Here is a 72,089-nt window from a genome sequence, read left to right as displayed (position 1 = left end):
AAATGGCAACCCACTCCAGTGTTCTTGCCTGGAGAATCACAGCGACCGGGGAGCCTGGTGGGCTGCCATCTCTGAGGTCACACAGAGTCGGACATGACTGAAGTGACTTAGCAGCAGCACCAGCAGCAAAGCCTTTGACTGTGTGGATCACAATAAACTGTGGAAAATTCTAAAAGAGATGGGCATACCAGACCACCTGACCTGCCTCTTGAGAAACCTATATGCAGGTCAGGAAGCAACTGTTAGAACTGGACATGGAACAACAGACTGGTTCCAAATAGGAAAAGGAGTACGTCAAGACTGTATATTGTCACCCTGCTTATTTAACTTCTATGCAGAGTACATTATGAGAAATGCTGGGCTGGAAGAAGCACAAGCTGGAATCAAGATTGCCGGGAGAAATATCAATAACCTCAGATATGCAGATGACACCACCCTTATGACAGAAAGTGAAGAAGAACTAAAGAGCCTCATGATGAAAGTGAAAGTGGAGAGTGAAAAAGTTGGCTTCAAGCTCAACATTCAGAAAACTAAGATCTTGGCATCTGGTCCCATCACTTCATGGCAAATAGATGGGGAAACAGTGGAAACAGTGACAGACTTTATTTTTGGGGAGTCCAAAATCACTTCAGATGATGACTGTAGCCAAGAAATTAAAAGATGCTTACTCCTTGGGAGAGAAGTTATGACCAATATAGATAGCATATTAAAAATCAGAGATATTACTTTGACAGCAAAGGTCTAATCTAGTCAGGGCTGAGGTTTTTCCACCAGTCATGTATGTGAGAGTTTGTTGAAGAATTGATGCTTTTGAACTGTGGTGTTGGAGAAGACTCTTGAGAGTCCCTTGGACTGCATGGAGATCCAGTCTATCCTAAAGGAAATCAGTCCTGAATATTCATTGGAAGGACTGATGCTGAAGCTGAAACTTCAATACTTTGGCCACCTGATGTGAAGAACTGACTCATCTGAAAAGACCCTGTTGCTGGGAAAGATTGAAGATAGGAGGATAAGGGGATGACAGAGGATGAGATGGTTGGATGGCATCACCGACTCAATGGACATGAGTTTGAGTAAATCTGGCAGTTGGTGATGGACAGGGATTCCTGGCATGATGCAGTCTCTGGGGTCACAAAGAGTCTGACATGACTGAGCGACTGAACTGAACTGACTTAATATGTGCAAGGTTCTAAGACAAGCCTTGGCATAAACAAGGGAAATCAGGCTGGATTTTACAGTAGAGGAACTCATGAGATAGAGTTGACACTGTCGATTTTCAGAGCCATGTCTTCTCTTTTAGCTTTCCTCAAGGTTGAGATAGGACACAAAAATAATTGTGGGGTGTGTTTTCAAACTTAGGAACAAAAGGAAAGTTGAAGTTATGTCAGCAATATCATCCTCTAAGAATGACAGAGAACATGAGAGTATTTGTACCTTTTTCACTAATTTAAGAAGGAAGGGTGGAAATTTCAGAGTATCACAGGTAGTGTATAACCTCACATCCTAGTCTGTCAGAAAATCCTGTGGATACTATCTTCAGAATATATCCAGAATCCAGCCACTTCTCACTATTGCCACTGCCACCATTCTGGCTCAAGCCACCACTATCTTTTGTCTGGATTATAGCTGTAGCTGAACCCTGTATTTCTTTCTTTCTTTCTTTCTTTTTTTTTATGGCCCTGGCAGTCTGAGGTTTTTTGTTTTTATTTTCTTTTTTAAATAATGAAACTATGATAACACATTTACAGGAGACTTGAGCACTGTATTTCCATTCTTGCCCTCTTTATTCTCAAAACTCAGTGGCCAGATTGATTCTATTAAAGAGTCAGATAATGTCAGTTTTCTGTGAAAAGTACTTCAATGTCTTCCTTTCTTGCCTACGAGGTCCTTTATGACCTAGCCTCCTGTCATCTCTTTGGTCTCATCTCCCACTGTTCTCCTCTCCTTGGTTTCCTCCAGACACTCTGGCCTCTTAAATATTCCTCAACTATGCCAAGCACTGTTTCACCACATGACCTTTGCGATTTGGGGCTTTCCCTGCCTGGAATGCTCCGCCACCCCTAGCACCCACCCTGGCCTTGTTTCCACAGGACTAGCTCCTTCACTTCCCAGGACTTAATGTCACTTCTCAGAGACCTTTCCTGGTCACTCAATTTAAAATTCTATTCCTTTCTTAGATTTCCTAGCTCCTTTCTCTGCTTGATTTTTTTCTCCTTAGCACTTAATATCATATAATTTATTATGTCTTTTACTGACTTATCTTGATTATTGTCTGTCTCCATCTCTAGAACAAAATTTCCATAAGTGCAGTAACTTTTGATTGCTTGCTGCTATATTTCTAGCAACTAGAATAGTGTCTGGCACACAGTATATACTCAATAAATTATTTGTAAGTTAATGAATCAGTAGATAATAGAAAGCTTGCATTTTCAATGATAATTCAAAGAAAAACAAAATGATATAAAATGGGCATGTGGATAAAGAACACATCTTCAGGTTAAACATTTGATAATAGTAATGAGCAATGAATGCTTTGCATTCAGAAGAGCCGTTGTTCTTGCAACATATGTCCTAAGGGAAAACTGTGTAAATGAAACTTGTATACTTATCTTCCTTACATACCTTTCTTAACTTCTTTATATACCTAAAACTGAAACCTGCTTTCCAAGTTTGCTATAAATGCATGTTACCTCTGCAAATTTCTAATTTTTCAAGTCACTGCAGTTTAAGAGCTGTAATTCTCAAAAGAAAAAAAAAAAAAACTAAAAGATGTTTCCAATTCATACGTTCAGCATCTAAAGAATTTACTGATTGTTTTTACTAAAACATACATAATCAGATTGTCTACTTCCATTATATTTTGGAGAAACTAAGATTTATTATTAATTCCACAGCTATTTATTTATATATAAGAGACAGGGCTTAGTGCTTTTAGAGTACATAAAAGACAATATATTTATCCACAATGTATTTGTCCTTACTGACTAGCATGTGTGTGTATACACACACACAATAAAAGTTAGAAAATGATGTGCACTAAAGGTATACCTCCCTCTTCAACATTTCATTAAACTTAAGAAATGTGCAACTCTTTGCAACCCCACGGACTATACAGGCCATGGAATTCTCCAGGCCAGAATACTGGAGTGGGTAGCTATTCCCTTTTCCAGGGGATCTTCCCAACCTAGGGGCCGAACCCTGGTCTCCCACATTGCAGGTGGATGCTTTACCAGCTGAGCCACCAGGGAAGCCCAAGAATGCTGGAGTGGGTAGCCTGTCCCTTCTCCAGAAGCTACCAGGGAAGCCGAGCTATCAGGGAAGCCCTTGATGCCCCTGTAGTTAGTTCATTTAGAGTATTATTTCTTCTTTACTTTAAAAATCATTTCCATGTTCACCCTACCAATTTTTCTTGTGGATCATTTTGATTTATAAACATTTTCAGTGATAGAAACTATTAATATATAGAGGTACATATCAATTAATTCAAAGCATTTAAAAAAGATATTCTTTGTGTACTATTAGGCACTGAAGTACTCTTACTAACAAATTCATGAAAACAAAGAGTTTATCTAATTACTTACAAAGCTAGTACTGTTGTCAGCTTCTTTTACCATTCCCGCCCATGCCATCATTCATCCTCATCAAGCTTTGTGCATCTGCTTTGTTAATTATTGATTCATGCTACGCCTGCTTAGTATTTCCAATGGGTACAGCATCTGCAGCTGTCCACTTGGCTGCTTTTGAGTCAGCATTGTTTTTACATATCTGCCCAAACAATGAACAATTCCATCTTTTTAAGAAACTTTCCTTCCTACTTGTCTCTATATAAACTTCATTTTCAAAGCACTGATTGCAAAATACAGTTAAGAATTATTAAAACTGCTTTTAATAATTTGTTTACCTCTAAGAATACACCTCCCCCCTTTTTAAAGTTTTACTAAACTTGTTTTCCATTAATAGCCAAGAATGCTATTGTAGTTATCCTACTGCAGCATTATACTTCACTTTTTTAATGTTTATTTTTATGTTCAGTACCAGCATTGTATTGTGGATCATTTCAATTTCTGAGTCTCTTTAATGATCATTTCCACTAAATTCTAGATTTAAAAAATCATAGAAAAATAGATATTTTTCATAGAAATTTTGTTTATGTTACAAATAAAGAGCATATATTTTTATTTTTTCAGTAATTAACTCATCTATTAACATGTATATTTCATGTATGAATCACATGGCAAGCTGCTGCTGCTGCTGTTGCTCCAGTTGTGTCCGACTCTGTGTGACCCCATAGACAGCAGCCCACAAGGCTCCCCCGTCCCTGGGATTCTCCAGGCAAGAACACTGGAGTGGGTTGCCATTTCCTTCTCCAATGCATGAAAGTGAAAAGTGAAAGTGAAGTCACTTAGTTGTGTCCAACTTTTAGCGACCCCATGGACTGCAGCCCACCAGGCTCCTCCATCCATGGGATTTTCCAGGCAAGAGTACTGGAGTAGGGTGCCATTTCCTTCTCCACATGGCAAGCTACTCATAGTCAATGGAGTTTCAGGACAAAAGTCAGTTGAAACATCTCAGTAGTAAGAGATGATCAGATTTTTTTTTTCTTTTTTGAAGAAAAAAATCAACATCTTCCTTTTTAAAGGTTTAGAGTATATTTGATCATTAACCTGGGTCATAAAAGCCAGGAAAGAAGAAATAAGATGGTGAAGGCTAGAGAAGGTTGCTAGTATTGCTAATGCCAGTGGAGAGACAAATAACTATAATATTTCACTTTCTACAGAAAAAGTTCATTTTGTTAAGAGCAGATCAAGCATATGTTTCTCTTCAAACTGAAAAAATGTTTAATTTCTTAAGAAGTTATCTTAGTAACTAAAAAAACAGGACATTAAAAAATATTTGTTTACTTTTAAATTTCAGATGAGAGTTTAAAAGAATGAGAAGAAGCTTCTAGAAAATACTTTTTACTTTCCTCCTTGTTCTCTTGGAAGCAATTTATAACATTCTGTGTCTTTGGAAATATATGAATTGAGGAAATTAATCTGCAGTTTGCTGTTATAAAAGAATAGAGGAACTCTAGTTGCAATATTCCAGATTCTAACAAGCATTAACAGAAGCCTCAGGACAGCTGTAAACAAATACATAAAAGTTATAAAAAATTCAGGCAAAGTTGGTTTCTCTAGGTTTAAAACTTTTTTTTTTCAGTGCTATTTGAATGCTTTTGGGATGTCTGTATTGAGAGAATGGAACGTGTTCAGTAAGTCTTTTTCAGGAGAATGAAAAGCATAAAGTGGAATAAGTAAAGAATGCTTTGCGAAATGGCCTTTGCCTTTTCACGTCAATGAAAATAATCAGAACAGCACAAAAATTCTGGGAAACACTATGATATTTTTTGATAGGATGTTTTATTATAAATAAGGGAAGAAGAATATTTTTTAATCACACAACAGAAATATTGTTCATCTTAATTACATTTCGAAGAAATCAAGATGTGCATTAATATCCCTGGTGGCTCAGAGGTTAAAGCGTCTGGCTCCGATGTGGGAGACCCGGGTTCGATCCCTGGGTTGGGAAGATCCCCTGGAGAAGGAAATGGTAACCCACTCCAGTATTCTTGCCTAGAGAATCCCATGGACAGAGAAGCCTGGTAGGCTACAGTCCACGGGTCGCAAAGAGTCGGACACGACTGAGCAACTTTACTCACTCACTTATACTCCTTCCACAGATATTTATTAATTATTTATACTGCATACATACAAGAAAGATTTTGCATACTGGAAGATATGCATACTGGTACTTCATACATACATACGTAAACATGATATACATGTATCAGGCAGTCCTTGGGCACATACCTCAGGGATGCTGTGGTGAATCAATCAAATAGAGTCCTAGTTCTCTTGGAACTTACGTGGGAGAAACAACAATCATGTAAACAAATGATGTGGGCTTCCTTGGGGGCTCACTGTAAAGAATTCCACTGCCCATGCAGAAGACATGAGTATTCTTGCCTATGAAATCCCATGGACGAAGGAGCCTGGTGGGCCACAGTCCATGGGGTCGCAAAAGAGCAGGACCTGATTATCAACTGAACAACAAACAAAGATGTAGCATGAAATACAAATAGGGGCTATGAGGTGTAGTACTGCACACCGCCAGTATACTAGAGACGGTGACCTGGAGCATGGAGGGGCCAGAAAAAGCCTCAGAGGAAGGGACTATTGAGCAGAGACTTGAAGGATACAGAGAGTCGGACACGATTGAGCAACTGAACTGACTGATTTGAAGGATAAGAAAAAGTCAGCCACCAGACATTTCGCTTAGAGGGAGGATTCAAGCATTCATAGTAGAGGGAACTGCAAAAGCAAAAGCCCAGAGATGGGCATGATCTTATCCTGATCCTGGGGCTACGTGAAGGTCAGCATGGTTGGAATCCAGTGAATTGGGGAAAAGTAGTAGGAGAAAAGATCTCAGAGGTAGGCAGGGGCTAAGGAAAGGAGTTTGGACTTTTTTCTAAGTGTAATCAGAAGCCACTGGTGGATTTAAAACACAGCTGTGTTTTTGTTTTTAAAGATTGCATTAACTGTTCTGAGAACAACGGAAAAGAGGATGAGAGTGGAAGCAGGGAAACCAGGCAGGAGACTCTTGCAGTGGGTCCAGTGATGTTGACGGTGGCTTAGAGTGTAATGGAAGCTCTAGAGAGGAAGAGAAGTAAAAGACCCAGGGTATACTTGGAGGCAGAGTTGATAGGTAGGTTGGGTATGTGGATAGAGTAGGAGGAAAGGAAGAAGGAATTGATGATGACTCCTAGGATTTTGGCTTGAGCAGCTAGGTAGATAGTGGTACCATTTATGGAAATAGAGAAGACTGGAGAAAGAATAGGTTTAGTGGGGAAATTTCATTTCGGATTTGTTAAGTTTAATATACTAGTTAAAAGTCTAAGTCAAGATTTCATATAGTTAGTTGAACATTCTTGTTCAGAGCTCAAGGAAGAGATCATGCCAAAGAGATAAATTTGGGAACCATCAGAATATAGAAGGTATTTTAAATCAGTGGAACTGATGAGATCACCTAGGGCATGTGTGTAGGTATACAAGAGCAACCAGGGTAGAAGTTAAAGTTCTCAGTCACTTAGTTGTGGAGCAGAGGAAAAAGAGCCAACAGAGTTATTCACACACACATCACACACATAGATCTTCCTCAACTTATGATGGGGTTATGTCCCAATAAACACAACCTAAGTCAAAAATGCATTTGATGTACCTAACCTACCTTATTGCCTAGCCTAGCCTGGAAGTTCCTGCTCTGAACAATTATATTAGGCTACAGTTGGGCAAAATTATCTAACATGAGGCCTATTATATAATAAAATGATGAATATCTCATGTAATTTATTGAGTACTGCACTCGAAGTGAAAACCAGAACGGTTGTATGGGTATTGATTGTTTATCCTTCGGATCACACAGCTGATGGAATGGCATCTTGGTGCAACTGTACAGCATTATGAGAAAGCATTGTACTGCTTACTGGTAGTCCAGGAAAAAGATCAAAATCCCAAGTACTGTTTCTACCGAAAGCATGTTGCTTTTGCATTATTATAAAATCCAATTATCGTAAGCAGAACCATCATAAATCAGGGACTCTGCACACAGACACACACACACAGAAATTTACATATAACTATGTAACTATAGCTACATATGTATATGTGTGTGTGTGTGTGTGTGTAAGTTTTTGTTCTTTAGCTGCTAAGTTGTGTCTGACTCTTTGTGACCCCATGGACTGTAGCCTGCCAGGCTCCTGTCCATGGGACTTCTCAGACAAGAATACTGCAGTGGGTTCCCATGTGTCTTCTCCTGAAGGAGGAATTGAACCCACATCTCCTGCACTGCAGGCAGATTATTTATCATCTGAGCCACCAGAAGAAAGTTACATATTGGCAAATTAAATGCAGCCTGCTTGGCACCTTTCAAGGATAGATGAACTACCTAGTGTGTGGCTTCATAGAAAAGGGCAAGATAGGAAGTCAGGGCTAATAAATACATAGGCATGGCTACAAATGAACTACATTTTCAATTTGACCAAGAGTTGGAAGAGGAGCATGAACTGAAGCTTAGGGTTAGAGGGGGCTTGCAGGCTTAGTAGGCAAGAGGAACAGTGGAAAAGAGATAAGGATTTGATATTTCAATCAGGAGGCCAGTTTGGGGATTTGAAATCATGAAGATGGAGCACTTTCTGGTGCACAAGTAGAAGAGAGGAGGAGGTCAGCAGAGGTGGAAGGTTTGTGGAATGATGAGATCAGAGTTTAGGAGGCTGTGTTCGCAGAGAAATTATCAGCAAACATTTCTTGAGGGCTCAGTACCTGCCAGTCATGAATGGTGCTGAGAAAGATGTGAGAAGCAGGGGAGATGAGAATGAAAGTGAATGTCAGGAACCCTAACATTTGGAAGGGTTAATGGCTGAGGAGAAGAACCAAGCAACGTTTGGAAGGATTATGTGAAGAGACATTGTTGAAGTGTTTGGAAACTAAAGACGTTCATGATGGACATCAGTGGAGTGCAACGAACCTTCTTGTTTCAAATTTAAGAATATTTTATTTTTGAGGTTCCATAAAAAGAGTTTGATGTTTAAGAAACATGGACTTCTGTTATTCTTTAATATTTAAGAGCTACTTTTATATGCGTGTTCCACTCTTTGGAACTCCATAGACTGTAGCCTGCCAGGCTCCTCTGTTCATGGGATTCTCCAGGCAATAATACTGGAGTGGGTTGCCATGCCCTCCTCCAGGGGATCTTCCTGACCCAGAGATGGAACCCGCCTCTTTTATGTCTCTTGCATTGGCAGGTGGGTTCTTTACCACTAATGCCACCTGGGAGGCCCACTTTTCTTTTATATGGGATTGCTAAAAAGTTTAAAAATAGGGACTTAATGGTGGTCCAATGTTTAGGACTCCAAGCTTTCACTGAACAGGGTCCAGGCTCAGTCCCTGGCTGGGAAACTAAGATCCCACAAGGTGCAATGTGGAAAAAAAATTTTTTATTAAAAAATAGGTTCTGTGATTATAGCTTTGAGAAATCTAGGTATGGAAAAGTAAAGGTAGCAATATATAAATTATAGTGCAGTAAGTACATAAAAGCGGAGAAGGCAATGGCACCCCACTCCAGTACTCTTGCCTGGAAAATCCCATGGACAGAGGAGCCTGGTGGGCTGCAGTCCATGGGGTCGCTAAGAGTCGGACACGACTGAGTGACTTCACTTTGACTTTTCACTTTCATGCATTGGAGAAGGAAATGGCAACCCACTCCAGTGTTCTTGCCTGGAGAATCCCAGGGATGGGGGAGCCTGGTGGGCTGCCGTCTATGGGGTCACACAGAGTCGGACACGACTGAAGCAACTTAGCAGCAGCAGCAGCAAGTACATAAAAGAATTCCTCTTTATAAAAGGATTTACTATGGCCCTTTTAAAGAATGGAATGATTCCCTTAATGCCCTTATAAACCACTTGAGAAAGTAAAAAGGAGATGAAAGCTATAAATTTTGAGAAAAGTTGATTGGATAAAGGGAACATGACTATAGTTGGATTGACTTTTGGAAACAATACAGTATGTTAGAAAACACACAATCTGTTTTCCCTCAATTTGGAATATGAAACAGTTTCATTGCTTAAATTAGAAGAGAAAAACATCTGATGTTAAGAACCCTTAAAGCTGTTTAAACCCTTAAAATATGATACTAATGTCCATTAATAGCAGATACTATAAGAAATAAACTATCCCATTTAGTAAACATGTGTATGACATCACTTGATGATTCTTATTTCATTATAATAAATGTGTAAAAGAAGTGGCCCTTCAGCCAGATAACCTGAAGTAGAGATCTTGACCTTAATCCTTCTTGCCATTGCTTTATGGTTAGATCTTGGCTTTTTTGATGCCTGTAAAAATAAGAATATTTATTTCATTATATTATTTTGTGAATGAAATGAGAATGTGTATGAAAGTACTTTCAAAAATTAGCTGAATATACGTAGCATAAGGAGTGTCCTTACTGAGGTAAATGCTTTAGACTTTTTCTGTTTTTCTGCCCTCCATTAATTTTATCTGTGAAAAAATGATCACTATTTCCTTTGTTTAAAAAAAAAGGATCTTTGAAGGAGCAAATATTAATTTACTAGGGCAACATTTAATTTTTAGTCATCTTTGCTTCGGAGCATTGATTCCATATTTAAATTAATATAATAAGCTGTAGTCTTTATCTAAATAACTTGGAAGATTATGGCTTTTATTTAAATAATTAGAGAAACACTTTTGATGACTTTCAGAGTATTAATGTGATTAGGGCAAACTGTATAGTCTAACTACTAATAATCATGTGAACATAACATGTATTTTCTTTCCTAATTTAGCAATTAAAAAATTTTTTTTAAGAAAGCAATTTTAAGGTTGTGATTTATTCAGCACTATATATATAGCTCAAGAGCACATTTACATTATTATTTTGTCTTTTGTGATGAAAATAAACAAATTAATTGAAATGTCAAGATCATAAGCAGGATTTGAAGTCAGGCAGATCTGGTTCAAATTTTTAGGTGATAGTCTTAAACCAATAGCCTATTTGTATTTCAGTTTCCCCCATCTCTAAAAATGGAATACTAGTTATCTTACATGCATTCATTTAACAAATATCTATTGAACTCATGTGCTAGGTAACAGCTATAAACACAAGTCCCTGCCATTCCATTGCTTCCACTCTAGCAGAAAAAGGAGATAGTTAAACTTAACACATAATTACCCCCATATAAGTGGTAAGTGCAATGAAGAAAACACATCAGAATAATAGGATAGAAAGTGGCTTGGGGGCAAAGAGAAGTGGTGCGGCCACCTGATCAGGGAAGTCTTCTTTGAGGAAGTAGCACATTTAAGCTTAGACCCAATTAACAAGGAGAAGGCATGGGCAGATCTAGGAATGTCCAGGGGGTGGAAAGTTCTTGATGCAGGAAAAATTTTGGCATATTTTTATGACTAGAAGAAAGGCTTATGAGGCTGGAGATTAGTGGAAAAGAGGTAAAGTATTGTGATATTTTCACATGATGTACATGCCAGGCTGAATGAATCACAAGTTGGAGTCAAGATGGCAGGAGAAATATCAATAACCTCAGATATGCAGATGATACCACCCTAATGGCATAAAGCAAGGAGGAACTGAAGAGTCTCTTGACGAAGGTAAAAGAGGAAAGTGAAAAAGTTGGCTTAAAACTCAACATTGAGAAAATTAAGGCCATGGCATCTGGTCCCATCACTTCATGGCAAATAGATGGAGACACAATGGAAACAGTGACAGACTTTATTTTCTTGGGCTCCAAAATCACGGCGGACAGTGACTGCAGCCATGAAGTTAAAAGATGCTTGCTCCTTGGAAGGAAAGCTATGAAAAACCTACACAGTGTATTGAAAAGCAGAGCCATCACTTGCCCGACAGAGGTCCATATAGTCAAAGCTGTGGTTTTTCTAGTGGTCCTGTATGGATGTAAGAGATGGGCCATAAAGAAGGCTGAGTGCTAAAGAACTGATGTTTTTGAACTGTAATGCTGGAGAAGACTCTTGAGAGTCCCTTGGAGAACAAGGAGATCAATCCTGAAGGAAATCAAACCAGAATATTCATTGAAGAACTGATGCTGAAGCTAAAGCTCCAATACTCTGGCCACATGGTGTGAAGAGCTGACTCACTGGAAAAGACCCTGATGCTGGGAAAGATTGAAGGTGGGAGGAGAAGGGGGTGACAGAGGATGAGATGTTTGGATGGCATCACTGACTTAATGGACATGAGTCTGAACAACTCTGGGAGATAGTGATGGACAGGGAAGCCTGGCATGCAAGTCCATGGGTTGTAAAGAGTGGGACACAACTTAGCAACTCTATAATAATTGTGATATTTGGGCCTCCCCAGGGGATGCTAGTGGTAAAGAACCTGCCTGCCAATGCAGAAGACATAAGGGATGTGCGTTCGATCCCTGGGTCATGAAGATGCCCTGGACGAAGGCATGGCAACCCACTCCAGTGTTCTCGCCTGGAGAATCCCAGGGACGGGGGAGCCTGGTGGGCTGCCATCTATGGGGTCGCACAGAGCTGGACACGACTGAAGCAGGTTAGCAGCAGCAGCAGCAGGATACTAGAAGAGGAAAGTTAGTCCCAGATCATGTAGGGCCCTGTAGGTATGATAAAGAATTTGCATATTATCCTACTCGCAACAGAATACATAAACTGGCTCTACACAAGAAATTGATACTGTATAATTTACAATTGAAAAAGCTCCTACCCTTTGGATAAAGTACTAAAATATGATAGTTCAGTAGGTTTGTAATAATCATGTTCCTATATACTAATAATAGATGAAGTATAATTAAAAATGTATAATTTAAAAAACAATAACCACAAGGATGCATGTGAATACATTAAAGAGTATAAAGATCTTTATGGAAGTACATTATATATATTTTTGGAAGATGTTAAAGTAGGCTTAAATTAATGACGATATATCCATGTACACTAATAAAATGGTTTGATGTCACAAAGATGTGGTATGTAGGATTACATAATGAAAACAGTTTGATATTGGAAGAGGACTAGACAAATAGACCAGTAGAATAGTATAAAGAGCTTCTAAACAGACCTACACGTACAGGTATACTACAAAAGTGGCATTACAGGTCAATGGGGAAAGAATGGACAACTAAATAAATGCTGCTAAGACATTTGGTTTTCCAGATAAAAAACAAGATCAATTCAGATAATTTAAAGACAGAACCGTTAAAAAAAAACCCACACTTTTTAGAAGAAAATATGGGAGAACAGATTTACAACCTCAGGGTAGGGAAGGATTTCTTGAGACACGAAAAGTACAAACCCTATTTGAAAATATGCATGTATTTAATTACATTAGTAGTAAACATTTCTGTACATCCAAGACATCCTAAAATGAAAAGACAAACCTTAAACTAGGAAAAGATATTTTCCAGCCAAAAAACCAGGAAGAGTTATTTTCCTATAAAAATAGTAAACAAAAAAACGCTTTGAATCAATAAGAAAAAGCAACCACACAGAAAAATGAGCAAAGAATATGAATTTGAAATTCACAGAAAAGGAAAACTGAAAGGCCAATAAACACACAAAATAATGTTCATTTCCACTAGTAATAGGAAGAATGTATACAAATAAGAATGATAGAAGATAAAAAGCATCCAAGTACTAAGGAGGGACTACAGTAGCAGACATACCCATAGAAAGGTGATTAGAATATAAATTGTTACAATCATTTTGAAGGGCAATTGATGGTGACTGCAGCCATGAAATTAAAAGACGCTTACTCCTTGGAAGAAAAATTATGACCAACCTAGATAGCATATTCAAAAGCAGAGATATTACTTTGCCGACTAAGGTCCGTTTAGTCAAGGCTATGGTTTTTCCAGTGGTCATGTATTGATGTGAGAGTTGGACTGTGAAGAAGGCTGAGCACCGAAGAATTGATGCATTTGAACCGTGGTGTTGGAGAAGACTCTTGAGAGTCCCTTGGACTGCAAGGAGATCCAACCAGTCCATTCTGAAGGAGATCAGCCCCGGGATTTCTTTCAAGGGAATGATGCTAAAGCTGAAACTCCAGTACTTTGACCACGTCATGCAAAGAGTTGACTCATTGGAAAAGACTCTGATGCTGGGAGGGATTGGGGGCAGGAGGAGAAGGGGACGACAGAGGATGAGATGGCTGGATGGCATCACTGACTCGATGGACGTGAGTCTGAGAGAACTCCGGGAGTTGGTGATGGACAGGGAGGCCTGGCGTGCTGTGATTCATGGGGCCGCAAAGAGTCTGACACGACTGAGCGACTGAACTGTACTGAATACTGAAATATATTTTTTGAAATGATCCTCTAATTTTTAAGTATATTACTCTAAAGAAAGTTTTGCATGGAGACATAAGGAGACATAAAAAAATTCATGGCATCATGGGGTCTTTGGAATGAAAAACTGGAAATGAGCTAAACATCCACTAACAGGATAATGGATATATAAATTACAAGTATATTAATAAAATAGAATTATCACAGTGATAATGAATAAAATGCAGCTATATCTGTTAGTGAGGATGTATCTCATAAACAGAATATTTGGAAAAGAAACCAATTGCAGAAATTTTTACTTACAGTAAAAACAAAATTTATGTAAAACACTATATATTGATATATATATAAATGTAATAAAAGTACACACATTTCACAGCAATGATAAACATGAAAATCAGGATAGTTTAACCCCTGGGGAGTGGAAGGTAAATGACACGAAGGAGGAATACATAGGAGACTTTAATTACAAAGGTTTTTAAGCTAGGTGGTAGGTACATGGTTATCTGTTCTATTCCCTAATTTTTTGTTACACTGGAAATATTTTATAGCACAGTTTTTAAAGAAGAAAGGTAGTTCTAACTATCAGGGAATAAGAAGGGAAATAGGGAGACCTGTTAGGAGATCTGACCAGTCGATACTAAAGGAACTCAATCCTGAATATTCATTGGAAGAACTCATGCTGAAGCTGAAACTCCAATACTCTGGCCACCTGATGCGAAGAACTGACTCACTGGAAAAGACCCTGATGCTGGGAAAGATTGAAGGTGGGAGCAGAAGGGGAGGACAGAGAATGAGATGGTTGGATAGCATCACTGATTTGATGGACATGAGTTTGAGTAAGTTCCGGGAGTTGGTGATGGACAGGGAACCCTGATGTGCTGCAGTCCATGGGGTCGCAAAGAGTGGGACATGACTGAGTGACTGAAATGAACTGAGACTTCAGTCTCTAGCACAGCTTCTGGCACAGAGTAGGGGTTTAACAAACTTCAGCTTTATAGTGTGGTTGCTATTATCGTCATTATCAGGGTAAAGACAGAGAGATTGTGAATAAACATAAACTAAATATTCTGAGTAGTTATATTGTGCTACATGTTCTATTTATCTCATTTAGTCTTTATTAGAATCCAGTTATAAAGAATCTAAGGGGCTTACCTGGTGGCTCAGTGGTAAAGAATCTGCCTGCAATGCAGGAGATGCGAGTTCCAACCTTGGGTCGGCAAGAACCCCTAGAGAAGAAAATGGCAACACACTCCAGTTGCCTGGAAAATTCCATGGACAAAGGAGCCCCATGGGCTCACGAGTTTGCAGAGTTGGACACGACTGAGCATGCAGGCACACAGGCATAAAGAATCTAAGGCTCATAGAGGTCAAAGCTGGAAGGCACAGGGCTTCATAAGTTTCTAATGACTCATTTTCCAGTGCTGTGTAAATTTCCTCCTGAACCTCCAACCCTAATATACCCACCATTTTCTTGTCCAGCATTTGAAAAAAAATTCAAGCATCTTTTCTCTTTGGTTCATAGCTAGCATGGGCTTCCGTAGTGGCTCAGATGGGAAAAAAAGTCCACCTGCAATGCAGGAGACCTGCATTCGATCCCTGGGTCAGGAGGATCCCCTGGAGAAGGGAGTGGCTACCCACTTAAGTATTCTTACCTGGAGAATCCCATGGACAGAGGGGCCTGGAGGGCTACAGTCCATACAGTCGCAGAGTCAGACACAAATGAACGATTAACATTTTTGAGTTGAAAAGAAAGTTAAAGTCACTCAGTTGCGTCCAGCTCTTTGCGGCCCAATAGTCGATGGAATTCTCCAAGCAAGTGAAAGTCACTCAGTTGGGTCCAACTGTTTGCGACCCCATGGACTAGTCCATGGAATTCTCAAGCCAAAATACTGGAGTGGGTAGCCTATCCCTTCTCCAGGGGATCTTCCCGACCCAGGAATCGAACCAGGGTTTCCTGCATTGCAGGCAGATTCTTTACCAACTGAGCTATCAGGGAAGCCAAGACTTTTGAGTGAGATATTAATAATTCAAAACACTTGGGTAGGACCTTATTACAGAATACTTTTGGATTGCTCTCAGTTTTTCACCTGATCTGCCTAACAACTCTGTGAAAGGCAGGGCAGCTGATTATTTTGGTTTTACAGAGGAGAAAACCAAAATCCAAAGAGGCTAAATTGGAGGTTCTTAACCAGTGACCATGAATTTCATGGAATCATATCTTAAAATGCTTATGATTGAAAGGGCATTTTAAAGCTTTAATTGTATTTTCAAAGGAGTCTATGATTCCCAAAAACGTTTAAAGGATAATGAGTTAAATGATTTGCCTCCCCAAAAATGTTTGAAAGATAATGAGTTAAATGGTTTGCCTAAAGCCTAGGGTCACATAGTCCTGGTGGAGTCAAGGCCCCAATGAATTTATTCTCATCCCACACTCAGAATTCTTTCCATTACTACATAAAGTCACTCAGTTGTGTCTGACTCTTTGCGACCCCATAGATTGTAGCCCACCGGGCTCCTCTGTCCATGGGATTCTCCAGGCAAGAGTACTGGAGTGGGTTGCCATTTCCTTCTCCCATTACTACATACAGTACCACAATTCAAATTACAGATATTACTAGTGAAATACTTTTTGTAATGGTCACTGACTGCTGAGATAGAAACCTTATTAAATATACTGAAATTCTTACTTGGGAGTAACGGTTTTGGCCTGTTCAACTGTTGGGCAGCCATTCAGAAATCTACAAAGTGTTACAGATGAACAGGTCACAACCTGTTTGTTGTCTTTATAACAAGCCCTAATACAGACTTGTTAAATAAGGTATGAATCTGATACAGTAACTATAAAACGTATTTTTCAGTTCGCAATAAAGAATAGTCATGAGACCTAGCTATGATCCAGTGGTGGAAAGTCGACTGAGCCGAGAATGGGATTTTCATTTCTCCAGGACCAGTTACTTAAAGTGTTAGGGTCTCCCTTCTCTTACCTGTAAAAGAAAGGATTAAAGTGGGTAGCCTCTCAGCTCTAACTTTGCATGCAGTTTGATGGGGTTAAAATAAGAAGAGCCGACAGGAGTTTTGTGTATAAGCATTAACAGGTCCGTTAAAGTTAACCTTATTTCCCCAGTGATAAAGGTCAGTGCCCAAGGCGGCTCACTGGTCATTAGCCACAAGTGTCTGGGGGCTCACCAGACCTGCGCCTCAAGAAGGCCAAGACTGAGTGCACCTTGGAGTGAAGCAGGAGCTGGCGAGCATATGAACATAAAGCTATGTAAGTTCAAAGGTCCAGTGGGATTCCAAACAGAAGGGCCCTTAATCCTAGATTTAGGAATGAAGGAAAGCAGGAACGCCCAGGCACAGGAGTGTGAAGGGATCTGCTTAAACAGGGTGGGGTGTTGCGAGCGTTGGGGGTGGGGCTTTGAGCCAGGAGGCAGTTGATGCACTGGAGAGCCGCACCTACCGCTGCATCCCCGCCGCCCGGGCCAGGCTGTCACTAAGCCGGCAAAGGCACCCTTGGGAGCCTCCCAGCCCCGGCGAGGCCACGTGATCTAGCGCCAGGGCCAGGAGAGGCGTGCCCTGCCCCCCGCCCCGCCCGTGCGCATGCGCGCGGGTCCGGGCGCTGAAATTCAAATTTGAACCGCCGCTGCAGGCCGAGTCGGACTTCGGAGGCAGTGGGGAAGAGGAGAGGAGCTTGGGAGAGTTCCCCACCACCTTCTTCTTTTCTTCCAGTGACACACTGAGCCGGCACTCACTTTTCTTTTTCTGAATTTGAACCACCGTTTTGGCCGTCTCGTAATCGACACGCGAACTCCGGGACGATGGACCCGTTTACCGAGGTGAGAAAACTTACGGGCAGAGCCAGCCATGACGGCTCCCGCCCCCCACCCTCCCTTCCTACCTCTGTCAACCTCCCGGCCCAGTGGCCGGAGAGCGCGTGCGCGCGCGTGCGCAGAATGGGCGTGCGAGGGTCCAGCTTGGAACTGGGAGGGTGCGGCGGGTTCCCTCTTCTCTTGTGGCTGTAGTTCGTCCGCGGTTGCCTTGGTCTTATCCTGCAGAGGAAGCTCTGCGGGGAAAGTTTTGAGTCTGTCCTCAGTAGCAGTAGTGAAAAGACCTCCTGTCAGCCCCGGTTATTGCACATCCCTCTGCAGTGGACCCCTGGGTCTTCCCAGGGTGCGGTGGGGGCCTGACGAAACAGAGCCCTTTGGAAGTAAAAGCCGGGATATTGCAGGGTGGAGTCGGGTGGCCAAGTGACTCAGTGCTGTGTGTGCAGCCGCCGCCTGGAAATGGAATGGAATGCGGTTTGCGGGGTTCGTGTGACTCGCAGAGGAGCCGTGCATTTAATGGTCTCTCAGTTGTGTCCGACTCTTTGCGATCCCGTGGTCTGTCCATGGAATTTTCCAGGCAAGAATACCGGAGTGGGTTGCCATTCCCTTCTCCACTCCATACCTTTAAGAATGCAGTGAACGAAATGACAGCGAAATGTAAGCCGCTGCCTGAGACCATTGCATCCGTTCCTATGAAGTCAATAGTTCTCTTCAGTTTCTATTGCTTACCTAACTAGCAAAGACGATTCATACCTGAGGTTGACACTAATTGAAAGGAAAATTGCTAGCCGAATATGTTCAAGTCAAAAGTTACAGCCCACGATTAAAAAAAAAAAAAAAAGAAACCTGTTTTGGATAGTGACTTCCCTGGTGGCTCAGACGGTAAAGTGTCTGTCTACAATGCGGGAGACCCGGGTTCGATCCCTGGGTTGGGAAGATCCCCTGGAGAAGGAAATGGCAATCCACTCTAGGACTGTTGCCTGGAAAACCCCATGGACAGAGGAGCCTGGTAGGCTACAGTCCATGGGGTCGCGAAGAGTCGGACACGACTGAGCAACTTCACTTTCTTTCACTTTCATGGGGCATAACATTATAGCAGGCAGGACTTAACTCATCTTTTGTTCTTTGGAAATTAAATATGAATTAATTACATCATTACCGTGTCGATTATTTGTCTAGCTTTGACTTTTGTTGCGAATGTACGTTGACACACTCGGGAATTTCGTGTGGCCAGTTGTCCACTACCTTTTCTTCAAGAACAGTTCCTCTTTTTTTAGGGTGTTGTGCAAGTGTCAAACTGTTACTTTTTGAGTTGTTGCAAAGTGGGCCTAAAAATTTCTCTACACTAGATTGAAAAGCTTGAGTGGAGTATTAATACTCTTTTTTTTTTTTTAATGTAGTTACAATTCTGTTAAGTCTAAGATATTAAAAGTTTTAGCAATTAGAGTTTACTTGTATTCAAACACAACAGTATTTATTTCCAAATTCTCAGTCATCTCAGGGATACACATCAATTTGTTAACCTTGAATATTCTAACAGAAAAATCCTGAGCACATTTTTGTGTTAGCTTTAGGGAATAGAGCTGGTGGTTCGCCATGTATTTTTCACTTACATTGAAATTAAAAAGGAAATATTATGTTACAACTTAAGATTCCTTAAAATATTAGCCCTTCCTGTTCTCAATAGTTTTATGTTTCTAAGTAACTGACAAGAGCAAAGCATTTTGAAAGTTGGCTGAAAATTGCACTTCATTTTACTTAAAAATGTTATTCTGAACTGGTACAAATCTCAGTTGAAAGAAACTTTTATTTAAAAGAAACTTTTCATTTTAGAGTGCAGCTCAGAAATATGTGTGATTTAGTGTGTGTGTTTTATATTTTGAGAAGTTAGACCGGTTGCAGTTGGAATCAACAGCTTTGACATCTTTTCCTTAATTGGAAGTGAGTGAACTATTTGAAATGGTTCCAAAGATTAGGTGCTTAATTATAGCATTCATAACATTTTTGTACAGTGAAGCTAACTGTTCCTCGTCTGAAAAGAAAATTGAAAGTCAGTTAAAATGACTTTCTCAGCTGGAGTTCCTTATCAGAACTGTAGAACACAGACAATTATTTGAGAGAAATTGTTTTTCTCAGTTTTCCCAGAAGAGATTTTTTTTCTCCCAAAAGTGATTCTTAACAATGCCATTCTGTAGGAATAGGAGAGATGCTAATTCATTATATTAATGCCAGGGCCTTAAGGATTAATTCTCCTGGTAACTCTCATTGAGAAAGGCTGTGCTGTGCTCAGTGGTGTCTGACTTTGCGACCCCATGGACTGTAGCTACAACCATCCTAAACTCTTGTTTCCTCAGGCAAGGCTGTTGTGCATTGGTTCCCCTCCCTGTTGTCACTGGTGCTGTCTGGCTCACTTGGTCTTCCTGCCTGTTCTGCCTGGCAAACTTTGTTTTGACCTCCGGCTCACAGTTTGATTCCCCTTCTTCAGAGGGACATCACCTTTCACAATACACATCTCACTTGCATTTATATGCACCTGTTGAACATGTTTTCTCTTAGAATGTAAGCTTCATGAAGGTAGGAAATTGTTCAGAGAGATGTTTCTGTAACATCAAGCACAATTCAATAACGGTCTGCTGAATTGATGTGAAAGAGAGCCATTCAGTGTAAATTGTTTTACAGACAATTAAATAAGGGAGTAACTGTTAGAACATTTTAGCAATATTCTTTTCTTGTAGGAAATCTCAAGCATAATGCATCCATTGCCCAGCAACACGTGGCCATGTTGTTTTACTGTGTCTGCCTCTAATCCCTCTCACTGAATTATTTGGAAGCAAATTCTAGAAGGCATATAATTTTATACATAAATACATAGGTATTCATCACTGAACACTAAAGACTTTAAAAAAAATCATAATGCTATTATCACACCTAAAAAGTAAACAGCAGTTCCTTAAAATCATCAAGCATTGTCAGTGTTCAGCTATTCCTAAATGTCTCATGATTTTGCAGTCTGAATCAGCATCTAGACAGAGTTCATAGGACCATGTGTTCCTGATGTTCTTCATGGACCAACCAGAGATAAAGAATCCATCTTGGTTTATGGATAAGCTAGCAGTTAAGGGACATGTTTATTATTATGATCAGCTAATAGCATTAAAAAGTTAGTGTTGACCATATGAATTATCGTCAGTTCTACTGACGATAAGTTTTTAAAAGAACAATTAGATTTAGTCAAGCTGTAGTTTTTAGCAAAGCAGTTAAGAATCCAGACTCTGGAGCCTGGTTCTTAATTTTGCCTTGCTACTCGTTAGCTGTGTGACCTATGGCTTGTTATTTAACCCCTACCTGAATTTTTTCATCTCTGAAACAGTAGTAAAAACAGAATTTTAACAAATCATATTTGAAGATGAAATGAGTTAGTGTATGCTGACGCTGAAAGTGCTTTAAGTCCTGTCTAAGCGCTAGTGATTGTTGTACTTGTTGCTTGCTGTGCTTAGTCACTCGCCATATTCGACTCTGTGACCCCATGGGCTGTAGCCCATCCGACGCCTCAGTCCATGGGGTTTTTCGGGTAAGAAATACTGGAGTGGGCTACCATTTCATTCTCCAGGGGATCTTCCAGACCCAGGGATCAAACCCATGTCTCCTGCGTCTCCTGCATTGCAGGCAGATTCTTTATCCATTGAGCTATCTGGGAAGTTCTTTTTGTATTTGTTGTTAGGTGGATTTAAAGCCATAAATTTATTACTCATAATGTCAACATTAGCATTTTAGTCTGCAGATCTGCTGATGGTGATGGTCACCCCAGGTTAGCACAGGAAATCCACAGCTAGTTGTGTCAAGTCAGAACTTTCCATGTAGGAACTTTAAGAGAAAAAGCTACAATTAAAATATATGAAACATTTTTTTCTTGTGATGTAAATTGACAAACATGCTATCACTGTTTTGGATAGAGTTTCTTTAATTTTCCAGAATTAAGTGAACTCTCTATGATGACTAGGGAAGAAATGCTTCTAGAACATTTTGAAAATAATAAGTTGTTATTGAGTCTACTTTGTTTAAGAAGGTAGGAAATCAGTAATATCTCCCAGAAAAAAATTCTGTCAGAAATGGTTTGAGGGATGTGGGGCAGAAATTGCTTAAGGACTATATACTTCAGTTATTTTAGATCCCTTCATGTGGAGTATCTTATTTCCTGATTGTTAGTAATTGCACTGTTTAATTTCTTTTAATACCTCTATTATTTGAAGGAGGAGGTGTGATATTTGAAGGAATGTACCTTATAAATAAAAAAAGCTCTTAAATTCCTGATACACTATTATAAGGAAGGGTAACTTACATTTATGTAGCTGTTGACTTTATGTATTTTAGATATATCACTTCTTTTACATTAATAATCTTTGGTATCTATAAGTTTTATATTACAGATTAGGGAACTTTTTTGCTTATCTACTTTAATTTGTTTTAATCTTGAAAATTTTGAATCTAATGTAACAATAGAACACTTTGTGTATGTTTGAATTGCAAGACCTCATTCTTTTGACCCATTGCTCATGGTAACTGAAAATATACTGACTCATAAGTATTCTAACTGACCAGAATGGAATGTGGCTGTGTCCATGAATAAACATATTTAGGCTCGTTTTGTATCTTAGGAATGATATATTTTATTGTGGGGAAAATTATCAGACATATATGAATTTGTATAACACTGCCACTTTCGAGTTTGTTGAAGACCTTAAAGGATAAAAGTTTTGTGCTTTGGAAGGCATTTGGCTCACAAATTACTCTTTCAGCGACATAGCATTTAGATTTAGTGTTATTTGTTTCAATGAGAAATCATGCCTAAGATAAGCTCATGCTTGTTTTTCATATTCAGAGGGACTTAAAAAGTGATTTTTCTGGCTTAATTAAGCAATTAAAAAGGTCAGATGGAGTTAAATTCCTTAGTCTGCAATAATTACTTTATCTGTGTTGGCAGGACAATGTATACTCCAGCCAGTAATCTGCATGCCTTCTCTGGTTGTGTTCAAAGAGAATGAATTGTTTTCAGGGTTTTGTGTTTGTTATACTACATTGATCCCAATAGGAGCATATTTTGGGGTTTGAAAAGAGTCATATTCATGATTCTGTGGAATACTAAGATTTCAACTTAAAACTGTTTTATTATATATGGATATTTAATTAAATAAAACATAAAAATATTTAGGTTGATTTTTCTTTAGGCAACTGTTATTCTGCCTACCATCGTGACTAAAACAACCACCATGTTATTTCCCATGATTCAGTGGCTTAGCATTTGGGTTCAGCTGAGCCGGACTTCTGGTGTCCCCTGGGATCATGCAGAAGTCTGCAGTCATATAGAAATTTCTGGGACTGGTTGGTCTAAAATCGTTTTCCTCCCAAGTCTGGTGGTTGATGCTGGCTGTCAGCTGGGCCATGTTTCTAGCAGGCTTAACCTGGGCCTCTTCACAGGAAGACAGTGTTCCAAGAGAGTGAGAACAGAAACCGCAAGACCTCTTGAGCCCTGGGATTGGAAGTCACATACACAGTATCACTTCAGCCATATTTTAACAGTCAAAGTGAATCATAAAGCCAGCCTGATTCAAATACCTTTTGAGAGAAGCAGAAAAAAAGTCTGTGGCCATTTAAAATCTCATGCAATAAACTTAACACATTTCATTCCCCCTATAATGGTCATATTATATCTAATCAAGTTTTGACATGACGGTACTCATTTGGTGAATCTTAATTACTGAGAGTTTGACTTTTGAAATGTATTTAACTGTTATTGTACATGTTTGAAGACAATTAGTGATTTGAGAAGGCATCTGAAGTTTTGTGAACCTTTGACTAAACTTATGCTTTAATGCTCTGGTGTATTGTTTATGTAGAAACTGCTTGAGCGAACCCGTGCCAGACGAGAGAATCTTCAGAGGAAAATGGCTGAGCGGCCCATTCCAGCAGCAAGGTCTCTGACTCACGCCAAGCGGATCAGGGAGCCACTTTCAGAAGCAAGTAACCAGCAGCCCATATCTGGTGGCGAAGGTAATAGGCTTTGTGGGGAAAGTAGAATTTGCAGTTTTCAAAATGCAAATAAGTGCCAAACACTTTATTGTTCCTGCAGAAGACCAAGATCTTTGGGAGACAAATGTAATAGCTTCCAGGGGAAAGATCAACCTTTTATTGTATTCCAGGCCTATTATATTAGGCCTGGAACCTATCAGGCGAGAGCAGAATTTCTAACAAATATTTCAGATTAAATGGTTGAACTTTATTTTCCTCATTCCAACAGTATCATTAAAAGCTCTAAGGGAAGAATACTACGGGAGCAGTGGAGCACTTAAACTGGCCATAGTGTTGAGTTTCTCTACCCCTCTTAAGTGAACAGGGCAACAAAAGGCAGGCCTGCCTGCAGATGCTTGAAATATCATGAGTCTTTTCATCCTCTGTCTGCTGAACCACGTCCCTCAGGCTGGGCACAAAGTATAGGTTGTTAATCTACAGAATTACTGAAATTAAATAGAAACAAAATTGACCACCAACACCCCCATCTACCCCAAGAGGGGCTTCCTTGGTGGCTCAGTGACAAAGAATCCTTTTGCCAATGCAGTAGACATGGGTTCCACCCCCAGGTCGGGAATATCCCTTGGAAAAGGAAATGGCAACCTACTCTAGTATTCTTGCCTGGAGAATCCCATGGACAGAGGAGCTTGCAGGCTATAGTTTATGGGGGTCACAAAGAGTTGGACACAATATAGCAACTAAAACAAACAACAACTCCTGCAACAAACTCAAATGTACCTGGAAACTTTCTTATTCTTTCCTAATGCTGGCGTCCTCAGCCTGTATCAGTCAGTTGGTTTAATCTTTTGGAATAATCTGGAGATGATAATGTTCCTTAGTAGACATTTAAAATGCACATAGAAAAATAATATTACAGAGGGCAAAACCAATATTACAAAAGAGATGAGGGCATAGTGCTGGCTGCCAACCATTCTGTAAGCTAACCATAAAATGAGAATTTCTTTTTGTATGTTAATACATTGTGAAGGGAGGGAATACCGTATATATTACATGGGAAAACAGAGATCTAGCTCTAGTCTAGGATCTCTTCACTGTGGCACAGCTTTATGCATTCAGATATTGAGTAGTATGTACTTGAAAACTAGTGGTTAGAACTGTATTTTGATGCTTAAATGGAAATATTTACTGTTTCATATAAGAAATGTAAACTTAAAGCATTCTGTATTTTCAGGTAGTGAAGCGTGTTAAATAGGAACACTTCCAAAAAAGGATTAGATTAGTTCATTTAAAATATACCCTTAAGTGAGTTGCAGAAGATTGGAAAGTTTCATGATGTATTATTTAATTAGATTGATATTTATAAGGGCAATCATGACTTCCCACTAATGATACTTCAGTTACTGCCAGAACAAGAACACTTGGTTAGACAGACAGTGAAACTGACCTCAAATGGAATTTACATTCTTACCTTTTAAAGGATTAGTTTTATAGGAGGTATAGTAGAACGCATTCATGGGTAAAAATTATATTCCTTGTGTTTGGATCATTCCTTTTTCTTTTAGGACTTTTTAATTCGTTTTATAAGTGTTCATAGAGGTTTAAAATGTAAAATGTTGTGAAACACTTGAGTTGATGAATTTGCTTGGTACTGTCAGATGATTCAGTCAGTCTTTTGGTTCTCTGCCTCCTAAACCTCAAGCCAGGTGTCCTTCTACTCTTGTTTACTGTTCATGAAAAATTGTTTTTAAAAGCAGAAAGCTTGTTTTTACCCTTAGCTCAGGTGTGTCATGTTAAGCAGGTAACTCGATTTCTCTGGACTTGATTTTTCTTATTTAAAAATGTGGTAACTGGACTGTATGATCTTTAAAATCCCTTAGAACATTTGCTTTGCTTATTCTGTGTGCGTACTTTTTATTCCCTAGTGTCTGAAGACCACAAAGAACATTATACATCTTGAGGATGTTATTTGAAGATTTTTTCATTCAGGTTTTTTTAAACTGCTGAATTATATGCTTGCTTAAACAGAAATCTCTCATGTCAGATTTCCAAGTTACTGAAAAATGTAGAATTTTACATATTTCTTCTTGTGAGTTAAATCATTTAAAGGAACAGAGAGACTAGTGTTTTATTCATTTGTACCTACCATTAAAGATTTTCATGCCATGCAGAATCACAGAACTTTTAATTTTTTGTCCTTTTTAACCTAGAGAAATCCTGCACAAAACAATCACCATCCAAAAAACGCTGTTCTGACAACACTGAAGTAGAAGTTTCTGATGTGGAAAATGAAAAGCCGGTTGAGTCAACGTCTGCAAAACCTTGTTCTCCGAGGCCTGTGTCCCCTCAGGCTCAGCCACAGATGTCTCAGGCACCCGCTGGTGTCAGTGACTCCTTGGCTGCCCCAGCCTCAGCACCACTGCTGGGTGTGAGGAGTGGGCCGAACTCAAGACTGGGAGCAGCTGCAGCCTCCTCCGTCAGAACACGAATGCAAAAGCTGGCTGAGCAGCGGCGTTGTTGGGATAGTGATGATGTGACAGGTATGCACGCTTGTGGACCGTGTGGTCCTTAAATCTGTTTCAGTGCACTTCAACTTGGTAGGTTAAAATTTTATTTATCAGTTAACACATGAAAGGTAAATGCTTTTGATCTATGTCCTGAGTATCCATTGCTTTCTAATGGTTTATATATCAATTTATATTTATCGGGTGTGTTCTTATTGAAGTAAATGAGATGAGGTTCTTAGACTGGTTCACAAAACCTTGATCTTATAAAGGAACTATCTTAAATTTGCAATGAAAACACCAAAGGATAAACTGTACTCTTGGTATTATCAGCCTTGCTGACCTTCAGTTCTATATTCAAGAAATCCTGTTACATGGATTGACTGAATAAACCTGAGTGACTAAGGTATGCAATGCTGTTCAAAGGGGAAAAAGAAAATTTCAAAAAATATTTATCGAGTACCTGCAAAGCATGTAATCATGCTAAGGTTCTGGAGACTATAGATAAAGTGACCTGATCTTGCATTTCATGGGCCTGTAATCTGATGGAGAGCTTATCTCTTACCTTATTGCGAAAAAAGCCTTGGAATGGCTTACAAAAATGAGTGTGCATTCTCAGTAGTGTGTAACTCTTTGTTACCCCATCGACTGTAGCCCACCAGGCTCCTCTGTCCATGGGCTCTTTCAGGCAAGAATACTGAAGTGGGTTGCCATTCCATCCTCCAGGGGATCTTCCCGACTCAGGGAGGAGGAAACACAAACCTGACTTTTGCATTTCATGGGCCCGTAATCTGATGGAGAGCTTATCTCTTACCTTGTTACGAAAAAAGCCTTGGGATGACTTACAAAAATACCTATGTTAAAAATTGGAAAAATGAGAAAAATCAATATGAAGAGAAGGAAAAACAAAGTGAAGGGTAAAGTTAGTTTACTAGATAGAGGCATTAAGGTCCTCCTCACTTCCTAGAGATGGTTCTGAACTCACTAGCGGCTGATCAGAGAGGTGAAACACTATTAGTTACATGATAAAGTTTATAAAACAGAAGAAGCAGAGTCATGGTTGGCATTAAGACCTGAGAGAACTTTCCTCTCTGGGTCCTAAAGATATTTTTTGTAGGAGCTAGCAAAGGTGTAAGGTTTCTCAGGGTAGGCAGACAGCTGGCTTCTGGCTCAGTTCAGTAGAAGCAGTGCTGAAGTGAACCAGCCCAGTGCAAGTGGACAGTCCATGGTGATTAAGCCTTATCCAAGGAAGCTTTGGCTTTTAAATATTGTAGGAGAGGAGACTGAGTTCAAAGAGGCTAAGACACCTGCCCACAGTCAGTGCTAAAATGTAAACACTAGGAGTTTGACTTTAGGGCTCAGCTTTTATGTCCTGCCTAATGTTTATGGGTTACACACCCGTATTCCACTGATACTCCACACTGTCAGTTATACCTATTGATTTTAGTAGCAGGTGGGGCTAACCATGCTGCTTTTAGTATGTCTGAGGAAGCTAGCCAGTTAATGTGCCCGAATAGAAAGATGTCCCATTCTATTTTGTAGGAAATATCTATGGGCAGCAGAGTGCAGATTTTCCTTTCAGAAAAAAGAAAAAGAGTTGTGATCTAATACTTGATCAGAAGAACAATCAAGGCCCTAAGCATTCTTAGGAGAAACTGTTGCAACAGTGATCTTGAATATTTTGAAAGCAAATATTAACAAATGCCTACCTCAGTCTTGAAAATAAATCTCCTTAAGGCATCATAGCTTATCCAATTTTAAGGATTGAAACTTGTTAATAAAGTGTTTGTGATGAATGATTTAGTGAGTGCTATTCAAGACTGTGGCTATATGCCAATTAAAGGTTTGAGGAATAATAAAGTATAATTTATCTGAAGCCTTTGTTTCTGATAGAGAATAGAAGAGCGAGGGGTCTATTAAGTCCGTTTCTAAAGCATGGCAGTAAAATTGTCATCTGTTTAGAAGACCATGTGTAGTCTAAGGAAAATGATAAAGGTATGCAAAAAAGTATTGTAGGGAAGGTGGTGGTCAGGGAAGCTTTTCTGGAGGCGACAAAGGCAATTAACCTGGACTTTGAAGGGCAGCTGGCTTCAGACAGTAGAGATATTCTAGGCAGAATCAACAGAACATATATATTAATAAAAAGCACAGAGGTATCATGAACACAGTATGTGTATAAAGAGTCGGCATTCTGGTATACCATTCATGTGGTATAAAAGCAAGACATAAATTCAAAGAAAGCAGCAGGGTCCATAGCATTTGGAATTTAATCAGAAGGTGATGGGCAGGTACTGAGAGTTTAGGTAGGCAAATGCTTTAGAAATATCACTCTGGCATCTGAATTGAGGAGAGATTGAAGAGGGCAGAGATTTGAAGCAGGAAGACCAGTTAAAAGATTAATATTGTTGACCAGTTTTCCCAGCACCACTTGTTAAAGAGATTGTCTTTACTCCACTGTATATTCTTGCCTCCGTTGTCAAAGATAAGGTGTCCATATGTGTGTGGATTTATCTCTGGGCTTTCTATTTTGTTCCATTGATCTATATTTCTGTCTTTGTGCCAGTACCATACTGTCTTGATGACTGTAGCTTTGTAGTAGAGCCTGAAGTCAGGCAGGTTGATTCCTCCAGTTCCATTCTTCTTTCTCAAGATTGCTTTGGCTATTCTAGGTTTTTTGTATTTCCATACAAATCTTGAAATTATTTGTTCTAGTTCTGTGAAAAATACGGTTGGTAGCTTAATAGGGATTGCGTTTAATTTGTAAATTGCTTTGGGTAGTATACTCATTTTCACTATATTGATTCTTCCGATCCATGAACATGGTATATTTCTCCATCTATTAGTGTCCTCTTTGATTTCTTTCACCAGTGTTTTATAGTTTTATAGAAAACATAAGCAAAGTGAAAAGACAGCCTTCTGAATGGGAGAAAATAATAGCAAATGAAGCAACTGACAAACAACTAATCTCAAAAATATACAAGCAACTTATGCAGCTCAATTCCAGAAAAATAAACGACCCAATCAAAAAATGGGCCAAAGAACTAAATAGACATTTCTCCAAAGAAGACATACAGATGGCTAACAAACACATGAAAAGATGCTCAACATCACTCATTATTAGAGAAATGCAAATCAAAACCACAATGAGGTACCACTTCACACCAGTCAGAATGTCTGTGATCCAAAAATCTGCAAGCAATAAATGCTGGAGAGGGTGTGGAGAAAAGGGAACCCTCCTACACTGTTGGTGGGAATGCAAACTAGTACAGCCACTTTGGAGAACAGTGTGGAGATTCCTTAAAAAATTGCAAATAGAACTACCTTATGACCCAGCAATCCCACTGCTGGGCATACACACCGAGGAAACCAGAATTGAAAGAGACACATGTACCCCAATGTTCATCGCAGCACTGTTTATAATAGCCAGGACATGGAAGCAACCTAGATGTCCATCAGCAGATGAATGGATAAGAAAGCTGTCGTACATATACACAATGGAGTATTACTCAGCCGTTAAAAAGAATACATTTGAATCAGTTCTGATGAGATGGGTGAAACTGGAGCCGATTATACAGAGTGAAGTAAGCCAGAAAGAAAAACACCAATACAGTATACTAACACATATATATGGAATTTAGAAAGATGGCAATGACGACCCTGTATGCAAGACAGCAAAAAAGACACAGATGTGTATAACGGACTTTTGGACTCAGAGGGAGAGGGAGAGGGAGGGATGATTTGGGAGAATGGCATTGTAACATGTATACTATCATGTAAGAATCGAATCGCCAGTCTATGTCCGATGCAGGATATAGCATGCTTGGGGCTGGTGCATGGTGATGACCCAGAGAGATGTTATGGGGAGGGAGGTGGGAGGGGGGTTCATGTTTGGGAACGCATGTACACCCGTGGTGGATTCATGTCAATGTATGGCAAAACCAATACAGTATTGTAAAGTAAAATAAAGTAAAAAAAAAAAAAAAAAAAAGAATGCAGGATAAATCTCATCAAAAAAAAAACAAGATTAATATTGTGATTTGGGCATAATGATGAAGGCCCATGAAAGTAAAGAGGCTGGATTTGAGAGATTTAGGAGAAAGAATCTGTGGGAGCTAATGACCAGGTGGTGGATGGTAAGGGAAAAGGGAGGAAGAGGCATGAAAAGGAGGAATGTGTTTGAAGCAGTTTCAACATCAGATATATTATTTGAGGTGCATGTGGGATAGCCAAATGCCGGTAGTTGGTAGTTAGAAGGAGACCATGAAGGATAGGCTGCAAAGACAGAACTAGTAGAGGATGATGTCACATGGAAATACAAGGCCTACCAAGTGTGTAGGCGTTGGGTGAAAATACCAAAAGCAACTTGAGTGCAGCTGTATATGCGGAAGTCAGACTGAGGTGAGTTAAGTGGTGAGTGAATTTAGTGCAGGGAAAGAGGGACAGTAGCTAAAAGCGGGTGTATGTTGATGAGAGGATGATTGGTTTTAGCTTTAAGATGAGAGAGAATTGAGCATATTAATGTGTAGAAAACAAAGTTTGTAGAGAGGAAGAAGTGGTTATTTGGCGCAAGATCCCTGAGAAAGTTTAAGAGGAGTAGAATTGAGAATTCAGGCAGATGTATAAGCCTTGGACAGTAGGAGGGATATCTGTTCTGTTGACGGAATTTGTGGAATAGAAAGTGCTATGAGCTTTGCCGTATATGCTCTTTAAGCATACAGACCTTTTGTGGTTAAGTATTGTGTATTTGAGATTTATTTCGAAATGAAGTAACTGCAGAAAAACATATTAGTCTAACCCTGTGCTATTGGTATTGGATATGGATATTGTGCTATTGGTATTGGATATGGTATGATATCCAATGTGGTATTGGATATGGTATTCAATACCATAAACAAGAGTCATATGTCACTTTTTAAATTTAAATTAATTAAAATGAAATAAAGTTTCTTATTGCTCATACCACAGTTCAAGTGCTCACTAGCCAGAGTGGCTAGTTGTTACTGCATTAGATGGCATGAATATAGAACATCTCCATCAATGAAGAAAGTTCTATTGTGTAGCACTAGCCTAGTACACTTGCCTGGAGAATCCCAGGGACGGGGGAGCCTGGTGGGCTTCCGTCTATGGGGTCGCACAGAGTCGGACACTACTGAAGCGACTTAGCAGCAGCAGCAGCAGCAGCAGCAGTACATTCTAAAAACAAGTATGTTGAATATGTAATCTTAATTTGTGCAGTGTTATAACATCATTAATTTATCCTAAAAATATAACCTAAATGTATGGTGTTTTATAGATTTCATAATCTATCAAATAATTGAAAAACTAAGTAACAAAGTATTTCTTTTTTAATTTGGGTTAAGCATCTGATTTGAAAATATATTGTCAAATTTAAGCAGTTTGGTAGTTTCATGTGTATTAGAAAAGCTTTTTTTTCTTTGGAGTGATCCCTTTATTACATACACATATAGCTCATGGACTTTAACTTTCAAAACATTTTCAGATGATATACCTGAAAGCTCACCCATCTCAGCAATGCCGTCAGAGGAAAAGGCTGCCTCCCCTCCCAAACCATCCCTTTCAGATGCCTCAGCAACTCCAGTTGGGAGAAGGGGTCGACTGGCCAACCTTGCTGCAACTATTTGCTCCTGGGAAGATGATGTAAAAACCTCATCTGCAAAGCAAAACAGTGTGCAAGAACAGCCTGGTACCACTTGTTTATCCAAATTTTCCTCTGCAAGTGGAGCATCTGCTAGGATCAATAGCAGCAGTGTTAAGCAGGAAGCTACATGCTGTTCCCAAAGGGATGGTGATGCCTCTTTGAATAAAGCCTCATCTTCGAGTGCTGTGGGTGCACCTTTGATTAACGTTGCGATTTCTAGCCCTGGGGTAAGTAAATATAATTTTGGTATTTGGAAACCTTTTTGTTATGAGTAATAATTTATATTATATATATATTTCTGTAGGTATGTATATTATATCATATATATAGGATGTTTATGTATTTTTAGAGTATTTCATAGAAAGTAAAAATCATAAATTTGATATTCAGACCCGTTAAGTTATCAATTAACAAGTAAATTATACAAATAATCTTTTGAATAATGGAGCCTCTTCCATACATCTTTTGAATGATGGAGCCTCTTCTTACTCATCATGAGAGCCTGAAAATTACCTTCTCTATTAAAATGCTGTATGTATGTATATAAATGCAAGAAAGACATCAAATATCTCTGAAAGCTCATAGCTGTAGTTACTTCCAGAAGGCAGTTGTCACGGGTGGGTATGATCCTTTCATTGATATCCTTTTGAAGTATTTGAAAGATTACCCTGCCCATGCATTATCTCAATGGTTTTTTAAAAATAATATGAAAAAAACAAAAATGAAAAAAAAATATTGTGTTTCTGAGCATTATCTTTAGGTGTAGAGCTCAGTTTGGGAATGACACCCGCATTCAATCCCAGCCCTACCATGTAATTAGAAGTGTGGCTTTGGAGAAGTTACTTAATCTTGCAAAACTATTTTTCCATTTGTAAAATGGGAAAGAAAAGGTTATGGGAGGATTAAATGAGATAATGTTCATAAAGCACTTAGTATGGTACTTCACACATAGTAAGTAGTACTTATAATTCACCTTTAAGTACATGATACATGACTTAATTAAAATACAAATGTATATGTATTTGGCCTAATACAGTTAATATTCATAAGGGTACTAGTATGATGATATAAAAGAAATTGTTTTTTAAAATAGTGAGTAACCCTCTCCCTTGTACTAAATTACCCATCAGAATATTATGTAGACTAAACTACATAGTTTGAATAATCACATTTTCTAAGTTAATTTTTTTCAAACCTTTCAAATTAATTTGATCTATTAGAGAGGAAGAAATTGTTTTACATGAGTGTACAAAAAGGCTATCAAGCATATAGGATTTGAATTGTTTTGTTGTAGAAATATCTTTAACTATTGTAAGTGTTGTTATTTACCCAAAGTGTTATCATGTTTCAGAAAGCTACTTCTTCTCCAGTGAAATCTTCTACAACATCCATCACCAGTGCTAAAAATTGTAAGGTCCAAAATCCTGAACTACTTCAAAAACCCTCTGTTAGTCCTCTGAAAACAGAAGTATCAAAACCAGTTGAGAAGTCAGCTGTATCCCGTACAGTTCGGCCCAAGGAAGAATTAAACAGAGAAATTTGTCTGCAGTCTCAATCTAAGGACAAATCTGCAACACCAGGTTACATATTTTGAAAAAATCTAAAGTACTGCTGACTATTTTCAGGGTGTCTGTTCTTAGCATTTTAAACATCCAGTTGTGAATGTTATAGTGTTGGCTTGCCAGGGCAATTGCCTGAATGCATCAAGTGAGATTTCTTCAAAGTCAACTAATTGAGTGAATATTCATTATTGTAGATTAGCCCAATTACTGGTCAAAGAGTTTAACTTTGTTTAAGCATTTTTTTTTTTCCTAGAATGACCGTGCTAGATACTTTCTTCTATACCTGAAAATCACATTTTAAGGATATAATGCAGAAACATTCTTATAACCAAGTGTGCAGAGCAGTGTCTCAAACTGCACTATGACACATCCCTAGTAGCAAAGGGAAGAGAATATGTATACAGATGACTCCACTCTCATTAAATTTATATGTGTGTATACTGTACGTGAATATGTACATAGGAAAATTCAGTTTTCCTATAGTAAATTGATGCTCCAGGAAGTTCATATTTATCTTGTGTATACTTCCAGTATACCCCCACCTGATTGAGAAACACAGTAGTAAAAATTATCTCTCAAATATATGGTAATACAGTTTACGTTGAGCTATATTCTTTTTCATTAGAACTGCTCTTTGTATTAATTCTCCATTTTAACTTCTAAAAAAATACAATATCTCCAGAAACAATAGTTCATCATAAAAGAGAAGTATACAGAGATGAGAGTGGGGAATCCATTAGTTACAGGATAAGTAGAACCCAGCAGTCAGTTTCCAGATGAGCCAAAATGAGAAACAATAGCAAAATCCCCATGTGAAATTGGACTGTGACTCCCAGTATTCTAAAGACTTATGGCATAGATAAGAATGACATAAATAAGAAGTATTCTTGGGAAGTCTCTGGTGATGCATTCATTGGTTAGGACTTGTTGCTTTCACTGCTATCATGGGTCAAATTCTGCCCTTTACTTGTTTTTGCAAATAAAGTTTTATTGGAACATAGCCACACCCATTTACTGTCTGTGGCCGCTTTCATGCTTCAGTGCAGGACTGAGTAGTTGTGGAATGTGCAATGGCCATATGGCCTGCAGAGCCCAAAATATTTACTCTCTGGCTGCTTATGGGAAAATGTTTACCACCTCCTTTTATGTAGTACAACCCTAGTATTGTTATAGTGGAAGTGATATATAGTCTACTTGTATTTTAAATGTATTTCATACTATTTAAAATAAGTACTAAGACTTGGTGAAATCAAGACATACTTTGATAAACTAAACTATCCTTAATTATCATTTTTTAAAAAGAAAAAGGATTTAATCACTGGATTTTCATGTTATACTTCCTTAAAAAAATAAAATAAATTGGACTGTAGAGATATTAGAAATTTAGTTATCATGGCCAGGATACTTGGTGTTTAGGGCATATCATTAATGCACACAGAGTCAATTTCCAATTATTTAGGTTCTGATTAAGTAGTTTAAGGGTTTTCTAATCCCCTCTGTCCTCTCACTCTAACTTTTTAAAAAATTCTTTGTGTTTTTTAAAGTATTAAATCCTATAAAGCAAATTTTAGGATATAGAACTAAATAATATGGTTAAAAAAAGTATTTTTAAGTTTTTTGAACTATTTTCCTACTGTTTTCTTTCTGAATGAATATTCCTAGTGGAATAAAAGCATTTTGGAGCTGAACTGGATTTAGAGCATTTCCCGTAGAAATCATAATTGTTATTTGTTCTAAGTAGCCTCTAAAATCTGTGTATTTTCTTTAGGAGGATCAGGAATTAAGCCTTTTCTGGAACGCTTTGGAGAGCGTTGTCAAGAACATAGCAAAGAAAGTCCAGCTCGTAGTACACCCCATAGGACTCCCATTATCACTCCAAATACAAAGGCCATACAAGAAAGATTATTCAGGCAAAACGCGTCTTCATCTACTACTCACCTAGCACAGCAACTCAAGCAGGTATATCTTACTGTGTTTAACGTTATTCATTACATAGCCTCAGCATAGGACCTAGACGTCAAATTCTGACGCCAGTCTTTTTGACTGAGATGAATAGCATCTTGATTCTCTGTATCACTTATTTCAAATTAAAAGTGTTGTTGTCTTATATTCCATGTATATTTTGAATTTTTTAATCTTAAAAATGAAAAGAAGCAAAGTTAGTAGTATTGGGATATTGTTAAACATACTTTTGACTCTCGTGTAAAATAGAGATTTTGATGGTTTTAGGAACGTCAGAAAGAACTAGCATGTCTTCGTAGCCGATTTGACAAGGGCAGTTTATGGAGTGCAGAAAAAGGCGAAAACTCAAAAAGCAAACAACTAGAAACCAAACAGGTAACATAAACAAGAACTGGGATTTAACTTGTAGTTCTGTATTGCAAAACAGTTCTCTATACACTTTCTTGTTCTGATTGACTATGCCATTTTCCATTCATAAACTCTTTAAATGTTCATACCAACTTGGCTTTTCTCTTGTGATATTTTGCCATTTAATGGAACTTCTAACCGTGTTTATGATGACCTACTTAAAATCAAATTTAAAAAGTATTCTCATCTTCAACTGATTTCAGATTCCTTTTGACCTTCTATTTAGATGTTGATTTTCAAATGTTTCTTGGAATCTACTTTTATCAGTAATGATTATATATCTCTCCTCAAATATCATACATTTATACTATCTGTAATCCTTTTAGTCAACAAATGCCTCCCAGATTTCTTTTTACTCATGTTGTTCTACATGCTAAGTTGCTTCAGTCGTATCCAACTCTTTGTGACCCTGTGGACCGTAGCCCACCAGGCTCCTCTGTCCATGGGATTCTCCAGGCAAGAATATTGGAGTGGGTTGCCATGCCCTCCTCCAGGGGATTTTCCTGACCCAGGGATTGAACCTACGTCTCTTATGTCTCCTGCATTGGCAGGCAGGTTCTTTACCATCAGTGCCACCTGGGAAGCCTCTTACCCATACTACTTCTCATAGTATAATTTCATGGATAAGCCTTCAACAAAATTCCTACTGTGTTAAACTCTCTTCTATTTCATCTAGATGCCTATTGTGTACAAAAATGCTATGTTAGGAGATAAATATGCATATATATTAGTTACAATAAATATGGTTGACATACAGCACTGTATAAGTTTAAGATATATAGCATAATGACTTACATTATGAAATGATGACCCCAATAAATTTAGTGAATCTCCGTCATCTCATAGATAGAAAATTAAAGAAGGAGAATAAAACATATTTTCCTTGTGATATGAACTCTTAGGATTTACTCTTTCATATTTAATTTAACAGCAGTGTTAATTATGTTAATCATGTTGTACATTATATCTCTAGTACTCATTTGTCTTATAACTGGAAGTTTGTACCTTTTGACTACCTTCATCTAATTCCACATCTCCCTCCCACCTCCTCTGGTAACCACAAAGCTGATCTTTTTTCCTATGAATTTGTTTGGTTTTTGACGTATAATTGACCTACAGTACTATGCTAGTTCCCACACAATATAGTGACTTGTTATTTTTATAGATTACAAAATGGTCATTATGATAAGTCTGTTAATCTTTGTCACCATACAAAGTTATTACTTTATTATTGATTGTATTCCCCGTGCTGTACATTTCATCCCTGTGACCCATTTATTTTGTAACTGGAAGTTGTACATCTTAATTTCCCTGTGTTAGGTTACATTTTTAAGCTAAAAATAATAGAATTACATTTAACATGGGTACCAGTAGAAATAGAATAATACATTTTACCATATTCTTTGAGAAGGATCTATTTGATTTTATTTTTTACCAGTTCCCTTGCTTAACAAATCATACTTCCCAAGGTTCTGATCTCTCTTTTTTTTTTTTTTGTCTCGCTTGTCCTGGAACATCTCTTTCCCATCCTTACATCTAGCTTCAGCCAATCACAGAAATGCTGATAATGCTTGGCTGTGCAGCCCTCACCTCTCTCCTGAACTCTAGTCGAGCTTTGGTTGACTGGAGGAGCTTTCTTTGCTGGAGTATCTTCCCCAGGTAGTCTCTGTCTTCACTTAGGGCTTTACTGTATACTTCCTCATCCAAAACAATCTGGTAGTTCTTCCTTGGCCTCTTCCTTTTGTTAGTGTCTTTCTTCCCACTGGCCTCAAGCACATATTATGCATAAATACACGGACATCCAGTGATACGTTTTATAAATATGTTGCCAAGCTGTCTTGTCCTCTGTATTTTCCCCTGCCATTGCCTTACTCATTACTATACCCTTGCATGAGCACCTTGCTTTTAGTCTGGCTACTCTCCAGTCCACTGCTAACCCACTGCTGCCAGAAAAATATTTCCAAGAGGCAGATAAGCATGTATTCCTGTGCTTAAAATCCTGGAGAGCTTCCCATAGCCATCACCAGAAAAATGTCTAAAGTGCTTGATTGGATATCTAGAATCATTCAGAAATCTGACTTCTCTTCACTGCTTCTCTGCACGTGTGCTTCAGTCCTGTCATGCAGGCTATTTGCAGTTTCTTGAATGTACCCATGTTTTCAGATCTGTTTGTCTTTGCTTTGCTAGTCTCTCTGGGTGAAGTATCTCTGTGATGAGCTGCTTCATTAAGAGTAGGTCAAACTTTAATTACCTTTGGAAATTTTTACTTGGTCCTTTTCCCAGTTCCCTTCCCTCCTTGTTTGGGTCCATGTCATCCTGTTTTTACCTCACCAGAATATTTATGTTCCTATAAGTGTTTTAACTTTGCTTTCCAGCACTGTATGAGAGCCTCATTCTTTTCTATCTATGTTCTTAGGGCTTGGCTCATAGTAGGAACTCGGTAAATTTGTCTTTGGAAGAAGATCAGTTCAGTGGAGTTACTCAGTCATGCCCGACTCTGCGACCCCATGGATTTCAGTACACAAGGCTTCCCTGTCCATCAGCAACTCCTGGAGCTTACTCAAACTCATGTCCATTGAGTCGGTGATGCCATCCAACCATCTCATGCTCTGTTGTCCCCTTCTCCTCCTGCCTTCAATCTTTCCCAGCATCAGGGTCTTTTCAAATGAGTCAGTTCTTCACATCAGGTGGCCAAAGTTTCAGCTTCAGCATCAGTCCTTCCAATGAATATTCAGGACTGATGATTTCCTTTAGGAGGAAGAAATGAATGGGCTAATCCTTCCCACTAGCATTTGTTGTTTGGTCGTCCATTGAGTCGGTGATGTGATCCAATCATCTCATCCTCTGTTGCCCCCTTCTCCTGTGCTCAGTCTTTCCCAGCATCAGGGTCTTTTCCAATGAATCGGCTCTTTGCATCAGGTGGCCATAGTATTGGAGCTTCAGCATCAGTCCTAAAGAATATTCAGAGTTGATTGGTTTAATCTCCTTTCTATCCAAGGGACTCTCGAGAGTCTTATTACAGCACCATAGTTCGAAAGCATCGGTTCTTTGGCGCTCAGCCTTCTTTATCGTCCAGCTCTCACATCTGTACATGGCTACTGGAAAAACCATCGCTTTGACTATATGGACCTTTGTTGGCAAAGATATGTCTCTGCTTTTTAATATGCTGTCTAGGTTTGTCATAGTTTTTCTTCAAGGAGTAAGCTGGAAAAACCATTGCTTTGACTAGACGGACCTTTGTTGGCAAAGTAATGTCTCTGCTTTTTAATATGCTGTCTAGGTTTGTCATAGTTTTTCTTCCAAGGAGCAAACGTCTTTTAATTTCATGGCTGCAGTCACCATCCACAGTGATTTTAGAGCCCACGGAAATAAAATCTGCCACTATTTCCCTTTCTTCTGCATTTAAATTTCCCATGAAGTGGTGGGGCCAGATGCCATGATCATAACAAAAGCAACTCATTTAATCTCCTATTCCCCTCCCTTTCTTTGCCTCCTTTTCATCCAGACTCTTCCAAAGGAGTGTCTCTACTTGTTTCTTGCAGCTTTTCTCTTCCTTCTCTCTTGATTTCTCCGCTCATGCTCTCGCCACTACCTTTAGCAGATTCACCAGTGATCTTCAGAATCACTTTTCTAGTGTTTAACTTGACCTGTTAGCAGCGGTTGATTTTGTGAATCACTCCCTTTTGTCTGAAGCACCTTCTTCACTTGGTTGCCAGTATGTTACAGTCTCATGATTTTCCTTCTCTTTCTCTAGGTGTGTTAAATGATTCCTGATAAACCTGTGGAATCCTTCCCTAGAGAGTTGTACATATGCATGTAAAGAAAATTCTGAACACAGTATTGGGAGAGTTCAAGGGTCTTCCCACTTCAGAATTCATCTGTGGTACCCATAGAAAAAGCAGCCTAAGTGATGGGAGGAGAAAGCAGTTGAGTGTGATGTAACTAAAGTCCAGGGAAGAAGGAGACTTTCAGAAGGAAGGAGTGGTCAGTATTGTCACATGTTTGTTGTAAATGTGGACTGAACCGAGATCACAGTAAGGAGCTTATTGTGACTTGGCAGAACCTTTTGGTGAAGTGGTGAGGGCAGGAGGCAGGTAGTGGGTGAAGAGTAGAGTCCATTAGTGTAGGCAGTCCCAGAAGTTTGGCTCTAAAGGGCAGGGAGCAAAGATACGGTGGCTGAAAAGGGATATGGAAGTGGCGTATAGTTTTAGCTTGTATTTTTTTGTTCTTCTTGAGGAGACTTAATTATTTTTTCCTCTTACTTGCCTTATTTCCTCTTATTTGAATTGGTTTATCTAAAGCTGAACTTTGATGTGAATTTTCATTCTCTCTTGCCTAGTGGTCTCTAAAAAGGGGACCAGATTTTATGTACTGTGAATTATCAGGAATATGAACTAGTGTTCTAAACATGGCTGGACCTTTTCAACATTCATTTTCTGTTTTGTTCTGAGGAAGTTTATTTCTAACAATGACTCTTATTTGTTTCATTTAATAACGTAAAAAGACAAGATTTATAGTTTTGAGAAATAAAATTTAACATTTGCTTTTTGCAGGAAATTCACTGTCAGAGCACTCCCCTCAAAAAACAAGTGGGTCCAAGTACCCCATCACTTACAGTAACAGAAAAGGTGACAGAAAATCAGACACCAGCAAACCCTTCTAGTAGAGAAACTTCAGGTAAGCATTTTCTATTTCTTTTTCACTTAAAATGTCGATTTCAGTCTACCATAATTTTGGAAACAGCAGAAATGCCGTTCTAGTATAAAAAGACAAATTAATTTTTTTGTTTCTAGCCATGCTATATGCTTCTTCCTTAGTTTTCTCTCCAGAGTGAGAACTCATACTCTTAATGAGAGTATAAATTTACTATAAATATTTTTTGGAGAAAAACTCAGTAATATCTGTTGAATTGTAAAGTGTGTGTACTCCTTAATTCAACTTCTTCGCAAGTGTTTCTGTAAGTTGAATTCTTAGAACTAGTGTGCAATGGATGTATGTACAAATTTATTAATCACTGCATCATTTGTAATAGTGGTAAGATTTAAATAACTTAAATGCCCATCAGTAGAAGACTGTAAATAAATTGTGCTAAATCCATGAAATTGAGTATTATGTAGCTGTTTAAAGAAGATAAGGTAGCTTTGTATGTAGTGGCATTTAATATATCATAGACAATTAATTTTTTTGAAATTGTGAAAAACATATTACTAAAATTCACCATCTTAACAGTTTTTAAGTATGCAGTTCAGTAGTACATTCACATTGTTGAGGAACTTTCATCAGGCAAAATGAAAACTATATCCATTAAACAACAACTCTCCTTTCCCCCTCTTCAGCCCTTGATCACCAGCATTCTACCTTCTGTATCTGTCAATTTGACTACCTTAGACAGCTCATATAAGTGCAGTCATATGGTATCTGTATTTTTGTGACTAGCATATTTAATTTAACATAATGTCCCAGGGTTCATCCATGTTGACATGTCATATGTCAAGTGTGTGACATGATTACTTTCCTTTTTAAGGCTGAATAATATTTTCTTGTGTGTATATACCATATTTTGTTTATCTATTATCCATTGATGGATATGTGGATTGTTTCCACTTCTTAGGTATTGTGGGTAGTGGTGTTATGAACATGGGTGTGCAAATATCTCTTTGAGACCCTGCTTTTAATTCTTTTGGCTATATACCCAGAAGTGGAATTGCTTGATCATATAGTAGTTCTATTTTTAATATTTTTGAGGAACTATTATTCTGGTTTCCATATTGTTTACATTATTACATACTGATCACACAGTGTTGTCAACAGTGCATGACGGTTCCAATTTCTCCTCACTCTCGTCAACACTTGATATTTTTTTTCTGTTCTTGATAGTAGCCATCCTAATAGGTATGAGTTGTTAGCTCATTGTGATTTTGATTTACCTTTGTCCTATGATTGGTGATGTTAGCATCTTTTCATATGCTTGTTGCCCGTTCATATATCATATTTGGAGAAATGTCTGTTCATATCCTTTGCCTATTTTTTTAATCAGGTTGATTTTCTTTGTTATTGAGTTGTAGGAGTCCTTTTTATATTCTTAATACTAACTTCTTAGATGTATGATTTGAAGATATTTTCTTGAATCCAGTAGGTTGGTTTTTCACTCTGTTGACTGTGTTCTTTGATATACAAACATTTTTTAATTGATGCATAGTTGTGAAAGTGCTGAACTCAATATGCCAGGAAGTTTGGAAACCTCAGCAGTGGCCACAGGACTGGAAAAGGTCAGTTTTCATTCCAATCCCAAAGAAAGGCAATGCTGAAGAATACTCAAACTACCGCACACTTGCACTCATCTCACATGCTAGTAAAGTGTAAGGCTCAAAATTCTCCAAGCCAGGCTTTAGCAATACATGAACCATGAACTTCCAGATGTTCAAGCTGGTTTTAGAAAAGGCAGAGGAACCAGAGATCAAATTGCCAACATCTGCTGGATCATCGAAAAAGCAAGAGAGTTCCAGAAAAACATCTATTTCTGCTTTATTGACTATGCCAAAGCCTTTGACTGTGTGGATTACAATAAACTGTGGACAATTCTGAAAGAGATGGGAATACCAGAGCACCTGACCTGCCTCTTGAGAAACCTATATGCAGGTCAGGAAGCAACAGTTAGAACTGGACATGGAACAACAGACTGGTTCCAAATAGGAAAAGGAGTCCGTCAAGGCTGTATATTGTCACCCTGCTTATTTAACTTCTATGCAGAGTACATCATGAGAAACGCTGGACTGGAAGAAACAAAAGCTGGAATCAAGATTGCTGGGAGAGATATCAGTAACCTCAGATATGCAGATGATACCACCCTTATGGCAGAAAGTGAAGAGGAACTAAAAAGCCTCTTGTTGAAAGTGAAAGAGGAGAGTGAAAAAGTTGGCTTAAAACTCAACATTCAGAAAACTAAGATCATGGGATCTGGTTCCATCACTTCATGGGAAATAGATGGAAAAACAGTGGAAACAGTGTCAGAGTTTATTTTTTTGGGCTCCAAAATCACTGCAGCTGGTGACTGCAGCCATGAAATTAAAAGACGCTTACTCCTTGGAAGGAAAGTTATGACCAACCTAGATAGCATATTAAAAAGCAGAGACATTACTTTGCCAACAAAGGTCCGTCTAGTCAAGGCTGTGGTTTTTCCAGTAGTCATGTATGGATGTGAGAGTTGGACTGTGAAGAAAGCTGAGCACCGAAGAATTGATGCGTTTGAACTGTGGTGTTGGAGAAGACTCTTGAGAGTCCCTTGGGCTGCAAGGAGTTCCAACCAGTCCATTCTAAAGGAGATCAGTCCTGGGTGTTCATTGGAAGGACTGATGCTGAAGCTGAAACTCCAGTACTTTGGCCACCTCATGCGAAGAGTTGACTCATTGGAAAAGACTCTGATGCTGGGAGGGATTGGGGGCAGGAGGAGAAGGGGGCGAGAGAGGATGAGATGGCTGGATGGCATCACTGACTCGATGGACATGAGTTTGAGTGAACTCCGGGAGTTGGTGAGGGACAGGGAGGCCTGGCGTGCTGTGATTCATAGGGTCGCAAAGAGTTGGACACGACTGAGCGACTGAACTGAACTGAACTAACTGATTTACAATATTATCTTAGTTTCAGGTGTACAATGATTAAACGTATTTATAGATTATAGTCCATTTTAGTTATTATAAAATATTGTTCCATATGTTGGACAATATATCCTTGTAACTTATTTATTTTATACATAGTTGTTTGTACCTCTTTATCCCTACCCCTACTGTGCCCTGCTTGCCACAAAAGTTTTTCAGTTTGTTGTAGTCCCATTTATCTATTTTTGGTTCTGTTGTCTGTGCTTTTTGTGTTATACACAGGAAATAACCAAATCCAGTGTCATAAAGCTTTCCCTCTGTTTTCTTCTGGGAGTTTTGTAGTTTTGAGTCTTATTAGTTCTTTAATCTGTTTTGAGTTGACTTTTGTGTATGGCATCAGATAAAAGTCTAACTTAATTCCTTGCATGTAGCTATCCAATTTTTCTAACATTTGTCCTTTCTTCATTGAATTATCATGGCAGCTTTGACCATATATTTGAAATTTTCTTTTTGGGCTCTCTATTCTTTTCCATTTGTCTATATGTCTATCTTTATGTTGGTACCATACTGTATTGATTATTATAGCTTTATAATATATTTTGAAATGAGGAAATGTCAGTCTTTTAACTTTGTTCTCTTTTAAAATTATTTTAGATATTCAGAGGTTCTTGAAGTTCCATACGAAAATTAGGACAGATTTTCTATTTCTCCAAAAAGCGCTGTTGGGAGTCTGATAGGAATTGCATTAAGAGTCTTTTACTGAACAATTCTAAGTTTTTATATATATTCAAATTGTTTTTCCTATTTTTTTAGATTTTACTGAACGTGAAATGACGAAGTCTAGCCCTTTGAAAATAACACTGTTTTTAGAAGAGGACAAATCCTTAAAAGTGACATCAGAACCAAAGGTTGAACAGCAGATTGGTTGGTTTTCATTCTTTGTTTCTTATTAACTCTGGATATGCTAGGAGAATTAGTATTCTCATATTCAAATATGTAGTGTTTTATATTTCAAAATGTCTTTGATTTTATAATGCCCCTTTTTTTAAAAAAAATAGGAAATATTCTTGCTTTTGCAAAATATGGTACTGTTAACAGTTATCTTTAGGTCCCATGCCCTGTGAAAATGTGATTAAGGCTGTCACTTATTTTCATAGGGAAAGGAAATGTGCTACTCTTCCACACTCTGCATGTACAGTTGGAAGAAATCAGTGCCCTTGAAGTTTATTTGTGAACCCTGCCCTTATTTGTGGTTATTATTGTCCTGTTATTGACTGCAGTGTGAAAAGACAGTTCTTAGCAAGAGAAAGAGAATTATTTGAAAGAGTATATTTTGTAAATCTGAAGCTTTTGGCTGTTATCTTGCAGTCTGAGTCCTTAATTATCTCAAACCTGTGGCACTGAATCAGCTTTTAATCGTTCCTACCTTCATTACTTAGAAAATGTTATTGGAACATTATAGCAGTATTCTGTTTCTTTTTGTTTTGTTTGTGTAGGAGATACATTTTCTTAGGGCCTTTTTTTCCCCCTACTTATTGAGTAAGCATATGAATATTAAGTCTTCTCTGTTATCTCTTCAGTTCTTAAAGGTCTGAATCACAGTATTCACCTATTGAAATATTTTTCAGAAGTGGTACGTGAAATTGAGATGAGCGTGGATGATGATGATGATATCAATAGTTCAAAAGTAATTAATGACATCTTCAGTGATGTCCTAGAGGAAGGTGGACTAGATGTGGAAAAGATCCAAGAGGAGATGGATCAAGCAGATGCAGAAAGCAGCGAAGAACAGGAAGATGCACTGAATATTTCCTCGATGTCTTTGCTTGCTCCATTAGCACAGACAGTTGGTGTGGTAAGTCCAGAGGTAAGACAGGACTAAACGTAAATAGGCCCAGGACATAAAGAAACTAAGTAGAATTAGGATCTGTTTTTGTTTTAGTTGGTACCTGGGGATTTGGCACACTATAGCCAGGGATATTTTGCAAACTTGATGTTAATTCTCTTAGAAGAGATCTTAAAACTCTTCATTGGTTTCCTGTTGGCATCAGATGAAATCCAAACTGTAACATGGCTTAAAAAGCCAGCTACCTGGGCTCACATCCTGGCATGTACTGGTGTTTACTGGTCAGGTTATTTTAACCTTTTTGTCGCAATTAAATGTTCAGTTCAGTTCAGTTCAGTCACTCAGTCATGTCTGACTCTCTGCGACCCCATGAATTGCAGCACGCCAGGCCTCCCTGTCCATCACCAACTGCCGGAGTTCACTCAGACTCACGTCCATTGAGTCAGTGATGCCATCCAACCATTTCATCCTCTGTCGTCCCCTTCTTCTTCTGCCCCCAGTCCCTCCCAGCATCAGAGCCTTTTCCAATGAGTCAACTCTTTGCATGAGGTGGCCAAATTAAATGTTAAATTAGGTTAAAAACAGTACCTCCATCATGGAGTTGAAGTGCATATTAAATTGTATTAGAACATCAGTATTTAGCACAAGATAGATAACTAACATTTATTAGCTATCACTCTGAACTGAGTAACTGCAGCTTTTTTGGAAATTGATTCAATTAGAAATATTTTTTTAAAAAGAGTTACAAGTGTAGGCTTCAGCTATCTTTGAATTTTTATTCATATACTTTTTAGGAACGTAGTTTGTCTTGTTTTTATGATAAATCAGTCAACTTTTTGGATATTTATTTTCTAGTAATAGAGAAGGCATTCAGTTCCTCAGATTTCTCATTTAGAATCAATGTCATCCATAAAATCTAATATCTGATGTGCCTTCCTGCAGAATTTAGTTTCTTCACCTAGATGGGAAGTGAAAGACACCAGCATCAGTGATGAAAGTCCAAAGCCAGGAAAATTCCAAAGAACCCGTGTCCCTCGAGCTGAGTCTGGTGATAGCATTGGTTCTGAAGATCATGATCTTCCTTATAGGTGAGAATATCTTGGAAGACATTCAGTCACTAAGCGTCATGGTTTAGGTTAAAATAAGAAGTTTTGTTACTTATAATTATAATGTTATTAATGTTAATCTTCATAAAACTTTGAAATAGCTTTGGTCACCTTCTTTCACCCAGTGGCATTTTCCATTCTAGTGAAGTGTTCTGCCGATACTTTGCAATATCAGACTCAGTTCAACAAAACGTAGTGCTTAGTGTGTTGCTGGATTTTTAATAGAGTGTAACTTATTTCCTGAAGCATTGATGCATATAGATCCCAAAGAGTAAAAGAAACGGACCGTCCTTCGATAAAGCAAGTGATTGTTCGGAAGGAAGATGTTACTTCAAAATTGGAAGAAAAAAAGAATGGTTTTCCTTGTCAGGTTAACATCAAACAGAAGATGCAGGTATGTGCTTCACTGGAAAGGGGATTTGGAATGTTAACACCTTGAGACTGTGAGCTTCTTTAGGACAAGGACCCTGTCTTATTCATCTCTGTATCCAGGACTAGGATAGTGTCTGGCTTGCAGGGCCTCAGGAACTCAGTCCTGAATTCAGTCTGAGAAAAGTTCTCTTTACTGGAAAAGTTGGAAGCTTGTTTGATATTACTGAAATATTTACTTTTAAGAATGTTTGTCATACACAAATGAACCTGTCTTTGTGGAGGAAACTGACTCCAAGATGTAAAGAACAGACTTGTAGTTGCCAAGGGGGAGGGCCGAGGGGGAGGAATGGATTGGGAATTTGATTAGCAGATGCAAACTGTTACAGATAGAAGGGATAAACAGCCAAGTCCTACTGTATAGCATGCATGCTTGCTCAGTAGCATCATTTGTGTCCAAACTCTTTGTGACCCCCATGGACCACAGTCCACCAGACTGCTCTGTCCCTGGGATTCTCTAGGCAAGAATACTGGAGTGGGTTGCCATTTCCTCCTCCAGGGGAACTTCCTGACCCAGGGATCGAACCTGCATCTCTTATGTCTCCTGCATTGGCAGGCTGGTTCTTTACCACTGGCATCACCTGGGAAGCCCTGAGTAGTATAGCATAGAGAACTATATTCAATATGATATATTGTGTAGCACAGGGAACTATAGTCAATATCCTATGATAAGCCATATGAAAAAGATATGTTAAATGTTTTTGGTGCATAGTCTAGAAACTTGAACAGTGAAACTAACATTTTGACTTTCCTCTCTGGAGATTTTAGAAATTACCTAATTGGATAAATTATAAATAAAGCTTAAATAAAGTAAAAATCGTGATTCAATGTGAATTTTTTTTCTCCTCTCATTGGTTTCACTAGGAACTCAATAATGAAATAAATTTGCAGCAGACAGTGATCTATCAGGCTAGCCAGGCTCTTAACTGTTGTGTTGATGAAGAACATGGAAAAGGGTCACTGGAAGAAGCTGAGGCAGAAAGACTTCTTCTAGTAGCAAGTATGTGTGATACACCCAAAACAATTCCAACACAGTTTCACACCAGGAAAAGCTCATTTTGTCTAGTATAGTCAGAAATTTCTAATTCTAGAGAAAGGGCTTTTTTTGATAGTCTGTTTCAGCCGATCTGTTTTTAATTTTTTTTTTTTTAATGAGGTTTGTGAAAACTTTGCACGTAAAATAAGGCATAGTTTACATGAAAGGGTGAAAGAATCTGGAGTGCATCTGAAGAAATGTAGAGTGTGCTGATAATGAATATATGAGTATATTTATACACGCACACTATCTCTGTATGTGTAGCTAAAAACAAGTATATGAATTTTGTTGTGTGTGTATGTATGATGAAGGATGACAGGGCACGTTAGGATGGAGAAATTAACCGTACAAGAAAACTGACCAAAAGTTGGAGTATTGAGCATTTTGTGAACAGACGGGTGATCAAGGTCTTACCTAACTACCTATCACCTGTTTATATGAAGGAAGAGTTACGGATTTGGTCTTGTGTAATTTCTTACCAACGTCTTTGGTGTTGTGTACAGTTGCCACATGAGTGCATGTGGTTTCATTTCATTTCTTGCACTGGTTTCATTTAGAAACATTTGCAGTTTTAATATTTGAAATATTAACTTGCATATTTCTACACAGCTGAGAAGAGAACACTTTTGATTGATGAGTTGAATAAATTGAAGAATGAAGGGCCTCAGAGGAAGAATAAGGCTGGTCCCATATCCCAAAGTGAATTTGTCCCTTCCAGAGGATCAATTACTTTGTCAGAAATCCGCTTGCCTCTAAAAGCAGATTTTGTCTGCAGTACTGCTCAGAAACCAGGTGTGGTGATCTTTATTTTGTCACTTTGAGATCATCTGTTAAATTATGAACGTCACCTAGGTTGGAATTGTGCAAATGGGAACAAGTAGAGCATCCGGAAAGAAGCAAGACTTGTATATCTTAGGCCTTGATTTCCTTTTATTTAAATATGTATCTAAAAATAACCAAGGACAAATTTCATATATGATCTTACTGATTACAGAATAACACAAATGGCTCTAACTGAAAGTAGGGCTTGTTAAACATAATACTGAACATAAATGACCAAGGTGAGTTATTCTGACACAACAGACCATTTCACATTCTTCATTTTTTTGTAGAACGTATTGGGCATCTAAAATAACTTATTTTACTTACTCTGTTCTATTTAAAATTCACTTCATTATGGAAACCTGTTTTTTGAATCCTGAATTACTGATTGTGGGAGTTAAGAGCACGATAGTATAGATACATCTATTGAAATTTTATTTCGTTTAACCCTCTAGATTGAGTAAACTTTTCTAAGCTATGTATTCTACTTAAAATGACATTTAAACAAGGTGGATAAAGGAGATTACGGCACCAGTATCTGAAAAATAGGACAAGGTGGTAACTTTCACAGAAATATAGTGTTTTAATTTCAGTTTTGAAATAACAAGCCAGAATATATATACCCTTTTGAGATATATACTATTAGCTGAAGAATTTTGGGTCAATAGGTAAAATTTAAAGTCAGCAGAAATTGAGGAATGTGTAGTGAAGTTTTTTCAGTTTACATAATAGGAAGGTATCTTGATGATGTTATTCCAGGTATATGTCTGTCCGCTTATGTCTTGTCTTTTAGTGTCTGGAAAGTAGACTTTAGGAAATTTTAAATAAATTTTATATAAATCAGTTGCAGTATTACATTAGTCATTTGATCTCCCAGAATGCTGATTAGCTAAATCTGATTCTGCTTGTGCTTATTAGATAATGTAATTATTTCTTACAGATGCAGCAAATTACTATTTCTTAATTATACTAAAAGCAGGAGCTGAAAATATGGCAGCCACACCATTAGCAAGTGCTTCAAATTCTCTTAACGGTGATGCTCTAACATTCACCACTACATTTACTCTGTAAGTAAATTAGGCTTTTGGTGGTTGAAACATGTTTTTCTTTTAATAGAATTAAGATAGTCTAAGCATACAGGTAGAATTCATAATCTTTGAAATGTAATCTGTGTGTTATTTTTATATGGACAAATATCTCATTTTTCAGTTTGTTGATTTAACTCTTATGTTTCTGATCTTCCGTTGAGTAGCATGTTTCTTCCGTGTGTCTACAAGTATTTGATATTTTGAAGTATTTTAACATATTTACTATACACACACACACACACACGCAATCTGGACCACAATTTTTAAATATATGCTTTAAATCTATGAATATACTTAACGTTCAGTCTCTGTGTAAGACATTTTTATTTAGTGTTATGTATTTATTTTGAAAGTAGAGTCAAAATCCAATTTAGAAAAAAAAGCTATTTTTATTATTTAAGATCTTGAGTTGTAAAAACTGAGAAAATGTTTGACTTGTATTATAGGGAAAAAAATTAACTGTTCTTACCAATTTTTATATTCTTTAATAATTTATAACTATTGTCTTTGGTTTTAAAATATAGTGAATTCCTTTACTCTCAGTCTTGTAACAGTATTTATGGCATCGTTTTTAATGGCATAATTTGATATTTTTATTTTTCCAGGCAAGATGTGTCCAATGACTTTGAAATAAATATTGAAGTTTACAGCTTGGTAAGCAGTTACAGCTTTCTAAAATTACTAATGGTGTATTTTTCTTAAAGTTATCAGATTTTAAGTTAAATTCTGCTTTAATTTGTATGTAGGTACAAAGGAAAGATCCCTCAGGCCCTGATAAGAAGAAAAAAGCATACAAGTCAAAGGTAAGAATGAAAGAAACCCAGTAAAAATATAATCAGAAGTATGAGACATAATGTCAGTTAAAAATTATGTATATTTTTAAAGAATTATCAGGCTCTTGGGTCATTTTTATGCCTCAGATTTCTAGTTACTGCATTTATTAGATACGAATACTGAGAGTAAACTTACAGTGAGTGACCATAACCCTAATTATAAACTACTGATACACTCAGGTTAGAAATTCTATTTTCTCTATATCTACTTGATAACTAACTTTATAATGTGCTATGCCTAGTCGCTCAGTTGTGTCTGACTCTTTGCAGCTTCATGGACTGCAGCCCGCCAGGCTCCTCTGTCCATAGAATTCTCCGGGCAAGAATACTAGAGTAGGTTGCTATGTGCTCCTCCAGGGGATCTTCCCAACCCTGGGATCAAACCCAAGTCTCCCACATTGCAGGCAAATTCTTTATTGACTGAGCCATCAGAGAATCTCTTGAAACTTTTCTTAAGCTTTTCCTCTGAACTTTTGTCTTACAAACTCCTCTAAGCAATACTTAAGAATGATGTGATTGCTGTAGGCATATGGAATAGAAACAACTTAGTTTCTGTCCTTCCTAGCCTTTGCTCTTTTGTTCTTTTTCTAAATCATCATTTAAAAGAATTTTATTTAGCTTTAATGAAAAAGGAGTAACAGTATGGGGACAAACCTTAACAAAGGACTCAGGCAAAATGTATTGATATTTAAGAGTTATTTTCTGTGTGGGAGAATCTCAAATTTAGTAAGTTCTGAATCGTAATGTTTATTAGGAACTATACTAAGTTATCTTTTTTCCAGGCTGTTACTCCTAAACGACTTCTCACATCGGTAACCACTGTAAGTAGAATTTTCAAAAAACTGAAGTTCCTTGAAAAATCTTCACCTTCCACATATACTGCCCTCAATTTGGGAGACTTGGGTTCTATTCCTGGATCAGAAAGATCCCCTGGAGAAGGGAAAGGCTACCCACACCAGTATTCTTGCCTTGAGATTTCATAGATAGACGAGTCTGGTGAGCTATAGTCCATGGGGTCACAAAGAGTCGGACACAACTGAGTAACTAAAACTAACCATTTCTACACCCTTAGCGCTTTGGAAATCTTTAAAATACCCTAAAAGGAAAATATAATGTTTTCTGAAATGTAGTCCTTGGAGTGTTAAAGAGTTTTGTACTTACTATTTAAATCTTTGTATCATATAAAGAAAATAACGTGTTCTTCTTGACACCTTTTTTTTTTTTTTTTTTTAAGAAAAGCACCCTTCATTCTTCAGGTGAGTGGATCTTGAACTATTTGAAACACTAGAATAAGGAAAAAGAACTAAGCAATTCAATACCTATTCGTGTAACCCTGTTAATTTATAAGTATCTACTTTAGTCTCCTTTGAATAATATTTTCTTAGCAACCTATAAGATTACTAGCCAGAATAGTCTGCTGTCAGAAACCACCACAGGCCACCAAACTGCACATTATTCAGACTTTAGCAGGCACTGCACATAGGATACCTAGTCACTTTACACCTGCAGCAAGTAGCATTACTCTTCACCATAGCTGCTCTTGTTCTGTAGATTTATTTTATGCTGTTCACACTGTAGAGTTTAACTCTTTTAACTGTACTGATCATGACAATTGTATCATGTCAGAAAAACATCTTTCTAGTTCACTGAGAACTGGGGTGCCAGTAAGCCAGGAAAGACTTTTCCAGAGTAATGCTTTAGGCCAAAATTTTCCAAAGAGGGTTAGGGTTGAACTGGTTTCCCTCATCTTTGGACTTTTGATCTCTGCTTCTTGGCACAAGAGAATAGCTGAGAAGAACCACGCAGATAAAGTCCTGTTGCTCATTATGTCATCCTAGACTATAGCAGTAAAGTCCTTTCATGTCTCTTATAGGAAAGTTGCTTTTTATGTACATATTTTTAGGTTCTGTATCTTTAAAAACATCTGCCTCAAATGTTAAGGAGTGCTTGTACCTCATTTAAATTAAATATAAATACTTAACAGTTTACTTTCATTAGGAAACATGTTGATGTTTTAGTCCCCCTGCCTTGCCCCCATATTAGAAATAAAGGAAAATGAAGCAGTTTTGTTCCCCCCCACCCCCTGTGGCAGTTTAATTTCATTCTATTAGGGTGGAGTGAGGGATTGTTATTTTATAGGTACCAAAGTCACTCTGAACTAAACTTCATTTCGTTTTTCTTTAGTTATGGCCAGTCTTAATGCCGTGCGGACCAGCAACTTTGCCCTTGTTGGATCTTACACTCTGTCATTATCTTCAGTAGGAAACACAAAATTTGCTCTGGACAGGGTAATCCAAATTTATTTATTTATTTACAGAAAAGTTAGGTCAATGAAAATGTCCCATTTCAAGTATTTGAAATCTTTGGCTGAATGTATATGCTCTTAGAATTGTGTATGTTAATTGGATATAGGTTTATATGCATGATATGTTTTTTGATGTTGGAAGTATTTCTCCCTTTATCTTAATAGTTAAGTCTTCAAAGCAGTATATATTGGTTCATTCTAAATGTCAATTCTGACTAAGAAAGTATTCCTGCTTGCATATAGATGTTAAGCTTACAGATTTAAAACAGTATCTTGCTCATTTAAAACCAATATTTTGACATGATTAACATTTTTTAGATTTAGTTTTACAAAATAGGGAAAGATAGGTTAATTTCTTGGAAAAGTACTCATGAATCTAAGGGATTTCTTTCCCATACTTTACTCTCCAAGTTTAAGACTTCATAGTTTAAACCTTTGTAATATCACTATTGAGAGCTTTTTACCACACTATAAGGACTAAACTTTTAATAGCAAACAAGACCATTTTAAGTGGCAAGAGAAGTAGAGGCAAACTTCAGTCCTAGGGTTGGCTCCTGCTGTATAATACAGACTATTTAAAAATGCTACAAGAACTTTCTGTGGTCAGAATATAGAGATGTTTAAGAAAAAAATCCATGTAACTTTTAATTTAGTAATTCAGCTAGATTAACAAATTGAGTGATTCTGGGTCTTTTTTCTCTTTGTCTTTTATTTTGTTTGTTTTAGATAAATTATGATGTAAAAGAGCGAGAGCTACTGGGCTATATGTTCCAGGAAAAGGTTGCCACATTTTCTTTGCTTGAAACTAATAAGCTTAAAAATTGGTCCTTAAATTTTGCCCCTTATATTTTTGTTTTACTAACCACTCTCATGTCTTCTTGGTTATTTTGAATAATTAAGGCCATTATGTTAATTATGCTTTATTTAGACCCTTGGGCATCTTTTTCTTTACTCTCATAATTCTTTAAGGCTTTCTTTAAAAGTTCTCTAGTTTTTTTTCATGCATGTTTGGTATTTGGGCTTTTCTCCTATATTCTTTTTTTTCATGTTATGATTCTTTAAGATTCTGTGGTCACGTCAACATTGATTTTCTGGGTACCAAAATGCCAAATTTAGTAACTATCCTAAAATTAAAATTTACTCAATATTGTTGACTTCCTACATATTGAAAGACCTATTGGTGATGTTTTAAGTAAAAGTAGAAAACTTTTATGGTCTTAATTGGCTAATAGGTATGTTGCTATGTAGGTGATGCTGTTTATTAACTTTAAAATTAAAATTCATTTAATGCTAAAATTATACTAAATATAATCATATTTTAGAAGGTTTTTTTAAGAATTTTTAATATCCCTGTGAAGATCAATCACAAGCATTTTGTGGGTGTATATAGAAATGCTAATTTGCAAAATACTGGATAGTGTTTTTTATTTTATTTAAAGTTCTTCAAACAAGATTTGCAAATTAGGGAAACATAAGAATTGGAGTTCTGTGAACTGTATTCTGTACTCAATGTTGTCATTTAGCCAATTTCTATGTATGTACAGTTTCATCAATCTCTAAAATGAAAAAGATTTCAGTGACATGTTAAATATAGACTGCTCTCTAAAAAATTTTTTCACTGCCATTTTAGTGTCACACAAACTAAAAATAAATTGTGATATGTTCATTCTCTTAATGATTTTTTTTGTAATTATAGCTAAAGTATCCTACCACATGACACGAGTGTAAAATCACTCAATTTAATTGGTTTGTGTTCAGTACTGTAAAGTCTCTTCCTGAGTCAAATACAATATAGATGTAAAATTTGTCACAAGTATGCTTTTTTGAATAGCAGGGGGAGGAAATATTTGTTCTAATATCTTATAGTTGATGTAGGAGAATGAGATAGTTAAGTTTAGATGTTCTTTAAATTGGTGGGGAAAATGGATAACCTTCTGTATACACATAATAACCTATTTGATTAAATTTGAGAGAGTAAAGAAGTCTCCTGTGTGCTCCCAGAGACCATTAGTGCAAGGGAGTGTTTGCTTATTTTACTGTTGTCTTGACCAGTAATGACAATGACATTGTCTCTGAGATCCCCTTCAGAATGCAGTTTCTTTTGAGGTTAGTCAGACTGTTGACTCTACAGATATAGGATAGTACTAATAATGAATTCCCTGGTGGCTCAGTTGGTAAAGCATCTGCCTGTAACTTGGGAGACCCAGGTCTGATCCCTGGGTGGGGAAGATCCCCTGGAGAAGGAAATGGCAACCCATTCCAGTATTCTTGCCTAGAAAATCCCATGGACAGAGGTGCCTGGTGGTCTATAGTCCATGGGGTCACAAAGAGTCGGACACGACTGAGGGACTTCACTTTTCTTATTTGAGGTTATAGATATCTGATGAAGAGACTGGCATTCTGGAACTTAAATTATGAATCTCAATGAATCACACTTTCAGATCCTTTCTTTGAATAGAGAATCCAGAATAGTCATAGGTTTTACTGTACTTTTATGGATAAAGGGAGAAGGATATCCCACAATTCATCTTCTGACTTAAAGAAATCTCATAGATACATGTACCTTCCAGGAAATAGAGATGTCAGTTTAAATAGTATTAGGACAAAAAACTGTAAAGTAGAACAACTGACTAGCATTGTAGAATTTTGAAGTTGTAGGAAGAGTGATTAGCTATTCTGGTGTGTCCGAAGCTATCCTGGTTTATACCTGTTGGCCTGGTGTGATTATTAGCAGGTATAATTATTCTCACTCAGAAGTATCTCAGTGTGTAAAAAATTACAAAGTAACCCTGATTATAGAGTACATTTTTCACCTCTTAATAATAATCCTTGAGGTGTTGATAATTTTAAAAGACCCTTTTATTAAACAGAAAACAGAATACGATCACACATTTTCACGTCTCCACACTTGATAGGGCGTAGTAACATTGACGTCTGTGAATATTCTCAGTTCACTTCAGGACAAGTTTCTCACCAAGAATATTGTCTACTTTTCACAGCTTTTCACATTTTCTTTCATCTTTCTGAGATTCTTTATATAGGAGCACTCTCTTGGCTAAATGGTAGAATTCTATTAATTAGCATTGAGAGGCTAAGAGTGTAACACTGACAATATGGAAAAGAAAATGGTAAGGGAATTTATAACTAATGCAGTTAATGAGGCATATGACGTTTTGACCCTGATTAGCATTGTAGAATTACATTATAGATGCCTTTGAAGTTCAGAAAGTTGAAAGTTTATTTTATGAAATTAGTCAGTTGAAATCTATACTTTTTGGTCAAGAATTCTCCCTTTTATCTTTATTAGGGTTGAGGAGTAAATTTTTATAAACTAATCTTCCAGTCAGAACTTTCAAATTTAGACTGAACTATGATTATTCCAATCAGAGTGTCATTCTTTTTCACTGGGCAGCAGAAATGACAGAGTTAATCATTCCCCTTTCTATCTTGACCCGGAAGTCAATATCACTTTAAATATGTGAATGTTACCGTTTTATTCTAATGACACAATTTCTCCAATTGAATTTTTCTTGTAATCTTTAATTTAAATTCAAAATTATTTTATATTATCACATATACTTAAGCTCTTTTATTATTTAAAAGATACTTTTGGCCTGAGGTCTCTTTGCTAAATATTAATATACTGATGAGAATGATTTATTTAAAATATTTATGTGAATATTTTCATACAAGATAGAAAGCATGATTTTATTTGGAAGAAAATATCAATCCCTCGAACTTCCAAGCAGTAAAAGCAACAGAGTCTCAATTTAGGCACTTAGTTTTGTTTGTCAGTTTATGCTCCATGTTTTTTAAAGCTATGCTACTGGGTACATAGATACTTAAGATTATCATATCTTCTTGATGAATTGTTAACACTTTATCTTTAAGGTAGTCATCTTTAAGGTCTATTTTGTTTGTTATTAATATAATTATATCAGCTTTCTTATGATTAATGTTTGTATAGTATATCTTTTTCCATTCTTTTTAATTTTTCCTGGCCATGCTATGTGGCATGTGGGGTCTTAGTTCCCCAACCAGGGATCAAACCCGTGCCCCCTGCAGTGGAAGCGTGGAGTCTAACCCCTGGACCACTCGGGAATACTCTCTTTTTCCATTCTTTATTCTTAACTTGTCTGTGTTCATATATGTCAAATTTATGTCTCATAAGCATATTTTATGGTCATGTTTTGTTATTGTTAAACAATTTTTTGTCTTTTCATTAGAATGTTTGATACATTTATATTTAATGCAATTCTGATAGGGTTGGGTTTAGTCTATTACAAAGCAGGCATACTTACACTACAGGTTAAATCTGGCTCTTGGCCTTTTTTTTTTTGACAAAAGTTACTTTTGTCAGAATTAATGAACTGATATTGATATATTATTAACTAAAGTTCAGCAGCCTGTTTTTATAATTAAAGTATTGAAACATAAGCATGCTTTTTGCTCTGTAGCAACTGTTCCTTGTTTGTTTGTTTCTCCTCTCCTGACTGCTTCTAAGTATTTTGGTAATCATTTTTATTTTCTGTTGGCTTTTTAGCTGTACCTCCCTGTATTGTTTTTCAGTTATTATTGAGAATTACAATATGCATCTTTAGCCTATTACTGTCACTACAGTCTACCTTGAAATACAATTACACTTTATGGACCTACCTTGTCCATCCCATTATATTTTACTTCTACCCTTGTGATAAACCCCAATGCACTGTTATTTTTTCAATCAATTTTTAAAGGAAATTTAAAAGTATTGTCATTTGTATTTATCAGTTGTTATGTTCTTCATTCATTTCGTAGAGTCAGACTTCCATGTGGGATTGTTGCCTTCTTAGGAAGAAGTTTTTTTGTTTTTTAATTTCATTATAGCACAAGTCTGCTAGAAATGAATTCTCTAACTTTTGTTTATCTAAAAATGCCTTTCTTTACATTGTCTTCATTCCTGAAGGACTGCTAGACTGACAGATTTTTTCCTTTCACCCATTCTTTTAAAGTTGACATTTTATTGTTTTCTGACTTTGTTTCTGATCAGCAGTCAGCCATCAGTCTTATCTCTTCTGTTTTTTAAAATTTTTATTATCTTTATTTTTATTTATTTGGCTCTGGTGGGTCTCCACTGTTGCTCACAGACTTTCTCTAGTTGCAGCAAGCAGGGGATATTCTTCATTGCAGTGTGTAGGCTTCTCGTTGCAGCGGCTTCTCTTGTTACGGAGCATGGGCTGTAGCTGTGTGGGCTTTAGTAGTTAATGGCACATAGACTCTGTAGTTGCAGCTTACAGGCTTAGTTGCTCTGAGACATGTGGAATCTTCCCCAACGGGACTGAATCCCTGTCCCCGGCATTGGCAGACAAATTCTTAATCACTGGACAACTAAGAAAGTCCTGTTTTTATTTTTTTGTCTGTGCCAGTGCAGCTGTGGGATCTTAGTTTCCTGACCAGGGGTCAAACCTGGGCTCCCAGCAGTGAAAGCACTGAGTCCTAACCACTGTACTGCTAGGGAATTCCCCTTTTCCACTGTTAATATTTAAAATTTTTAAAATCTGAGACAGTTTGACCCTAATCTGCCTAGGTGTGGTTTTCCTTGTCATGCTGGGTCATTTCTTTTTCATACTAAGTTAATGAACTTTATGGAGTGCTATCTAGTTCATGTTTTATAAGTTTTGGCAAATGCTTAGCCATTATCTCATCAAATATTTCTTCTGCCTTGTTTTTTATTCTTTCTAGGACTCCAGTTGAATTGTATGTTGGACTCTTGATTATGTTCCTACAGATCTATAGCCTGCTTTTTTTGTTTGTTTTTAATTTAATTGTTTTTTCCTTTGTGTTTCATTTTGGATCATTTCTATTTACCAGTTTTTGAGTTCATGTCTTTTTTTCTAATGTTCCCAGTTTCCTGTAAAGCCTATGCAATGAAAGCCTATTCAATTTCAACTTTTTTCTTATTCTAAGATTCCCACTGAAATTTTTTTTTAATATATTCTTTAGAGTTTCCATTTCTCTGTCGAAATTCTCCCTTTTCTCACCCATTTTTGCCCTTCCTTTCCTCTAAATTCCATAACAAAATATAAATGTCCTTGTCTTATAATTCTAACATCTAGATCATCTGTGGACCTGCTGTTGACAGGATTTGTTTTCTTTTGATTAAAGGCCACCTTTTCCTGCTTTTTCATGACTTGTAAAACTTTTAAACTGTAGGCTAGATGTTATGTTATTAAAAAGCAGTAGAGTCTGAAGTAGGTGGTGATAATACCCTTTTGTCTCTTAGACAGTGTAATCAGTAGTGGAGCTGAGATGGGGTTTTGTTACTTGGGGTCAACACTTCTTTTTTTTTTTTTTTTTTTGCTTAAGAAGCAGTTTATTTTTTACAGTTCTGCAGACTAGAAGTCCAAAATCTAGGCTTTGAAGGGGGTCGGTTCTTCTGAAACCCTCTCTCCTTAGCTAGTAGATAGCTGTCTCAGGTGTCTTTCACATGGTCTTTTCTCTGTGTGTCTAAGTCCTCCTCTTTTTATAAGGACACAGTCGTATTGGTTTAGAGTCCCTCCTAATGAACTAATTTAACCTTAGTGACCTCTTTAAAGGCCCTATCTCCATATATAGTCACATTTTGTGGTATGGGGAGTCAGAACTTCAACATGCGATTTTGGTAAGGGATGGATGGAGAGGGGACGCAGTTCAACCATAGCATGGTTAAAGCTGTAGCATGAATTTTAGGATTATAAATGTTGGAAACATATTTGTTTCTAAAGAATAAGAAAAAACTTTATGGGTACAGAATGATTCAGCTTTAAAATAAGCAATAAAAAATTCTTTTTTCAATAACTTGTTGGTTTTGTAATTTAGCTTATGTTTATTTTGGTTCAAAGCTATGTGCTTCCAATGAAAGAATCAGATTCCTTTTTACTCATTCCTCACTAAATGGTTCTGGACACGATGGCAACATGAGATTTCCATTAAAATATTCATCCTTATCTTCATCATCATCATTAGTGTTGGCATCATCATCAAGCTAACATTATTACCTAATGACTATTTTAAAGAAAATTTTAATTGGAGGATAATTGCTTTACGATATTGTGTTGGTTTCTGTTGCACAACAACTTGAATCGGTTATAAGTATACATATATCCCCTTCCTCTTGAGCCTCCCTTCTTACCTAATGACTATTGATGTTGAACATTTTTTCATGTGTTTGTTGGCAATTTGTATTTTGATTCTTTTGGATGAATTCTGAGAAGTGGGGTTGATTTATTTTATGATAGTTCTGTTTTTAATATTTTGAGGAACCCTCATACTGAAAAGATTTTCATTTTGATGAAGTTTGTCTATTTTTTCTTTTGTTGGTCATGCTTTTGGTATTAGATTTGAGAACCACTGCCAAATCCACAATCACTGCAGATTTACTCATCTATTTTTCTTCTAAGAATTGTATGGTTTTTGCCCTTATATTTAGGTCATTGATCCATTTTGAGTTAATTTTTGTGTGTGACATGAGGTAGGGATCCAACCTCACTCTTTTGCATGTGGCTGTCCAGTTTCCCCAGCACCATTTGTTGAAAATACTGCTCTTTCCTCATTGAATGCTTTTGGTACCCTTGTTGAAAATCAGTCTGGGTTTATCAATGTGTGGGTTTATTTCTGGACTCTCAGTTCTATTCCTATGATCTGTATGTCTATCCTTATTCCAGTATCACACTGTTCTGATTACTGTAGCTTTGGATTTTAAATTGGAAAGTACTGTTTTGGAGACTGTTTTGGTTATTTGGGGCCTCTTGCAATTCCATATGAATTTGAGGATTAACTTTTCCATTCTGTAGTTCACTGTTCTTTATTGCTGAATAATATTATACTGTTTAAATATGCCAGTTGGTTTATCCCATCTTTTATCAAGTATGTTCTGTTGATAGAGAATGGATAAACACATGTATTGTCTTCTTAAATCTGTGTTTTCTTTATCACATTAACTTGGGACTTAGGGTTCTGTTTTTAATCAGGCTGTATGTTGAATGAATTTATTCTTCAGAAGCATTTGTTGCTAAGGAACCAGTGGCTTTTTGGCCACCTACTTTATACTCCAGCTTTAGAAAATACCATGTTTTCAAAGCATAATATTCTCTATTCATGCTATTCATGATTTAAACATGTTTTATCAAGAAAAACTTTTACAAGTAATCTGCTGTCTTTCCTCACAGGTGCCCTTTTTATCTCCTTTGGAAGGTCATATTTATTTAAAAATAAAGTGTCAGGTGAATTCAAGTGTGGAAGAAAGAGGTTTTCTAGTAAGTAACATCACTGGATCGATATATATATATATTTTCATCTTTTGAAGTATAGACTTGGTTTCCCATAGGAATGAAAGTCTGTGTGACTAAGCAATTAACTGGTTCAGTAAAGATTTGTTGCATGACTGCTATATGCCTATCACTGTGCTGGTGTTGGAATGTAATGGGCCGCAAAAAATAATCCCTCCACTCAGAAATGTGTAGTTTAATGGGGAGAAACACAATGCAGCACTGTAATGGGAGAAAGCATAGAGAGCATGGGTGCAAACTGGCGGGACACCATGTCTTAGGCATGTGTGGGAGGGCTTACTGGAAGCTATTGGAAGTGACTTGTAAACTGGCAGCTGAACAAGTCAGCCAGGGGAAGAGAGGAGGGAGATGTGCTCCAGATGAAGGAAAAGCACGTACCATGGGCTGGAGACCCCTTCCCTCTCTCACCCCCGCCAGAGAAAAACAGGACACATCTAGATAGCGGCAGGTATTTAGAGTGACGCATTTAGAGTCAGAATGTGTGTGTGGAGGAAGGGCAGTGAGGCAAGTGATTGGGGCGGGGGAACCTGTATTTAGGAGAAATGAGACCAAGTGTTTGAAAGCCTTTTAACAACTTTAGCGTGAAGCCAGTGGGGTGCTCTTACAGGATTTTAAGCAGAGGACTGACATCAGATTGGGAGTTTAGGAAAGTCGTTCTGACTGCTGTGTGGAAGTAGACAGGGGAGTGAGGACCTGAAGAAGACTAGCGAGGAGACTGAGTTACTCCTTGAGAGAGGGGATGGTGGCTGACAATCTGGGTGGAGTGAGGGACTCATCGTGGAGGGATGCAGGAGGAAGAAGGGCAGACCTTAGTGGTTTGGTTTTAGGGGTGGAGAAGCAAAATTAAGAATGTCACCCAGATCCCTGCCTTGCACAATTTGTTGGGTGACTACACTGAGATTAGGGACTCTGGGGAAGGAGCAAGTGTTTGTGTTTGCGATGGAAAGTGTTTTTTCCCCAAATTTAATTGTGGAAAATTGCAAACATACAGCAGTGTTGATAGAATTTGAATGCCCACATACCCAGCATCTAGGTTTTGCCATTTTAACATTTTTTACCGTTCTTGCTTTATCATGTACCTACTACCGAGCTATCCTTCTAGCAAGTCCTGAAAATATATATGTGGGGGAGGAATTTCAAAATATATCGTGGACATTAGCATGTTCCCCTGAATCCTCAGTATCCATCCCCTGAGTTTTTATACAGGCATACATCTATGTAACCCAGATTTCTATTAAGATACAGAATACTGCCCCAGAAAGTTCCCTCCTGTTCCTTGTCAGTCAGTCCCCACCCAAGGGAGAAAGTTTTAATGGTTTAAGTTTTAAACGACTTGAAGTTTAAATGTCTAGAGACATGTTTCAGAGGTTTGAGTTTGATACTCAAGGTAGACATTTTAGATGAGATGAAGGTTTGGAAATCTGCAGCAGAGAGGTAGTATTCAAAGTGCAGGCAGACTTGAATAACCAAGAGAACACTAACATTTAAGCCGCAGGCCTAAGAACAGAAGACTACAGGGCGGGCAAGGGATAATTTAGTATCATGGTTGCCAGGGGAAGAGAGTCTGAAAGAAGGAGTTATCAAGTTAGGTAAGGATTTATTGGAGACTGTTGGACTTATTTATGAGGTGGTCATTCTAGTCTTGCCAAGAGCAGGAGCTAGATTGCAGATGTGTTATTAAGGGCGTGGAAGATGGAAGAATGAGAGTGCAGAAGCTCTTTGAAACAAAGTTTGGCTGCAGTGGGGTAAAAAGAATGTGTTACTTGCAGAGGTATGTAGGGTGAAAGAAGGATTTTGTTCACATTTTATTAGGACTAAAGAGACTTGAGTGTCTGTAAATTCAAATGGGTAGCTTCTAATAGGGCCAAGGAGGGTGAAGATAGAGGCAATGGGGAACTTGCACTAGGGTTAAGGAATAACGCATGGAACAAAGTCATGAGAGTGAGAGCAGATAAGATCCAAGCCACGGTTCATGATCTTGTACAGAATTACACTTTTTCCATTATCCGAGGAGAAAAGTATGTGTGTAGAATATACAGAAGATTGTGGATGTGGTACAAGAAGTAGAGAAAGTGTAATAGCTTTGGTTTTCTTTGTGAAGCAGGAGTTTGAACTCTGTGACGGATATCACAGACCAATTGGTAGTGCTGACATAGGGCGCGGAAAGAAGAGCTAGGCTGGACAGGAAGTCCGAGCTGCCAGGATGACTGTAAATCAGACTTCGTTGGTTTTACACATGTAAATCCAGCAGATGGCACTAGATATTCTTGGAAGAGTGTTTTTGTAAATATCAGACTGGAACATAGTGTACGCTTACTGACCTTTTTCTTTAATGTAAATATAATATTTCCACATCTTGCTTTAGATACCTTTAGCACCTGATAGACTCTTATGCCAACTGGTTCATTGGCCTATAAGGTCTGGCCTGTTTAACTTTTGAGCTGGACTCTTAAGTAGTTTAGAGTTCTATCTTTTCAGGTTAACTCTGTCTTGAATCCCAGAGCCCATTCTTATTGCATCCACACTTATAGAAATGTGGTAAAAAAAAAATTGCTCAGGACTAAATTGTGCCCTTTAATTACTTCTAACCTCTATTTAAAACTAGAGGTAGTAATTGAAATTAAAGTTACTTGGTGCAGTTTTCTTTCCTGATGTGCCAGGGGCAGCTGAATCGAAGGAGACTACACCTGTGAAACTCTAAGTGATTCTAAAATGGTGCTAGTCTAGCTCTGCCAGTACTGATGAGCAGCAAGAAAAGTACATTCTGCATTAGCCAGAAGGTTCCAGTTCTTCTTTGTGATTGTATATTGTCATTTAATTTCCTTGGCCTTCAGTTACCCTAGCTATAAAAATGAAAAATCTGTCCTCTTGTTTTTCTCTGATTATAGTAGGGAGTAATGATAACTTGGTATTATTTTTATCTATCAAAATTTTCCTTTTCCATTACCTTTATAATGTAAAAAGTGAATGTAAACACAAAAGGGAGCTGGTGAGTCATTTGTACTAACTTTGCTCTTGAGATTGAAATAACAAGATTTCTGGTCTTGATACAGAGTAGAATTAAAAAAAAAAAACTTAAGTACTTTTTAAAAAAAGAAAAAAAATCATGCAAGTCAATTTTGAAGTATGACATGTCAACATATTGAAGTTTAATGTGTAGAAAACATTTAATTGATCTTCAGGTTTCTAAAGTCAGTATTTCATTGACTTTTTCAGACCATATTTGAAGATGTTAGTGGTTTTGGTGCCTGGCATCGAAGATGGTGTGTTCTTTCTGGAAACTGTATCTCTTATTGGACTTATCCAGATGATGAGAAACGAAAGGTAATATTAATATTGATGGTCAGTGGTGAAAGCCCTGACTAACTTTCAGGTAATATTTTATACAGATGTTCCCTGTGGCCATAAGCCACCCAAATTCCGCACTCAGGTTTATTTACTAAGCCATTAAAATGTAGTGAGAGTGTGTGTGTGTGTGTGTGTGTGTGTGTGTGTATTTGTGTAAGAACTTTATATCTTGTTCATTCCCTGTGATTTGACCATTCTTTAAATACTTTAAGGCATATATTTTTCTTTTCTTTTTTTTCTGGAATGTTTTATAATATTTTTAAATTGATTTTTAGTCAGAAATATGTTAAATTCACTTTTGTATTTTATTAACAATTGATTTACCTAAATTTGGGATAAAACAGAAATGGAAAACCACCATAGGAATATTGTGATTTTAGTTTGTTTCTAAAATTTGATAATAGAATTTTATGTAATACATTGCATCTTATTTTTAAAAAATTTAATGTTATTGTCCAAGTGTGATAGTTTTTTATCCAAAGACTGGAAAATAGAAATAAGCAGAATTATAAAGTAAACTCATCTATAAAAGATAACTATGGTTCACTTTTTGGTTGTATATCCTTCTAAATTTTTTAAATGTATAATATATAATAATAATAATTATATATCCATTTATGAATCTTTTTTCAACAGAAAATATCATGTCTTTTTTAATTTGATTTTTACTTGATAATGAGTGTCCTGATATCTTTCCACATAGGTAAAAATACATCTATGATATTGCATTAGATAACTGTATGTATTACATTATAGCCATGTAGAATTTTATTTTAAAATTTATTGTGAAATATTTGGAACATTCAAAAAAAACCATAATTTCCACCAGCCTCTGTATTATCAGTCCAGTTGAAGCTCCTTATATAATTTTTCTCTCCCTCATAGAGATAACCCCTATCCTAAAATTATTTTGTTCCCATGTATTTCTTTAAATTTTTTTATATGTGATATATATAAGCAGTGTATTATTGCAATTGCATATTTTGAAACATTTTACAAATAGTATCACACTGTATATAGTGTTTTGCACCTTGCATGTTTGAATCAACATGATTTGTGAAATTAGTGTTGGCGGGTGTGTGTAGCATGTATGTAGCTCTAGTTTGCAGAGCTTTACCCATCTTTCTCTTGAAATGCTCCATTATAAGAATGCATCGCAATCAATTTATACACTTCTCTTATTTATTGTCACTTGATTATTTCAAACTGTCTTTGTTATAAACAGCTCTGCTATGACTTAACTGTATGGATCAGTGCTCTTTCTTTCTTTAAACTGGCGTATAATTGCTTTGCAGTGTTGTGTTAGTCTCTGCTGTACAATAAAGAGCACCAGCTACCTGTATACTTATCACCCCTCCCTCTTGGACCTCCCTTCCACCCCTAACCCCCATCCCACCCATCTGGGTCATCACAGAGCACCAAGCTGGATCAGAGCTCTTTCTCGAGTTTGTATCTAGCAGCAGAACCTCTGGTTTGTAGGGTTTTGCACGTCTTCAGCTTAGCTAGATTTTGTCCAGTGAATCTTGAAATTGGTTGTATAACGTTCTGTTCCCACCAGGAGTTCTCAGTGTTCCACATCCCAGCAACATTTGTTGTTTCAGCCTTTTAAACTCTGAATGTGATAGGTGTGAAATGTTATTTTACTGTGTTTTTATTTTAATTTTCCTTGACTGAGCATTGAGCAAGCATCTTTTCTTATGTGTTTTGGCCACTTGTTTTTCTAGTCTTTTGCTTGGCATATGCTTTAATTTACCCTTATAGTATCTTTTCTTAAGCAGAATTTTTAATGCTAAGATATATCTGTCAGTTTATTATTGTATGGTTTGCTTTTTTGTCTTAGTTAAGAAAACCATCTCTACTCTATAGTCATAAAGAATACACTTCCTTATGACTTCTAAAAATTATAAAGATTTATGTGTAACATTTAATTTACCTGGAATTGATCCCTCCCACCCCCCCAACCTGGAAACCCCATTGTGCCAGCATCGTGGGATGATCCATTCTTTCCCCACTCATCCATGCTGTTTCTGGCATGTATCGAGGTATAGGTTTATATGTGGGTCTATATTTAGGCTTTCTATTCTGTTTTCTTTGGTCTGTATCTCTCATTCTCAATTACCATAGCTTTAAAATAAATCTTTATGCCTGGTAAGGTAACTCTCCTAAGTTGTGTTTTTATTCAATAGTGTATTTATTCTTTTACTTACACACACACACACACACACACACACACACACACACACAAATAGATGTACCTATATATTTAACTTTTTATCATTGAAATATACCCCAAAAAAGAGAAATTAGTAAGAGAGAAATTCCTTATTAAGTTCCTTGTTTCATTTATCCTCCACAGCACACATTTGTTCTCATTGGTTTGCTAAGGTATTTTAAAGCAAATATCACATTTCATATTATATCATATAATCTGTGAGTCAAGGTTGCCAGTTCCTAGCATTGGTAAATTTGCTAGGAACCCAAGGAAGCCAGGTTTCAGGCTAGCCTACCATTTTGCACTGTCTTCCTCATTAATTTTGGCCTATGAAGGTTTCTTTTGCTGCCTTGCAGGTTCAGTTATCTAGCATTTGGGGGGTTATGGAAGGACTCTCAGACTACTTAGTTTCCCATACTTGCTGAAAACTTAATGTTATTATTTGTTTTAAATAGTCCCCTCTTACTGTCATTTTATTTGTTTCCATCTTTTCTGCATTATGAAAAAACAGCAATTACACCTATATAAGAGCTCCCCAGTGGCTCAGTGGTAAAGAATTTGCCTGCCAGTGCAGGAGACAGGAAGATAGATCCCTTGGAGAAGGAAATGGCAACTCCAGTATTCTTGCCTAGGAAATCCCATGGACAGAGGAGCCTGGCAGGCTATAGTCCATGGCGTCACAAGAGTCAGACATGACTTAGCGACTAAACAACAGCAGTACCTGTATAAACATCTTTGTGTACCTATATATTTACTTAGGATAAATTTCTTTTAGGTGAAGTTGTATGTTCATTTAGAATGTTTTTTGATCACTGTTATTAAATTGTCTACCAGTAATGGACCATTTTATGCTTTCGCTAGCAATGTATAAGAATTTGTTACCCCCAACCAATCAGCTTTGGTTGTTGCTATTCTTTTCAGACTTGGTCAATCTAATGTTTTAAAATGGTATATTTCATTCTAATTTCTTTTTAAAATTACTAATACATTTGACACTTTTATTGGCAGTTTCTAAATTGTTTGGACCCAGGACTTCCCTGGTTAAGAATCTGCCTGCCAATGTAGGGGACATGGGCTCAATCCCTGGTCCGGGATGACTGCATATGCTGGAGGCAACTAAGCCCATGTGCCTCAGTTACTGAGCCCACACGTTGCAACTACTGAAGCCCCTGCACCTAGAGCTTGTGCTCTACAGCTAGAGAAACCACTGCAATGAGAAGCTCATGCACCGCAATGAGAGAGTAGCCCCTGCTTGCTACAACTAGAGAAAGCCCGTGCATAGGAACCAAAACCCAGTACAGCCAAAAATAAATTTAAATAAATAAATAAATATATTGTTTGGGCCCATACTTGTCCCTTTTCCCATTTTTCAGCAGCATTTAGTCTCGCAATGTTTTTTTTTTGGACTCTCATACTGTAGGAATGACATGGCTTCTAAAAATCCAAGGCAGCAGTTTGGCCTGATCTTTTAGAGATACATAAAAAATATTTATAGATGAAATACTATGTCTAGGTTTCTATTTGTAGGAAGGGAAGAAGTAAGAGGGTTCAAGACAAAAAGGGTTGAATGTTTGTTTCTATTTGTTAGAACTGATTAATGGGTACATGGAAGCTTATTATGCTGTTCTTTTTATTTTGTATCTATTTTAAGTTTTCCATAACAAATGGTTTGTTTTTTAAGCTGGCTAAGATGACCATTTGACATTGTTGGTTTCTATTTTTCTATCCAGCAAGAAATAATCATAAATATTAAATACGTTTCTCTAAATACAGTGTAATTAAGTTTTAACTTTTAAATTAGTGGTTTTCTCATTTTAAGTTGGTATCAAGTTGAATACTGCTCAGTGCTTACTGACTTAAATGGCCTTATTTATTTTCTACTAATCATATTTTTTAAAAATTTGTTTTAAAGAATCCCATAGGAAGATTAAATTTGGCCAATTGTACCAGTCGGCAGATAGAACCAGTCAACAGAGAATTTTGTGCAAGACGCAACACTTTAGAATTAATTACTGTTCGACCGCAAAGAGAAGATGACCGAGAGACTCTGGTCAGCCAATGCAGGGACACACTCTGTGTAACCAAGTATGTATTGGGCTATAAATGTTTCTATCAACTAAGTAATTGATTGCCCACTATGTCCTTACCACTGTGAGAAATATCAGAGATGGTCTTTGTTTTTGAAGAGCGTACGATTTAAGAATGAGAAGACAAAACACATACACATCAGTAAGAGAGGAATATAATAAAAATTAATATAGCTAAGAAAAACACAGCATTCAACTTATGTCTTAGTTTATCATGTTTTCCAGCATACTTACAGTTTAGCCATTTTCGGGGTGGTTAGCTAAATATTCTTTGTGTTAAGTTTGAAGATTTCATGTGTAATTGATAAGTCAAGTATTATTTAAAGAGATTTGACACATCCCTGCTTGTCCCTTACCAAAGTACCTTCCCAAAGTGCTTCACTCTACTCTGAAAGTTTCTGGTTGGTGATGGATAGAATAAACTACTGGGAGTGGCAGTTATTGTTAACCCTAAAGTTAAGTATAAGATGCAAGAACTTATTGCTAAGAGCCTAAGATTCTTTTGCTTGAATGCCCAAGAGAAGCTTGCAGACCAACTTCAATGTAAAAAATTGTGATTAGGGACAAAAGTTAGAATTTGACAAAATCTCTGTTAATCAGATTGTAGCTGAATAATGCAGACAGGGAGATGGGTAGAACTGGCTCCGTGAGTTTCTGTTGTGGAAATGTCAGATAGCTTAGCCAGGAGACACTCTATTAAAATAGAACAAAGTTGCCCCAATACCACCATTTTGTTTTAAAACAGAGAGAAAGGGGACCCGTTCTATGGGGATTCTTGATGTCTAGATTGCTTTTAGGTTAATTTAGTTCATTCAGTTCATCCACTCCTTTCCTCTGGGGGTCTTCTTTGCAGCAGTGACCTCAGATAGGAGAGGCAAATTGGATTTATAGTCACTTTCTTTAATAGCTACCCTGTCTGTGGCCATAGTCAGTGAGGAAACCAAATAAAATTCAGTCCCCAAGTACTTCCTGACCACCATGGCCCTTTTAAACATTACTCACATTTTTCATAAAATCTTCTTTTACTTGTTACATAAACCTTCCCAGATTTCTCCTTCGACCTTCTCCTGTGGTGGAAATAGTTATATCACATATTGCTCTAATTATGCTGTATTTCACTTGCATGTAATTTTTCTCATTATAACATTATCATAATTTGAGTAGACCAAGCATTTGAGAGAGGCCCATTCTCAATTCAGTCTTGACTGACTGAGTCTTTTAGCTTTGCTTGGTGGCTTCTTAAAAACTTATTTCACTTTTTTGATCATACCTTTTGCAGAGTATATACATTTACAGTTATACGTTCTCCTTTGCCTTATTTATCTGTTTCTCCCCAGGGGCCTTTCTGACCTATGCCTTTTATCTAAATTTAATGTACCACATTTTTATTTCTACAAACCAACCTTGCTATATTTCCCTCCTTCAATGCACAGTATTTATCATCTGATCAGTAGTGCCTACTTTGAAATATAGATTAAACATTTGAATTAGAAATGCTTCATCACATGGGGAAGCAGTACTGTGCAATTGAACACTGAGAGGTCAACAGCCCTAGGTTTAAATCCCAACTCAGTGACTGACTGATGTAGGTTTAAATCCCGACTCAGTGACTTACCAAATGTGACTATGGCAAGGTATTAAACTTTGCTGGCTCTCTGAAATCTCCTGTGTCATAAGAGAAGAATAAACTCCACAAGAGTGACGGTAAAGGTTAATGAGTAGATCTGCTTAGCATGTTGTCATACACACAGAATGAGCTCAACAAATGGTCGCTGTCTTTATTGTAAATGTGTTCCCTCCATTTACTAATAGATGATCAACTCATGGCTTATGCTTATACCATTACTAGTACCAATGTGGAGAAATTATAAAGATGTAGAAGTATAATACAACAACCTTCTAACACCTGGCTGTAGTCTAGAAGAATGGTCTGGCTTGTGACTTAGGAAATTTCCCTTTCCCCCACCTTCGCCTGCCCCATCAGCTGTTCAACTTTTAACTGAATATGGATGTAAAGAAGAGATTCCTGGTGTGAACAGAGAGATTAGGATAGACAAAATCTTAGGATCTTTAGATCACTTATTGTAAATACTATGCTCTACTAACACAGTAGGGGAAAAAAAAGGAGACAGTATAAAATAGTATTATCTGTAAGGCCAGGTGAAAGTCCATGAGTCTATGGAGCTCCTGGGGAGCCTGAGTCAGGGATCTAGAGGGTTGGTCCCCATATTCAAGTCTGTAGTGTGCTTGTTCTTCTAAGAGGTGACCCACCCACCCTCAGTGACTGTCTTGGCACCAGCAAATTGTCCAATCATATCACCTGTGCAAGATTAGTTACTGTCTTTGATGCGAAGTTCCATCATTTTCTAAATGTGATTGGTGTGAGTTATGGCTCAGCTAACCAATCTGCAAGATGATTTTCTTTTATTGTAATTGGAAAAGCACTTTACTGTGGATTCCTGATTTGGCATCCATTAAAACAGGGCAAAGAGTTACTCCTTTTACTGTTCAGGCTCCCCTCACTTCACCCCACAGTAAGAGTACTTGGAGGTATGGAATAGGGGAAAGGATCCTGATCTTTTTGTTTGTTCCTGTAGGAACTGGCTATCTGCAGATACCAAGGAAGAACGGGATCTCTGGATGCAAAAACTCAATCAAGTTCTCGTTGATATTCGCCTCTGGCAACCTGATGCTTGCTATAAACCTATTGGAAAGCCTTAAACTGTGGGACATTTCCATGTCATATAGAGGTTTTCTGACCTATGTCATAAGTGTATCTTAAGAGCATCAGATTTGCTGGTTGCTTTTTAGGCTTTAAATACAAAAGGGTATGTGCCAATATTCATTCACTACATATTATGCAGTATTTATATCTTTTGTATGTAAAACTTCACCGGATTTCACTTGTGTTATTCATAAATGATTAGTAGAAAAAAATTTATTATAGTCAATTTTGCTAAATTTTAATTTAAAAGCCTCATTTTCCTAGATAACTAATTATTCAATTATTCATGATAAAACATTTGTTTTAAAGTAAGGAATTTTAAATTGTCTCCCTAGAGCTGTGGGTCTCAAAGTAGAAAGATCTTCCATAATTGGAGACAGAAACCTCCGACTTGACCATTCTTTCTGTAGCCTGAGTACTTTTTTTCTGGAGATTGCGGTCATTTACTGATCATGATATATCTTGTTTCTAGAGCACTGAAAAAAATTCTAAGGGACTTTGCAGAAACATTTTTAGTAAT

At 37.4% G+C, this 72,089-nt stretch overlaps 1 protein-coding gene across 1 annotated transcript; it reads left to right on the top strand.

Moving 5' to 3' along the window:
- Positions 1 to 17,706: 17,706 nt before the first annotated feature.
- On the top strand, positions 17,707 to 71,565 carry ANLN (anillin, actin binding protein). The gene is made up of 25 exons (XM_052638888.1): positions 17,707 to 17,724; positions 23,607 to 23,760; positions 25,947 to 26,276; positions 31,741 to 32,126; positions 33,251 to 33,479; positions 35,230 to 35,420; positions 35,691 to 35,798; positions 40,385 to 40,508; positions 44,240 to 44,350; positions 45,055 to 45,293; positions 46,215 to 46,360; positions 46,625 to 46,772; positions 47,672 to 47,807; positions 48,453 to 48,635; positions 49,606 to 49,732; positions 50,359 to 50,407; positions 50,500 to 50,556; positions 51,369 to 51,407; positions 51,821 to 51,842; positions 52,771 to 52,874; positions 53,618 to 53,671; positions 61,078 to 61,164; positions 64,414 to 64,521; positions 68,670 to 68,842; positions 71,442 to 71,565. The coding sequence occupies exons 1-25, from the start codon at positions 17,707 to 17,709 to the stop codon at positions 71,563 to 71,565; spliced, it is 3,447 nt and encodes a 1,148-aa protein (XP_052494848.1).
- The last annotated feature ends 524 nt before the right edge of the window (positions 71,566 to 72,089 follow it).

This window comes from Budorcas taxicolor, chromosome 4 (assembly GCF_023091745.1).
Source record: "Budorcas taxicolor isolate Tak-1 chromosome 4, Takin1.1, whole genome shotgun sequence".
Taxonomy (NCBI): Eukaryota; Metazoa; Chordata; class Mammalia; order Artiodactyla; family Bovidae; genus Budorcas; species Budorcas taxicolor.
Note: the sequence above shows the minus strand (reverse complement) of the source record. Positions and strands in the feature narration are given on the sequence as shown.

Excerpts from the sequence above, each read along its gene's own strand:
- ANLN (XM_052638888.1), top strand. Across the intron at positions 40,509-44,239 it reads TTCTAGTAGAGAAACTTCAG|ATTTTACTGAACGTGAAATG; the intron begins GTAAGCATTTTC and ends CTATTTTTTTAG. Across the intron at positions 64,522-68,669 it reads CAGATGATGAGAAACGAAAG|AATCCCATAGGAAGATTAAA; the intron begins GTAATATTAATA and ends TTTGTTTTAAAG.